This window comes from Lycium barbarum, chromosome 11 (assembly GCF_019175385.1).
Source record: "Lycium barbarum isolate Lr01 chromosome 11, ASM1917538v2, whole genome shotgun sequence".
Taxonomy (NCBI): domain Eukaryota; kingdom Viridiplantae; phylum Streptophyta; class Magnoliopsida; order Solanales; family Solanaceae; genus Lycium; species Lycium barbarum.
This window is the reverse complement of record NC_083347.1, coordinates 93,534,234-93,606,322: the sequence shown is the minus strand read 5'-3', so window position 1 is coordinate 93,606,322 and position 72,089 is coordinate 93,534,234. Positions and strand designations below refer to the sequence as shown.

Here is a 72,089-nt window from a genome sequence, read left to right as displayed (position 1 = left end):
TACAGTGTAATCATCATTATTATATACTTATCATAAATCATGCATAAAAACTCAAAGACAGGCTATAACTCTATCGGGTGACGTAAGTTCATGAACCCCAGATTCCATTATGGAGCATCCACAAGTATTTTGCCTCACCTTGAAGAAATTAGCATATAAGGTGAGTGTATACAACAAGCAACATCAATGAATCATAATTAGGACCATTAGCTTTAAAATCTTTAGACTTAACTCATCATCATCACTATCATACTCATAACATATCTCATTTCTTTATCTCATGTGAAGCTCTTTATAATCATAGACTCATAATTTCTAGAATGTAAGAAAGTCATGGAGGATAGGGAAAGTCGTGTCATAAGATTCATGCCTTAGAAAAGAAGGGACTAGCCTTACATACCTTTTCGTTTAGATATTCTATCACTTGAACGTTCTCTTCCAATATTCACGTTTCTACCTTCAAGAGAGTTCGTACTAATATTAGATAACCGATAACATAAGCATGCTTAAGCTAAAGCTAAAGAAAATTGGGCAGCATCTCCTTTGTTTATATAAATTTCTCCATATCATATATCAACTTCCAAATGTCACTAAGAATATTCATAATATCATATCCAACAATACTCATCAACCATACATTATTTGATTCTCGTACTTCCATTTCAAGGGCATTTATAACCATGGTCATAATACAACATTTCAGTCATCCTCATATAGTGTTTTTCCCATGTTCCTAATATCATTTATAACATAGTTACAATCACAACATCTCAAGAATCATGATTCATATTAAGCTACTATTAAACAATGTCACTATTTTCATGTTTGTAACCCATTTTCTATTTCCTTCTATAATCCAAGTCTTCCAACATCTCCATAGTCCAAATAACATGAAATGATCATAAAAATTACCTTTGATTGAGTAGGAATGAGTTTTGGGTAGAAATACTCTACTTGAAGAAAACCCTAGCTTCAACTTCCAAAAGATTCCTTGACTCTAGCAACCCTAAGAGCTTCCTTGCACTTGATTCACATGAATTTATGATATGAACCTTTGATTTCCCTTGTATTCTTGAAAATGAAATGTATGGAATGTTCTAGACACTTGGAGAGAAGTGGACACGTGTGGAAAATGAAAATAATGAAGTGGGAACATCATATTCGGCTCACCCTGCGTTAGTCTATCTATCATACGACGACATGAAATATTTCCGAGGTGTAACACGTGACAAAGTTGATATCAGAGCTTTAGGTTTGTCGATTTCATTGTACCAGGAAATGTCTAGTAGAGTCTTACGGATCGGTAAGGGGACGTTTGTACTTATCCTCGAGAGGCTATGTGACACTAGAAAAATTCAATTTCTTTCTTTCTTTCGTGCTACTTGATTCCAATTGGTATCTGAACGATTCAAATTGGTTTCTGACTTTTCCTTTTATTCTCTCACAGATAGTGAGGACTCGTGCAGCAGCAACAGCTAATGAGGTACCCTCACCGGCCACTGATGTTGCTAACTCGTGGTGGAGGACAGGCCACAGGGGCCACAGTTCGTGGAGGAGGCCAGGCCAGAGGCCGTGATCATGGTAGAGGAGGGGGAGCAGCAGCACCAGCCATGGGCGGGACTCCTACGGCTGGTCAGCAACTCGCTAAGTCCCCTGAGCCTCAGGAAATTCAAGATGAGGCATTAGAGTTTGCAGCAACACCGACACAACCAGATATTGTAGCTTATCCAGTGTTATCAGATTTGATAGTCCGAGTGTTGAACCTGCTGAATGGTTTGACAGAGGCAGGTGTATTACCAGCTGTTCTAGGTGTATAGGGTGCCAGAGTAGGTGATCCCGCTCTAGGCGGAGTTCGTTCTTCAGGGTTACAGCATGCTGCAGCTGTTGCTCCTCATTTGGGTAAGGCTACAGAACTGGGTGTGTTTCCTAGCCCAGTGAAAGGTCCAGTGTTGACCGGTGATGAGCATGATTTGTTTGGGAGATTTACTAAGATAAAACCACCAGGGTTCTATGACAATGAGGTTGAGGATTCTTACGAGTTCATTATGGACTGTCACGAGAGGCTCCATAAGATGGGGGTGGTGGAGAAATATGGTGTTGAGTTCGCGAACTTCCAACTCTTGAGTGATGCCAAGTTATGGTGGAGGGCTTTTGTGGAGTGCAGGCCAGCGGGATCACCTCCACTGACTTGGACACAATTGTATCAGGTGTTTCTAGATAAGTGTGTTTCTCGTATTTTGAGGGACTGTGATGAGTTTAGCAATATTGAGCAGGTTAATTTGTCTGTGGCTACTTATGAGGCTCGGTTTCATTCGTTATCTCGCTATGCCCTCCAGCTTGTGCCTACTGAGGAGGAGAGGGTTAGGAGATTTTTGAAAGGGTTGAACACTGCCTTCAGTTGTCAGCTCTTCAGCTTGCAGCGACAAGTGCTTCCTTTCAGGAAGTGGTGGATCATATTAGGACTGTCGAGGGAGTTTGGCAGGAGGGTTACCATAAGCACGTGGAGAAGAAGGCCCGAAAGGATTGTGGTTACAATGGCTCTTTCGTTAATGGCAAGACGCCCTGTTCAGTCAGCTATGTAGGTTTTGGCTGGAGGCCCATCAGGGGTCAGTCAGCCCTATTCCTCCAGATTATGGTGGTTAGTTTGCTTCGTCTGTTTCTATTTAGCCTTCGATGCTAGACCGTGGATGCTTTGCGTGTGATGATACAGGCTATTTCAAGCGAAATTGTCCTAGACTTAGGTAAGGTGGTCTGGGTACCCAATTTCAAGCTCCCCAAGCCCCAACATCAAGTAGAGAGGAAGGAGTGTTTGGTGGAAACAGTGCTCAGTTGGGGCGTGGCGGTCACACAGCTGGTAGAGGTGGCCCCAAGCCTAACAGAGGCGAGTTTCAGTCTGGTAGAGGTAGTCATCAGGTCGGCAGGAGCGGAGCTCAAATAGGGCATATTGATGGTAATGGTTCGCAGGCTACTGGCGGACGGGTTCATTGTTATGCCTTTCCTAGCAGGGTAGAGGCTGAGGGCTCAGATATACTTATTACAGGTAACATCTTAGTCTGTCACCGGATGGCTTCTGTATTGTTTGACCCGGGTTCTACATTTTCTTATATGTCTACATATTTTTCTATGGGTCTTGATATGGTCTGTGTTTTACTTGATGCCCCTATACATGTATCTACTCCAGTTGGAGATTCTGTGGTTGTAAATATAGTTTTTCGATCTTGTACTGTCATACTTATGGGGTATGGCACCTGGGTTGATTTAATAATTTTAGACATGGTAGATTTTTATATCATCTTGGGTATGAGTTGGTTAGCTGCTTACCATACGATTCTTAACTAGCATGCCAAGACAGTCACCTTAGCTATGCCCGGGGTACCTAGACTTGAGTGGAAGGGTAACCTTAGTTCCTCCCCAAAGAAAATAATTTCCTTTATTCGTGCAAAGAAGCTAGTGGACAGAGGGGGGGGGGGGGGGTATTTGGCTTATTTGGCACATATTCGTGATACCAGTGTTGACGGTCCATCTCTTGAGTCAGTTCCTGTGGTACGGGAGTTTGCAAAGGTGTTTTCGCAAACTTTCCGTGTATGCCACCGGACTATGACATTGAATTTTGCATTGACTTAGAGTTAGGACCCGCCCTATTTCTATTCTGCCATAGCGGATGGCACCAGCAGAGTTGAAGGAATTAAAGGAACAACTTCAGGATCTTCTTAGTAAGGGTTTCATCCATCTGAGTGTCTCCTGGTGGGGCGCTCCTGTTTTATTTGTGAAAAAGAAAGATGGGACTATGCGAATGTGCATTGATTACTTCCATTTGAATAAAGTCACCATCCGCAGTAAATATCCCATCCCTCGTATTGATGATTTGTTTGACTAGCTTCAGGGGGCTTCTGTGTTTTCAAAAATTGATTTGAGGTTGGGGTATCATCAGTTGAATGTTCGGGCAGAGGATATTTTTAAGACTGCTTTCCGGACCAGGTATGGGCATTACGAGTTTCTAGTTTTGTCTTTCAGGCTTACTAATGCCCCAACCGCTTTTATGGATTTGATGAACTGTATTTTGAAGCCATAATTAGATTCCTTCATGATTTTGTTCATCGATGATATTTTGATTTATTCGAGGAGTAAGGAAGATCATGAAAAAGCCACTTGAGGATTGTTCTTATGTTGCGGAGAGACAAGGAGTTGTATGCCAAGTTCTCTAAATGTGAGTTTTGGCTTACGTTTGTGTCCTTCTTGGGACTTGTGACTTCGAAGGAAGGGATCATGGTGGATCCAAAGAAAATTAAGGCAGTGAGGGATTGGGCCAGGCCCACATCTATGACAGAGATCCGCAGTTTTGTGGGGTTAGCTAGTTACTATCATCGGTTCGTGAAGGGGTTTGCTTTCATTGCTTGGAATTTGACGCGGTTGGATAAAAAATAAGTACCTTTTCAGTGGTCCGACAAGTGGGAGGAGAGCTTCCAAAAGCTCAAGATTTTATTGACTACACTCCTATTCTATCTTTGCCTGTGGAGAGCAAGGACTTTGTAGTTTATTATGATGCTTCTCGTACTGGTTTGGGTGATGTTTTTGTCACGACCCAAACTGGAGGGCTGCGACTGACACCTAAGACCCTACTCGCCTGAGTGCCATACTACCATTCTATTCATAAGTCATTCCTTTTTGTGAACCTTTAAATTATAAAATGACGCTTCCATCAAGTAAAACATGAAAACTTATTAATAGAACTCTTTCATCATGTCAGGGACTTCTCCCTTATCGTTTAGTCAAATAAAACCTTGTCACAATAAAATCTTTAAAACAATGCATATGAAAACGTCGACCTATGTGGCCACCTTACACAACTGTCAATATCTCGACGCACTATTCGTAAGACATTGTCTGCAAAGTCTCTAACATGAACGAAGATACCATAAGATATGTCGGGACAGGGTCCCGATGTACCCACAATGCATATGACACATGTATATACATATGTACTCCAACTCAGCAATACTCCGAATAGAAATTGAGTTCACCAAACTAGCTGATAGCCTGGGAACATCCTATGGCAAGTGTCCTCTACTCAATTGTCTGCACCTGTGTGGCATGAAACACAGCGCCCCTAGGCAAAGGGACGTCAGTACAAATAATGTACCTAGTATGTAAGGCAAAAATGAAGAAACATATCAAGATTCGAAGGATAAAAAGAATGTAGGAATCAACTTGTACTTGTGACTGTCTCTAAGGACCATGAATATGCATAATGTACTTTCGAAAACATGTATATATGTATATGCACCTTTACCCATTGGCTCCTTCGGGCATCATATCATAATGGCCCCATCGGGCAGCCCCTTCGTGCATCTCAGTCATCATATACCAGCTAATCAGGTGGTTTGCGTATATAACGCCATAGCCCTTTCCCCTTCCCTATAAAATCATGATACATGATAATTTTTGTAAAACATCAAAAGACTTCCTTCGGAGCAACTTTTAGTTCAAAATGGAAACTTCTTCCCCTTTTTCATTTGTCTCATTCGAGACTTAAAAATCAAATATGAAATGTATATGAATAAAGAAACCTCATGAATGTCCCATTCGGGATTTAGACACCATTATGAAAATATACGACCTATGGATGCCCCTTCGGGACTTAAGAAGTCAAGGAACAATCATAAAAGGGCTACAGGAACATCAAAGACTGAAGTACTCCTAGTGCTTCTAAGAGCAGAGTAATATGGAAGCTCGCTTACTCGTTTGTTCATTCATATCATAGGATCATGCCAAAATGAAAGAAAGGATAGCCTTAACATACTTGGAAGTTTGCTTCTCGACTTTCCAACCTACCTTCTATCTTGAAATCTCAAAATTGGAGAACACTTTAATTCCATGGTTTCTCCACCTTAAAAATACTCACCCAAACATCTTCAAGAAGAGGAGCCAAGTATAGACCTCACTTGAAAACCCTTAACCACTTTAATCTTCACTTTGATCCTTGGTTTAGGCTTGGAAATATGTTGGAATATGTTTGGAGAAGTTTCTAGGACTTTCTAAGACTTGGGGCTATCCTAAAATGAAATAAAAATAACCAAAATTGTCATTTAGACTTGTAGGAATATTCATGTATGTCGTGGAAGTTGGAGAAAGGTTTTAGAGAATTTGGGAAGGTTTGGGGAGGTTTTGGATATTGGATGAATGTTGTGGGAAGTTCTAGAGAGGTGTGGAGATGAAAAATCGTGAAAATTAAATGATTTAGATAACTTAAGGGATATATATATAGTAGTCCAATTCAGTTTGGAGCTAATGGGCAGTAATTGGTGGGCTTTTAAACGATTTCTAGAATTTTCGCGTAGGTTCATGAGCTTCTGGCGTTCCGTTTTAAAACGCCCGTAACTCCCTACTCCGATGTCATATTGATGAACAGTTTGCTGCGTTGAAAACTAGACTCGACGAACTTCATTTCGGGCTCTTGAAACCCCTCAAAACTCCTGATATACCAGGAGATATACCTCTTTGAAGTCGACCCAAAATTGTCCCCCATCTTTTCTCTATAATTCCAACAAACTTAATTTCCTTAATTCACTTATCTTCCAATCCTTCCATAGCTTATTATATGGACCTAAACCTTCATAACCATAAGATAGGCACATATAATGTCATATATCCTTGAGGGTAACTCCAGTGTCCATCCTTAAAACAACCAACACATAACGAATCTCAACGTACAAAACTACAGGTGTAACAACTTAGCCATAGTTTAACAGACTTACGTTCAAATTTGATAAGTGCTTCTCCGAAAGTACGGGGTGTGACAGTTTTGATGCAGGAAAATAAGGTGATAGCTTATGCTTCCAGACAGCTGAAGATTCGTGAGAAGAACTATCCTACTCATGAATTGGAGTTGGCAGCGATGGTGTTCGTGCTGAAGATTTGAAGGCAATATCTTTATGTTGCCCGTTGTAACGTATTTACTGATCATCGCAGTCTTCAGCATGTGTTTACTTAGATAGATCAAAATTCTAGGCATCGGAGATGGATGGAGTTGATTAAGGATTACAACATTACCATCTTGTATCATCCTGGCAAGGCAAATGTGGTGGCAGATGGCTTGAGCAGGAAATCAGCTAGTATGGGGAGTTTAGCTCATTTGATTGCGTCAGAGCGTCCATTGTCCAGGGAGGTTCAGACTCTGGCTAACAGTTTCATGAGGATTGAGATGTCTAATTCAGGCAGGGCATTGGCTTGTATTGAGGCGAGATCATCGTTTCTGGAGTAGATTAAGGCCAGACAGTTTGAGGATAGGAGTATGAGTAAGATTCTCAATAAAGTCTTACTCGGTGAGGCAAGGACGTCGTGATTGATGATGAAGGGGTATTAAAAATCAAGGGGCATGTTTGTGTTCCCCATGTTGATGATTTGATTAATATCATTTTAGTGGAGGCTCACAGTTCTAGATATTCCATTCATCCGGGTGCTACCAAGATGTACCGTGAATTGAGGCAGCACTATTGGTGGGCTAGGATGAAGCATGATATTGTTGAGTATGTTTCACAGTGTTTGAATTGCCAGCAGGTTAAATATGATCATCAGAGACCTGAAGGTACTCTTCAGAGGATGCGCATTCCCGAGTGGAAGTGGGAAAGGATAACTATGGACTTCGTTGTTGGTCTTCTGAAGACCTTGGTCAAGTTTCTTTCAATTTTGGTCATTATTGATAGATTGACCAAGTCTACCCATTTCATACCGGTCTAGATTACTCATACCGCCCAAAAGTTGGCCCAGATTTATATTTGTGAGATTGTTCGTCTGCATGGGGTTCCTATCTCCATCATATCTGATAGAGGTACGAAGTTTACATCTCTATGGAAGAATTTGCATTTGGAGTTGGGTACTAGATTGGATCTTAGTACAACTTTCCACCCTCAGACAGATGGTCAGTCTGAGCAGACTATTCAGGTCCTAGAGGATATGCTCCGAGCTTGTGTGATTGACTTTGGTGGCCATTGGGATAATTTCTTACCATTGGCTGAGTCTGCTTATAACAATAATTATCACTCGAGCATTGATATGGCCCAGTTTGAGGCTCTTTATGGGAGGAGACGTCGGTCTCCTATTGGATCATTGGATGCTTTTGAGGTAAGGCCATGGGGTACAAATCTTTTGAGAGAATTATTAAATAAAGTCAAGGTGATTCAGGAAAAGCTCTTGGCTGCTCAGAGTACGCAGAAGGAGCACGCGGATTGAAAGGTCTGAGATCTTGAGTTCATGGTTAGGGAACAGGTATTATTGAAGGTCTCACCCATGAAAGATATGATGAGATTTGGGAAGAAAAGTAAGCTTAGTCCCAGATTCATTGGTCCGTCTGATATTCTCAATTGTGTGGGGGATGTAGCCTATGAGTTGGCTTTTCCCCCTGGTTTGTTAGGTGTCTATCCAGTGTTCTATGTCTTTATGTTGAAGAGATATCATGGTGATGGTTTGTTTACCATTCGTTGGGATTCTGCCGTGTTGGATGAGAATTTGTCCTATGAGGAAGATCCTATTGCTATTTTAGATAGAGAGGTTTGTCAGTTGAGGTCGAAAAAAATAGCGTCAGTAAAGGTTCAGTGGAAGAACTGTCTCATGGAGGAAGCTACTAGGGAGACAGAATCCGATATGCGAAAGAATTATCCCCAGATTTTCACTGAGTTAGGTACCTTCCCCTTGTTCCTTTTTTTGTCAGTTCGGGGACGAACGATTGTTTAATTGGTATATGATTTAACGACACGCTAGGTCGTTCTGGGAGGGTGACTTAGAAAACTAAACCCCTGTTGGAAATTCCAAGGTCGCGGGTGAGTCCGTAGCGTGATTTTATGTCTCTGTGCATGTTTTGTTTGTCTCTGTAGGGCCTTGGATTGGTGTTAGGATTTTTGGGTGAAAACTGGTGCAAAAGCCCGAGCTACTGGTCAAAATGGACCGCTGCAGCAGGTCTGTTGTAGTGAGTAGGGGGTCATCGCCACGGGGAGGTAGGACTTTTATGAGGTCTGCCATAGCGAGAGCCTTCCTGCTATAGCAAGACTGCTGCAGCAGTCGACGGGAGGTAGAATCCATGATTTATATTCATTATTTCGAACCCATTCCCCAAATAACACCAAAACAGTTTCCAAGAACTGTTTGGCGAAAATATAAGGCTAGGGCTAAAGTGCGCTTGAAAGATAAATCTTAACCCTTGACTGTATTAGTTCCATCATCATGATAGATTCCATGAGTAGTTAAAGGTCCATTAATGGCGAATGAAAGGGATAAAACCCTAGAACTTAAGAAAACCCTTGATTAATGAATGGGTTGTTGATTTTATAGTTATTTAATCATCCAGGAGTATATATTATTGGTTTCTAGGATGTGGACTTGTCTATTAATGGTGGAACTATTGATTGAGACCTAAGGCTTCATAAAGATGATAACTTTGGTATAAAAACTTCTTGTAATAGGGTTGGAGCACTTAGAAAATCCATGAACGGATAAAATATGATTATTAGGTTAATATTGTGATGAAATAACGCTTAGTGATAGTGCAACCATTTGAAAGGTATAGAAGCAGTTGGGTTCTCTTCCCCCAAGTGTTGTATTGTTTGTGTAGATGATTTGAATAGTCATATAGCTCTATGTTTCTAGACTTCGAACGTTTGGAAGCTTTACGAAAGGGAAAAGCTATCGCAGAGTGACAACATTGTTCCAGATCTGCTTTGAGTAGGTTACAGTCTAGTTGAGTTAGACTTTGATTAGTTGATTGTATGTGATACGAAATATATAGGAGAAACATAATTAGTGCTTCAGACATAAATTGTGGTTGGTAATTCCTGCAGTTGATAGAGATTGATTAATTATATGATGAATTGATATGAAATGATAAAAAAGGAGTTCATATAGACTCTTCTTCTTGAATTGGAGTAATCCCTTATTCATGATTTTTGAAGAATTGATTTTCAAGTCTTGATATGACTTGTGATATGGTGACGTGTGTTCCCTGATATTGATTCTTGATGTTCACATTCCTTATTGACTGTGGAACGAAAATACATTGTGATAAGAAAGACAAATAAATATCAAAAGGCACATTTGACAGCGGTGAGGATGTGACCTAAGTTGAAGGCTCGTGATTCAAGGTATGATTCCGAAGCAACGGTACATGAACACCATAGGTCCCCTGCATGTCATGGCTAATGGGTTAAACACTACCAGTTAGCATGTGCCTACAGATATGTGACAGAGTGGAGATAATTTGTAATTTACGTTGTATTTGGTGATTCCATGGGTTGAGTTACTTTTATTCAATTCTTTCTGTGTGGATTTATCTTATCCCTGTGTTGGATGATATTTTGGTGTTGGATGATTCTTGTTGATGATTTCGGGTGTGTTTATATGTTGTTGTGCCTATCTGTATATTTTATTGATTTTGTGATTGCATGCATGATACTAATCTCAGTCGGCCAATGATATCTACCGGTACATAGTGTTGTACCGATACTACCTACTGCATTCTTTTGAGTGCAAATTGTGATCCAAAGACTTCTACAAGACCTCATATTTAGCTTGAGGAAAGATTCCGACAGATTTGAGGGTGAGTTATTATCCATGCCAGGCCACCTGAAGATCTTTCCTATTTTAGATGTCTATTTCATTAAGACATTTATGTTATTTTTAGACAGCTATTCATTCCTTAGAAAATTGTGTTTAGAGTCCTTATACGATGACATTCAGATTTTGGAGTTGTAATAGCTTAGACTTCCACATATTTTATTTAATTATGGCATGACTATACTTTTAAAGATATTTATACTTATTGTATCCTTGAATGCTTTAAATTTGGCAAAGTAATTTGATAATGGTTTGGAAGGTTGGTTCAGTAGATGGTTCGCCCACTAGGGGATTTGGGTGGGTGCCACTCATGACTATTTGGGTCATGACAGAGCATTTATTGCTCTGCCATTTCTCAACCATTTCCACCAAATCTCGACCAAGACACGGTATTACTTCTTCTCCTTTTCACTTTTTCTACATTTCACAACGTTCATGAACTGAAATCCTTATATTGTTTTTGTTGTTATTCATTTGAAATCCTCAATCCCCATTGATTCGTGAAGAACTGAGGAGATTGACCTATTTCTTGGTTAAATCAGACTCGGTTATTTGTTTTTCTAGTCGAATCTCAGCCTTTGAGTGAGATGTGAGGAAGCAATTCTCAGAAATTGCACTTGTCCCATATCGAATTGAGATTAAGGTTTCTCAACTATTGGAGTTCTATAAATAGAACCCCCAGTTCACACACTTGAAATGGAATATCATATATTCACACAAAAAATACTCGAAATACCTAGGGTTTCAATAAATTTTGAGACCTTTAATTTTTCTGAGTCAAGTTTAAGTTTTAAATATTTGTTTTTTTTCCTTTGTTGGTGGCTGAGTTCTAAGCTTGGGTAGAGGAACATGGGTCTCCAAGTCCACTCTTGATAGAAGGCTGCGCAAAAAAGAGGCAAACCCGTTTCATTAGCTATTTTTGTTTGTTTAAATTGTTGTTTATGCTGTTTATGCTATGTGTTTAATCCCGTGTTAGTAGTCAGCATGATTAGAATAATTATGTTGTTTTGTTAGAGTTACAGTAGTAAGCATGATTAGGATTGAGTTATGTTATTTGTTTAGTTAGAATTATAGTAGCAAGCATGATTAGTGGTTAAATATTAGTATGTTTGTGTTGATTAGTTGGAGTGATTGTTTAGATGTTATGTAATGAACATGATTAGGGTAAAGACATGATAATATGATTGTGTTATTTGATTAGAGTTATAAAATGCTATTGGTAAGCTTGATTAGGGAGTTTTAGAAAGCTATTTAGTCAAATTTGTTACTGAATGCCTATTTGAGTAGCTTGTCTGTTGATTAGTTGGTCTATATATGATTAAAACTATTTGTGTGTCTCTGTTAGCATAGTTGATCCTCTAATGATAGTGTTTGAGCATGTTTAAATATGTTATGGGACTAATCCTTTTTTAATATAGTTGGTGATCCAAAATGATGTTTATCTTAAAGTGTTTGAGTTCTGTCTATATGCCGTTACAATTAGATCACGATCTCAACTTGCATCTGTGTTTGTGTCTGAGTTCTATCTACATGCCATTGCCATTAGACCATGATCTCAACTTGCATTTGTGTTTTGTCTGAACTCACCTAGACATGATTGCACTCCATAAGGTCAAAAAGTGAATTCTGAGTTTAGTTCTAGTATTTTCTCCACACATATAACATCTCTGATTAAACTCTGTGAGAGTATTGAGGTTCATTATTGACAAAAAAAGTCAACTGCATGCTGAGTGGTGACTCTGTTAAATTTAAGCCTGTTTTCACTCATTATTATCACTTAAGAGCATCATATGAATAAGTTAAGTGCACATCTCAATGTAATACTTGTCTAACCTTGAAAAAATAGTGATATTGTCATGTTCCATTGAGAAACCATGCTTTGCTCATATCTTTTAAGTAGTCATACCAGAATAAAAGTATCAAATATGCATGTTTATATGTTTAAAGGGGTTAAATGCCATGTCTAATGTTTGGTCTGCCTGTATCTATGTCAAATGCCCATGCCTGTTAGTTGTAAGACTGCATATCTACTTTTCTCTCTGTGTGTTTATTGAGTTGGGACTGAGTATGAATACTGATCACATGTATAGTTTGAGGTTTGGTATATGAGTTTAAGTATTGGGAGGTCTGAATTGAAGGAGGTTGGCACTTGATGTATGAGTAACTATGACTGTGACTTACCTAGGGATAAGAAAGGGATGATGGGCTTAGAGTTTCTAGCTAACTCAGCCTAATCTCTCTATTCTAGGCTGCTGGATTCCCTCACGGAAGCTCATATCCCATAGGACCCTCCAAGTTTAAAAACAAGTGAAAGTATGTGTATATGTGCATCCTGAGTTACCTTTTAAAAATCTAAAACTGATATGAAGTATTTTGCTTGTTAAATGGTATAAACTGGCTTTTGATTCCTGATATTTGCACATTATGTACTGCATTGCTTTTTTTTTTTCCCCTTTTTTGGTTCTGTCTGCATTTTTTTCTAAATGAGTCTCAAATATCATATAGGCTTTAATGTGCTCCCCTTGTTGAGTTTTGAACGAATGTTTTTCTTCATGATATTCAAAGAGATATACCTATATATACTAGGTATATCCAGTTCTACATACATACAAGTGTATAGGAGCTGGTACATTTTGTATATAGTGAGTATATCACTCATGTGAGTCCATAAATGTTGGCTTTTGCTGTTAAGTTTTTGTTTTGGCTTTGGACCTACTTTTCTATATCTTGTTGTTGGGCCTTGGCTTTATTTGTTGTAATTTAATTCTATTTGGGCCGCAGTCTTGGGCCATAGCCATCTTGATTTGGACTTGTTAGTTTCCTCCTAATCTTCTTTCATGTATATGACTTTGGTTTGGGCTTCTTGCATTAGTTATGAATCTGTGTTTATGTATAAGTGTGTTTTCCATTATAATCTACTTTGTAGTAAGTAAATGATTAAGTCCAAAACACTTGTCTAATCCTACCACCTCCTTTGTGTTGCATGTATTACCCCCACGATCCATTTGGGCCACCTCTCTACATCTGAAAACCTATTGGGCCTGAGGCCTAACTACTCCTGTTCATTGATTGAGTTCGATAAAAGAAAAGGGAAGCTAATACCTGCATAAAGGCCCAGCCATGGGTTAAAATGGCCTGAAGGCCCAACTATGGGTGAAAATAGCCAACTGGTGTGCTTAGGTTGGCCCACCAGCCTAACTCCCTTCATTTCTTTTATATATTATGTGTAATATTATTTGTAAAGACATGTAAAAAATATTGAAACCCTTATGTATGTTTAGAACTTAGGAAAATGTAGTATTATTGGGAATGTCCCCCAAAACGTTTTTCAAAACTCGGCTAATCCTAAAGCTTGCATGAAATTGGTTTAATTTGATTTTGTTAAATATAAAAATATAATCAATACTTTAATAAGGTTAAACGATTTTCAAAAAGACTAAATGACAGAGTTTGGGCTTCTCGTCCTTTGGCTAAGATCTGAACTGAATTCTTGGGGAGTAAAAATGGTTTTGGGCCTTAGCCCATTATGGAAACTTTCCAACCTGCTTAATGGACTTCAAATCCGACCAGTTTTCAGAAAAAGAGTACAAATGATTTTAAGGCAGCTTGGTGTTACAAAAAACGATATTTGGGCATTCTTTTACTTGGATTAAATTCTGGAAAAACTTAGAGAATTTTTCAAAGGACAAATAACTTCGTGGCTTTTGGGACTTCAACAAATCTTTCTCAGAAATAGGATTTTGAGACTGTTTGGGCCGAACCCTACATACTTATGGACCAAAGAAAAAGGAATTCGGTTTGGACCGAATTGGAGATAAGATAGACTTTGGATTAGAATAAAGTTGATATACATGAGCTTCAAGTGGGTAAAATCGGATTTAATAAAAACTTTCATTTCTTATGTATATATGTACAAAATAGGAGATATACTCCATATTTTCTTGTATAAATGTATAAAACCTATAAGTCCTAAACTCATTTTATTATGACTAAAATAGTAGTGCCTCTACTTGGGAGAAATCCCGGAAGTGTCTTAGTCTGACAATAAAGTGAGTTGAACACATACGAATTTTTGAACCCAAACCCCCCCTTATGTAAAGGGACTTTTTGCCGAAATTTTGAATTTTATGATAAAATAAATGACATTTTTTGTCAAGCCCTGAATCATGGCTTGGGCGTAACACGGTACTCGGTGCCTAACTACATGTGACCGAGCGAACCCATAGGCTGGCTGAATCAACATGTGATATCAAAACATGCAATAATAAGGGAATAAAAATATCACATGCTAATATACGTAAAGTCTGACTGAAATGTATTAAAAATGCGAAAATACTGTTTAAGTCTATAACATCTGAAATAAATACCAATCAAGGCTAACACATCAAAGTCTGCTAATATCTGACTGACTGGACCATGTCTATAAAGCCTCTAAAGAATACTGGAAAGATAACTGTCTAAAATTGGAAAGACTGAAAGCAAGATAACGCCCCGGAGGAATTGGGGCTCACCAAACAGCTGATACGACCAGTCCTAGCTAGCTGTATCATCAACCTGTAAGTCGTTGCCTGCATCGCGAGATCCAGGCCCTCAAGCAATAAAATCGGACATTAGCACAATTGAAAGAAGAAATATAAGTACTGAGACTGAAACTGAAAGTGAACTAAACAGGAAGGCAAGGATCTGAAGTACTCCCTGTTCTGAATGAAGAATCACCTGTATAACTGTAAATATAAACTGTGGCCTAGGGCCCAAATAAAATGTGCACAAAATTGTAGCCTCAGGCCCAAGCAATACGTAGCATAAACTATGGCCTAGAGCCCAAAATACAGATACAGGTGTTCAACGTTAAACAATTCATGATACAGACACTGAGATATAACTGCTAGCATGATTTTTATTTCTGATTATGGAGCTTAAGCCAAGTAACTGATTATGTTCTGACTGAGACTCATGTGATGACAATACACAAGTTTATAATGATTACGTACTGAGTTCATGATAGTCGAAATGATAAACATGAACGAATTATGAAACTATATCCCTAGAAGATAGAAGTTCAACAATATATCATGAAACTAGGGGGAAGCTATATTCTGAGTTAATTTACTGATGAGCATGAATAATGAGGCATAGGGAGAATCATAAACATTCCCTAACGTAGATAGTTAGTCTCACATACCTGATTGATTTGATGGGCCATCCTTGTACATTGATTTTGCCATCCTTGTCCATTGACGACTGTCTTTGCGCATCGACTTGCAGTGCAGGTGGTGAAATGGCCATAACTTCTAGCACAGGGCTCTGTTTTGGCCCCATAATATATCGTTGGAAAAGTATTTCAAAAATCTACCATAATATATCCCACGGATCATGACTACCGAGACGTGGAGGCTATCCGTCCGTAGAATGTGTGTACGGAGACAAACATTTGGTCAGTGCATATCATTGGATTGCATATGCACTCATTATTTCATTCATATATTACATTGATTCTATTTTGATATTCTTGTCACTTGCGTTACTTGATACTTCGACTGTGTTATGATTGTACTTTATTGCTAGCATGGCTATCTTTAGTTTCTTTCTTTATATATGTTATCTAACTATTGTCGGTGTATGATACCTACAAGTACATAGTGTTTGTACTGATACTACCTTGTTGTACTCTTTTTTTCTGAGTGAAGAGTTCATGATTGGCTCCACTTCTACCCTTTAAGAGTGATCCCGAGGCCAAGCGTACGAGTATCCAGGGTGAGCATCTGATGAGCCTGCTGATCGAAGACTCCTCTATCTTTTGTCTTTATTTATTCCCATTCAGACACATATATTTTATTTCTTGCACTTGTATTTCTAGATACTCTTCCTTAGATGCTCTTGTATGATTCATACTAGATCTGGGGGTTGTATTTCTATATATTCTGCACTACTATCTATATATGATTTTAGACTTCTATTGCTTTTATTTATTATCTTGTCATTTGGATGAATGATTAAGGGATGAGTTCGCCTATCAGATGGGAAAAGGTAGGTGTTCACACGATCAATTCTCATCTACAAAAAGTTCCCATGATCAACAACCTAGTTCTCATGCTTATCTAACCTTAAAAGAGTTCCAAATCCTCTATTTTCTAGAATCCCCAAGTTTTAAAAACAACCCAAAGGGTAACCCATTTGTAAATCCTTTTTAGAAATAGAAATTTGTGTTGAAGTAACTTTCTTAAGCTAAAGGTTAAGAAATCTTTTCAACTAATCCAAAATTTAGTTTAAGAAGCACATTATTCCCACCTAGGGTTTTACAAAGCATGAAATTCTCCCTAAATCACAAGAACCCTAACATGAACTAACTAATGGAATGATAAATGTTAAGAAGGAAGTAATGGAATAGGGTTTAGATCTCACCCTCTCCAAGAACTCATGAATCCCCTGTAATCTCCTCCAAAGCTAGCTCTAGAACATTATTGGGTGAAAATGAGGTCCAATCCGGAAATGGGGAAATAAATGCTAGATCTGTTTCAAAGCAATTTCCGCTTACGTGAGCCACAGCCTTCCTGTGCGATGCCGCCTCTGCGGAACATATTCCGCAAATGCGGATTCATTAAATATTCGAATCTCCTGCCTACGAGGAATATTTTCAATAGATGCGGACTCGCTCGAGCGGCCCGCCCAATGCAGAAGCGAAACATCTTATTTTTGGAATTCTTAAGTAGATTAATTTTTTCCCAAGCCGGCTATCGGTCACCCTTACCGCAAATCCCTCGCGTGAAATGCTACTGTTTTGATTCAAATGAGGGGTAATTCAGGGAAAGGAAGGAAAGGCTCATAACGACCAAAAGGGTCATTACATCAGATATCAATTAAACAATAGTTCGTCCCCGAATAGAGGTTATCAAGAGACGGTACGCAGGTCGTAAAAGAGTTGGAGTATCTCAGCGCAATCAATAGGAATGAGTATATTATGATGATATCGTAACTTCCCGGGATGAAACAGATTGGAAAATTTCAGCTCGAATGATAGAATAAGCACAATAGGCTACCGATCACCCTCTCGACATAGGTCCTTACTTATGCTTGAACTATAGAAGATTGATCCGGAAGTCTGTCACGTAGCCCTATCTGATGACATTTTGTCATTGGAAAGTCGCTTACCTTCACAAACAGTAACGTCGATACCATTGAATCTGCAACTTTGTCCATCCATGCAGTCTCGAAAATTCGAACTTGATTGTTAGAACACACAATAGGATCTTGATGGTCCGATACACTTCACACGAGTCACTCAAGACTTGCGAAGGTGTAATTTGAGTCAAACTATGGTGGAACAATGTTGTCTGAGTATTGCTCCATGTAGCTTTAGCCTACGCGAGAAGACCTTCGTAGGTGCGCACTCGTGGTGCGAGTGACTCTCCGCACAAGCAGTAGTTGCAAAGACGAACTTTGTCCGCATACACAATGAACTTTTCTACATAAGCGGCTTGACTAGAGAAGGCAAGGCACAATGAGTCGGTATCTTTATCCACGAACGCGCATGCGAACCAGTTCGCTTAAGCGGAAAATCGGGCAGTTTCAAAAATTGATTTAGCCTATTACACTGTAACACCCTGTAAATCTGAGTTAGGTGTGAATGTGTAAAAACTAGTATTGAGATTACACTTTAGCCATATGAATCCTTTCGAAACGAATTTGGGTAAAAGAAATCGTTATAGAATCAGACCAAGTAGTGAAGTTCGTTAGAGTTCTTAAAATTGCCTAAGCTTTTGTTGACCTGTCTTGTAGGCCAATTTCGTGAAAATTCGTTGAGAATTTGGGAACATTTCAAATAATAGAAGTTGTATATCTTTGAAATAACTTTCCAAACATATAAAGTGGAGCTTAAATGGACTTGTGAGTAAAAGGTTATGGCCGGTTTACTAACCTGCATTTCGCAGGATCATCCTGCGGTTCAATCATGCGTTTCTCAGGATGAACACCAAAAATCATACCCTTCTTTCACGACATGCGGTACGGCTGCATTTCACGGGTCAAACGTGCGATTCACGGGATGTGTCACGCGCTTTCCTCGACTATAAAAACCCCCAGAACGTGAAATTCTCATAAACCTTCATTCCACTTCATCTTTGGCCGACTTTTGGAGAAGAAATACCCCTAGGGCTTCCCCAAAACATATAAGGTAAGTTCTTGATCAATTCCTATCATTGCTACATTAGTCTAACATCAATTCACTACTCTTAAACACTAGGTCATCTTCTCAAACCCCAGATTCTTGAGAGATAAAGAAAGAGAAGAAGAAAGGAACATTGGAGACTTTGAGATTCCTAAAGAAAGGTATGATCCTTGATTTTTCTTATGTTATTGAAAGGGTTTAGACTAGTGTAGGTTTTCCTATGGGATTAGAATCCATGAATGATTCATGAAGTGTTCAAGAACACGTTCTAGACATGAAAATCCTCGTTTTTCTATAACGGGGTCTATGAGCAGAATTAGATTGAAGCTCTAATCTTTCTCATCTAAAACCATTGTAATGTGATTGTTGAACTTTGGGAGCTCCGTTTTGCTAGATTTTAGTGGGATTTGAGGTATGTCACGTTTTGAACATATTATTTTGAATGATTTTTATGAACTCTTTGGTTGTGGTTTGTGTGCGTGAAAGACAAGCCCATATTAAACCTTGTTTATACTATATTAAATATATGTATTCATGATTGTTTTCTCTGTAAAGGATTACTGAAAATTGAGATATAAAGCTTTGGTACTCGAACTTGAATTACCCCATATGGGATGTTTGAACTTGATAATTGAAAAGCTTTCCTATGTCATGTGAATGCTCTCTAATGGATTGTTTTGAACTTGAAACTTATTTAAAAAGTGAACCCAATTTCTAAAACTGAAATGGCTTGATGTACCCCTATAATGAGATGATGAACATAATCCTTAATGAATAATGTGATTATTATGATATGACTTGTGATTCGGCTATTTTGCCATGATTTATATGGTTTGTGTTTGGCCTAGCTACTCGAGAGGAAGGGTAGTCACTATGGATCCTAGTGGGGTTTTCCTAGCCATTCGGGAGGAAGAGTGGCCATCGAGGGTCGATAACCCCGATGTGGTTCATGCCTAGCCATTCTAGAGGAAGATTGGTCATCGAGGGTTCATAACCCTGATGTGGTTTTGCCTAGCTATTTGGGAGGAAGGATAGCCGTCGAGGGTGACAATCCCCGATGCGATGCTTCTATGCGGTTTAGGGAACCTTAAATGCGTCCCTTCGTTATGTTGATTTGGGCCTGTATAGGCATGTGTGATACTTTGGTTGCCTTTGACTGGCTTGTTAATGATCTTGAATTCATGATTGAAAGACTTAAATGTGATAAACGACACAACGAGTTGAAATTGATTTATTTCTTCTTTAACGGTTTTCATTAATGTTGTTACTAAGTTTGGTGATTTATTCTATCTCTTAATTTAAAATTGCTTTTATTAACACCGCTTTACTGATCCTTATTATATTATTTTGTTATATTAACTATTGTCCGAGAGACACTCACTGATTACCCAGTACTCAGGCATACTGTTGTTGTTTTTTATGGCGTGTTAGGTAACGAAGAAGAGTAGGTACAGTCAGATCTCGTGGATTAGGAGTACTTGCTGCTTTCCAGATTGTTGGTGAGCCCACACATTTGATCCTGGATTTTCATTGAGTCAATTATTACTTCTTAGCAGTTTTATGCCGTGTCCTGAGTTAGTTTGTTTCTTAGAAGCTTCATAGATAGTTGTCAAATTGTGGGAGATGTTGAAAGTCTCATATGACTTATGGAGGCGTTTGCCACGTTTACGATGATTTATTTATATTAGACTTCCGTTGGTTTTACTCTATAATTGTGAGCATGATTTTATTTAGTTATTTATAACTTGTTTAATTAAATAATGAAAGATTATAAAAAGGACTTGTTGTTTAATTATTTATAAGGTGCTTCCGGTGTTGTTCATAGCATCGGATACCTGTTACGTCCAGGGTGGGTGTTGGGGCTTGACAAGCTTGGTATCAGAGCCTAGGTTTAAAAGTGTCTTAGGGTTATCTGTGGAGCTGTGTCTAGTGGAGTCCTTCATGCAGACTGGCCACCTGTATGGATGTGTGACTACCATGACATTGTAGGTGTTTCTTACTCTTCTTGATTCTAGATTGTGCTGTAGATCTTGAACTTCTTTTAGGATCATTCTGACGTGCTCGTGTTGCAAATGTTAACCAAGTGAAAAATGGCATTACGTTGTGCACATTATTTTGATGTGTAATTTGATGGATGGTGCAGAGTCGTTGAAATTGTATTGTAGGAGTTCTGTATATATGGTCATTGTAGGGTTTGGTTGTTGATAAATTAAGACAGATATAGAAACAAAACTAGTCCTTGTTATAAGAAAAACTCTTCCGAAATCTTGTTAGGCTGAAAGGAATAGTTAAGATGTGATGTGTTTCAAGTACTGGAGGTTAGGATGAAGGGAAAAATTGAGGGTCTCTTGTAGTGTATTAAGAATGATCGTACATTGAGGTTATATTCTTATTGGGCTAAAAGATCTGTACTATTTTGATGTTTAGTGGAAGAACTCTATTTTAGGCTTGAAACTCGAAAACAATCGCTTGTGGAATAATGATTTAAGAAGATGATGTAGTTGATTTAGGCTTTAATTTATCATTTCCAGTTTTGGCATGAGGTAAGTTAAGCTTGAATCATATGTTGTTGAATTAGCCTCCTTGTCAGAGTATATTGTCTAGATTGATATATTATGCGCTTCCTAGTCAAAGCATATACGTGTTGAACCTTTTAAGTATATAACTCTTGGGAAAGTGAGATGAATGTAGAAACTCCCTTATTCGTGTTGAGACTTGAGTGTTCTAGTCGATTGAATCCCCGTGAGGACTGTGTTGTTCTTATTTGGGTGTAGATGTATTTTTATCTTTCTGGGATCGTTTAGTACAAAGAAAGCTCTACTTCATGATTTGACTTGTAGGGTGGTAGCTGGAGTCTCAGATGTTGTGGTCACAGGTAATCTCACTATTTGTTCTCTTGATGCGTAGTCATTGATCGATCCAGGTTCGAAATCCTTCTTATGTGAATTTGTACTTTACCCTTGATTTAGGTAGGGAACCCAAACAATTGTTGGCACCCTTTTTCTATGAATACCCCTGCTAGTGTCCTTGTTATCTCTTCTAGAATATATTGAGACAGCGTCGTTGTAGTTAAAGGTCGTGAGATTACTTTTGATGTGTTTGAATTAGGAATGGTGAACTTTGATGTGATTTTTGGGGATAGGCTAGTTTTCCCAGTGTCATGAAACTCTTGATTGGCAATCAAATTAATTAGGCTTGAATTTCCTAATGAACCCGTTATATAGTCGAGGAATGATATTGATAAAACCTCGAGGTAGACTTATGTCATATCTTAAGACTTGCGGGATGAACTCAACGGGGAGTAGTTCTATCTAGTTGTTGTAGTGTCACTCAAGCCGTGTTACCTTCATATATTCCCTACTATAGGTATGTGTTGAACCTTTCAATTGTGTATTCCCAGTGAAAGTTTAGATTAGAGGTATGAATCCCTCGTCCAATGTGTTAGGTTTAAATGATATATTCATTATGTGGTTAGTCGTATGTTATCTCTGAGAATGATCCTCTTTACTAAAGAACTCTAGAAATTCTGAAATTTGAGGTTTAGTGAAAGAATTTTAAGCCATGTCTTTCATTCTGGGACAAATGATCCTAAATGGGGGATAATGTAACACCCCGTAAATTTGAGTTAGGTGTGAATGTGTAAAAACTAGTATTGAGATGATATTTTATCCATATGAATCCTTTCGGAATGAATTTGGATGAAAGATAGTCGCTATAGAATCAGACCAAGTAGTGAAGTTCATAAGAGTTCTTAAAATGGCCTAAGTTATTGTTAACCTGTCTTGTAGACCAATTTTGTGAAAATACGTTGAGGATTTGGGAGAACTTCCTATAATAGAAGTTGTAGATCTTTGAAATACCTTTCCAAAGATATAAAGTAAAGCTTAAACGGACTTTTGAATAAAAAGTTATAGCCGGTTTGCTTACCTGCGTTTCGTAGGATCATCCTGCGGTTCAATCCTGCGTTTCTCAGGATGAACACCAAAAATCATACCCCTCTATCACGTCGTGCAGTAGGGATGCATTTCACGGGTCAAACATGTGATTCACGGGATGTGTCACGTGCCTTGCTCGACTATAAACCCCCCCCCCCCCCCTCAGAACGTGAAATTTTGTTAAACCTTCATTCTACTTCATCTTTGGCCGACCTTTTGAGAAGAAATAACCCTAGGGCTTCCCCAAAACATATAAGGTAAGTTCTTGATCAATTCTTATCATTACTACATCAGTCTAATGTCAATTCACTACTCTTAAACACTAGTTCATCTTCTCAAACCCTAGATTCTTGAAAGCTAAAGAAAGAGAAGAAGAAAGGAACATTGGAGACTTTGAGATTCTTTCAAAAAGGTATGATACTTGATTTTTCTGATGTTATTGAAAGGGTTTAGACTAGTGTAGGTTTTCCTATGGGATTAGAATCCATGAATGATTCATGAAGTGTTCAAGAACACATTCTAAATGTTACACCCCGTAGTTCTGTACGTTGAAATTGATAAATATTGGCCGCCCCAAGTGTGGACTTTGGAGTCACTCTCAAGGATAGGTATGATTGCATGCGTTTATGCTATAATAATGAAAAAAATAGTGTAAGTAGTAAGCCATGAGAGAATTGGAAAGCAGATGAATTGCGATCTGGAGTGATATGGGCCTATTTTATGGTCATGAGGGTCTAAGATCATGTATGAGAAGTATTGGAAAGATTGGAGGTCTAACGGAAAAAGAGCGAAAATCTGGTTGAACTGGGCAGAATTACCCTTCGCGTTCGCGATAGGGGGCCCGCGTACGCGATGGCCAGAAATATTCTAGACCATCGCGTTCGCGAAGATCAGTGATTAAGTCGGTTCCACCGACTTTGTCACTCTATAAAAGTTCCAAACCTCATTTATTTTTACTAACAAATCAGTCCCTAAGTTCAGCAAAAATTAAGGGTATTTATGTTATAAAATAAGTGAGGAACTGGAGTGATTTCGATTAATCGAGGCTCGGGCTCATAATCGTAATTCTAGTATTGTTGTGCGGTGGATTTTGGCGTGGATTCAAAGCGGATATCGGAGATATTGCTATTTCAACAAGAATAAGGTATGAATCTCTTTCTATTTACGTTAATACCAGTTTATTCACGAAGATAGAGTGGTTAAATAATTGTATAGTAAGTTGGTTAGTTACGAAAGTTGGAAAACAATGTGTGGGCTATTTTATGGTATATATTTGTGTTGGAAATGATGTTATTGATGTTGGTATTGTTGTTGTTGGTGGTGGTGGTTGCTGAATTGCGATTTCGGGCTAGGCATATAAACAGGGGAGATGCTGCCCGATTTTCGGCAGAATATAGAATAGTTTAACTTGAAAGCTTAGCACAAGTATACTACGATGAATCTAACGATAGTGTGAATCCTCTTAAATGTAGACTTCCGAGCTCGGACGAATAAGTGGAGGCTGAACAGGTATGTTAAGGCTCGCCCTTTTCTTTCAAAGGCATGATTCCTATGGTTGATTCCATAAATGTTTCCATGACCTCCTTGTTTCTAAATTTAGAAGTTCATGATTCAAGGCATGTCTCCTTTTTTGGTAATCCATAAATGTTTTCCAAAATGTCCGTATTTTTCCAAACCAGAGATTTATGATTCTGTAAGCTCTTAATACAACAACGATGGACATGTGTTCTTACAATCATAACGGTGATGTCAAAAAGAAGAATATCTCTATGATGATGATGATTTTATGTTTAAAAGTCTCAAGTTATGAGATCAATGATGATATGAGAATGTTGAGCTATTTCTTGAGTTTCTCAATTTTATTCATCGATGATGACTCTATTTCTAAAAGGTCCAGAGTGTATGAATTGACGCTTTATGAGATTTATGATCTTATTCTATATTTTCCCTTTATGTTATCCTTCATTGAGAGTCTCACCTCATAATGCTAGTTCCTTCGAGGTTATATATGATGATCACGATGTTCCACAATATAATCAGGGGTTACCGACCTTACGTCACTCCGATAGAGTTATAGCTTTTCTTGGGCTCTCATGCATGCTACTTATACTTATATATGTATATGGGGTTATGGGAAAAGGGCGAGGCATTATATACGCATAGCCACCTGATCAATTGGTATATTATGATATCGTCCCGGACGCGGGATGCCTGGACGCGGGATATATGGTTATATGGATTGGGCCGTTCGTTCCTCGGCACTATTATATATATATGGATCGGGCTGCTTGTTCCAAAGCAATATTATATATATATACATATACATACACGGATCGGGCTGCACGTTCCGCAGCACTATTATGATACTATTATGATACATATGCGTGAGAAAGATTTTATGAAAAGCTAAGCATGCATGGTATCCGCCCTAAGAGGCAATCAGATGTACATGTTATTCCCTTATCTCATGTTATGTTCTATATTTCTTATTATGTCATTTTCCATGTTCGGTACCTCTTTCTATGTTACTATTAATGCCTTACATACTCAGTACTTTGTTCGTACTGACGTCCTTTCTTTCATGGACGCTGCGGTCATGCCCGCAGGTTAGCCAGCCGAGTGAGCCAGACCAGTATGACATCTTTCCAGTTCCAGCCTTGGGTATGCTATTTTGATATGTACATATATGGGTATGGCAGGGCCTTGTCCTGTCTCTTCCATAGTTATACTCCATAGAGGTCTGTAGACAGTTATGTACAGTAGGGTCGCAGTGCAGTCTTGTTAGTTATTATTTTGTGTGCAGTACGTGTAGCGGCCAAATCGGCCCTTGCTGTTGTCTCTTGTATGTATGGCTGTGAATACATATCTACATGCATGATTTATAAGCTTGGTGGTAGTGCTCATTATACGGATGCTACAGCGGGTAGTATCATTTAGATATCAGTTAAAGAAGGGCCACCAAGTTATCTAGTATAGAGCAGATGCGAGTTTAGGGGTGTTCGATCAGTAGTGGTTGGGTACTCGTCACGGTCCGCGGGTTCGGCTCGTGACAAAAGTGGTATCAGAGCAGTTCGTCCTACAGATTGTCTACAGATCGAGTCCAGTAGAGTCCTGTTTATGGGTGTGAAGCCGACCACACTTATAAATAGGAGGCTGCTGGGCATTTCAGAATCATTGACCTTTCTTTCTATCTTAGATCGTGCGATAGAGCCTGAGTCTAGGAAAGATCGCTTCTGATCCCTTTTTCTTGTTGGTAAGTGCAGACTGACGATGTCACACCCTGACCTTACTAGGGTGTGATGGGCACCCGACCCCATATCTGGAGCCGAGCGAACCCGCTGACTCTTGTTACATACTTAACTTTCTTAGACTCTTATATCAATAAAAATGGAAAACATAGTAAAACTTTCAAGAGATTTTTTTTTCCATCGTACTCAAGTCAAACAGAATCTGCAATCACATGGACTTTATGATACAACATATTATCGACACTCTATACCCACGACTCTGTCTGCAAAGTCTCTAACATCAAACAACCATCATGGCTCAGACACTCTGACTTGGCAGCACTCCAGAACAAGTGGAGCCTGCCAACTCCGCTGGAACATCTTCTATGATAGCTGTGGCTCATCTGGTGTACCTGCGCGGCATGAACGCAGCCCCCGAAGAAGAGGGGTCAGTACGAGTAATGTACTGAGTATGTAAGGCATGGATAGTGACATAATAAAGGAATATACAGTATGATTAATAACGGAATAGACATATGGAGATTATCTTTGACATAAGTAACCTGTACATATGAATGCCTTTCAGGCAGATGCCATGCATGCTTAGTCCCTTTTTAAGAAAAACAGTACTTCTTACTTACATGTACATAAAACAGATCATTTCAGAAAACGGTATCCTTTATTCACATTTACAGACGCCGAGTACATCGGTTGTCCCACCCCCCTCCCCAACAGTGTCCCAACATATTATATATAAATATATATATCACATATACAGACGCCGTATCCGGCTCTCCCATATCCCGCGTCCGGGCATCCCGCGTCCGGGACGAAATCCAGCTGAATCAGATGGTGATATAACAGTGGCCCTTTCCCTTTTCCCCGTATACATATACATATACATATTCACATTCACATTCATATACATATGTCATACTATTGGCATGCATGAGAGCTCAAAGAAAGTCATGTGTCCATCGGAGTGACGGAAGGTCGGTAGCCTCCGATTACATTATGGAACAACCATAGTCGCTTTGTCTCACCTTGAAGGAACAAGTATTATGAGGCGAGACTACCAATGAAAAGTGTCATTATGAGGAAAACATCAAATAGGGTCATAGGGTACAGTTTCATATACATAGGACCTTTTAGAGTAGTCATTACCTGTAATAGAGTTGAGATATCAAGAATTAGTTTAACGTTTCCATATTTTCCTTTTCATAGCAGAACATTTTGCCAACACATCTACCGTAGGCATTTTCTCATCTTGGACTACATCGTTATCATTATAAGATCATATTCATCATCTTAGTCATGGAATCATCTTTGTCATACTTATCATAGGCATATTCCCTTTCTTAACATCATCATTATCATTGTCATCATAGAAGTATCCTCATTACCATAGTTACAGTACTTGTCACTCAGTGAACGGGATAAGGATCAAAAGTTTTCTTTGGATTCTGCTTCAAAATAGATCAAACGGAACAATAAGGAAAATCCGGGGACCATGGGCCCACCTCGGGTCAAATGAGGCGGCGTACCAAATTTACATATGTTACATGTCATGGCGTTACTTGTGAGGGTTTTAGGGTAGTCGGGTCCTATTTATGCGAGTTCTGGAGGTTTAGGAAATTATTCCAACATTTTGCACATTTTTTAGTTCAATTCTACTGATTGAAAAAAAGAAAACTTTAGGCGCGGATTCCGGAGGGTAGATTTATTCCCGAGGCTCATATCCAACATATTCCGTGTAAGACATGCCATAGAAAGAAGGGTGAAGCCTTACATACCTTTTCTGCTTCTTATGCGACTCCAAATTCACGTTCCAAATCCGCCAAAATCTACAAATTGGTCATGTTTACCAAAACTTGATTAGAGCCTTTAGAAGTTGATTCTTTAAAGTAACACTTTGTCTGCCGAAATTTCGGCAGCATTTCCCCTGTAATATGCCACCCCCGAGAATATGGCTCAGCCCAATTCAACAGCAACCCAACCAACAACCAAGCTATAACGTCAATAATCAATTCAAGAATACATTCTAACATTAAGCGCTCTTCCTACATAGTCCGACAACATTCACAATATTTACAATGATTTAATGCTACCCGAAAACTTCAACAAAAGTGTAACCACACATTTTTATTCTAGATTCATAACCCACATTAAAACCATGCATTGCTAACATCATATTCATACAAACATAAAGAAGCATACTAATATTACATTAACTTCTCCACCAATCTACAACCAATTTCCATTTCGTTCCAACCCTTTAAACCTTCATATAATATCATAGAATCCGCAACGACATCGACTAGAATATTACATGAAATCAATTCATCATAGCTTACCACAAAATAACATACTCGGCCACAACAACTACACCCCTATTTTCATGAATTTCCATCCTTTTCCATACATTGCAACAACAACTAACATACTACATAGAATTAATCCATTCTCTTCCAAATCACACTATGACCACACGGCCACAACTACATATACACGGACAACTATTCAACATCCATATTTTCATAATCTTCATGAGTTCCATTCACTCCCACACACCACAACATACACAACCATACATAAAATATAAAAAAGATTAAGTTCTTACCCTTTTTCTTCAATTTCCCACTTGGCTAGAATGTTGATCTTGCAACAATAAATGTTCTACTTGTTCCAATGACCTCTTCTCCTTGCTAGGGACCTTCCAATTAGGAGAGAGTAATTTTTGAGAAATTTTTCCAAGGTTCTTGTTTCCTCCAAGCTTGGCCGAATTTGGCACTTTGTTTTTCTTCCAAAGTGTCTTCTTTTTTCTTTGTTTCTTCAACTCTCCAAATTGATGAATTAGTCCTCTCCTTTTATATATATATATAGTCTCCTCCAATCTTATGTGGCCACCTATCCATCTCTAGATTCTTCTTAATTTGGTGGCAAAGATGACTTATTTGTCATTTTCTTTTCTAGAGTTTTCTTGAAATTTTAACAAAGAAGACTAATGTCTTCTTTGGCAAGCTTTGCCCCTTATGTTGTTATAATTTACCATTAGCCCTTATTAATTAATAAAAATGTGGACATATAGGGGCATGCCACACGGCCAAGGGCCCTTCAAGAACATTCTTGATATTTTTTGTGAAATTCCCATTTTGCCCTTAGTCCTTCGCAATATTTTCCATGAACCCTTTTCGCGAATTTTCTTTTTTACCCTTAGTCTTCCTCACTATTTCCATACTACCAATGTTCGTAAATAATATTCACAACAACTTATACATTATAATAAATTTTTGAAAATGGTCATTCCCTTTACTTCGTCACGACTACTTTGGGATATCCGAACGTACGAAATACGGGATATAACGGACGAAAGATGAGGAGATCAGCCTTGGGCAGTAGGGGTGCTAAGAAGGCCCCCAGAGTAGATCCAGGACCCCAGGCTCCAGGACCGAGCAGAAAGAGCCTCAGCTATTCAATTGAGACCCCCTTTATAACATTCGTCCTCGAATGTTCAACTGGTCTTATGGAGTGTCATAATATTTCGGGAGGGTCCCTTTGTAGTCGTCCTTTCCTTCACGCTCACTCCTTATCCTTTACCTCATTCCTTTTATAATCGAACTTCTCGGTTTTTACATGAATCTTCTTCCCGTGTCGTGGATTTTCTACTTTGTTGGGCCAACGTATTATCCCTGTCTTTCTCAGATCATCTCTTTTCCGTTACTGTTTCGTGACCATATCTTAACAAAAGCCACACCTTTGGATTCTTACTACAATTCTTCTTCAGTCTCCTTTCGTACCTTCTTGATACAGGTGTACTTGTCTTTGACTTCATGTGTTGGTGCTCATTTCATTCATCGTTATTCCTTGTAAGCCTGATATGGCCTCACAGAACGTACTACTATATGGCACATTCCCGCCATCCAATACTTCCAGTTCAGGTAACAGAACAATTACGTCGGGACTTACCTTCATAAGCTTCCGCAGCCTTGCTCATTTTCTTTCGTTATACATATAGCTCATATAGGGAAACCTTATTCCTTATGACTTGGCTCTATCGCACGATCTAAGACAGAAAGAAGGTCAATATTTCCTAGATGTCCCGCAGCCTCCTGTTTATAAATGTGGCCGGCTTCACACCCATAAACAGGACTCTACAGGACACGACTTTGCAGACAACCCCTTGGACCGACCTGCTCTGATACCACTTTGTCACACCCTGACCTTACTAGGGTGTGATGGGCACCCGACCCCATATCTGGAGCCGAGCGAACCCGCTGACTCTTGTTACATACTTAACATTCTTAGACTCTTATATCAATAAAAATGGAAAACATAGTAAAACTTTCAAGAGATTTTTTTTTCCATCGTACTCAAGTCAAACAGAATCTGCAATCACATGGACTTTATGATACAACATATTATCGACACTCTATACCCACGACTCTGTCTGCAAAGTCTCTAACATCAAACAAACATCATGGCTCAGACACTCTGACTCGGCAGCACTCCAGAACAAGTGGAGCCTGCCAACTCCGCTGGAACATCTTCTATGATAGCTGTGGCTCATCTGGTGTACCTGCGCGGCATGAACGCAGCCCCCGAAGAAGAGGGGTCAGTACGAGTAATGTACTGAGTATGTAAGGCATGAATAGTGACATAATAAAGGAATATACAGTATGATTAATAACGGAATAGACATATGGAGATTATCTTGGACAGAAGTAACCTGTACATATGAATGCCTTTCAGGCAGATGCCATGCATGCCTAGTCCCTTTTTGAGAAAAACAGTACTTCTTACTTACATGTACATAAACCAGAACATTTCAGAAAATGGTATCCTTTATTCACATTTACAGACGCCGAGTACATCGGCTCTCCCACCCCCCTCCCCAATAGTGTCCCAATATATTATATATAAATATATATATCACATATACAGACGCCGTATCCGGCTCTGCCATATCCCGCGTCCGGGCATCCCGCGTCCGGGACGAAATCCAGCTGAATCAGGTGGTGATAAAACAGTGGCCCTTTCCCTTTTCCCTGTATACATATACATATACATATTCACATTCATATACATATGTCATACTATTGGCATGCATGAGAGCTCAAAGAAAGTCATGTGTCCATCGGAGTGACGGAAGGTCGGTAGCCTCCGATTACATTATGGAACAACCATAGTCGCTTTGTCTCACCTTGAAGGAACAAGTATTATGAGGCGAGACTACCAATGAAAAGTGTCATTATGAGGAAAACATCAAATAGGGTCATAGGGTACAGTTTCATATACATAGGACCTTTTAGAGTAGTCATTACCTGTAATAGAGTTGAGATATCAAGAATTAGTTTAACGTTTCCATATTTTCCTTTTCATAGCAGAACATTTTGCCAACACATCTACCGTAGGCATTTTCTCATCTTGGACTACATCGTTATCATTATAAGATCATATTCATCATCTTAGTCATGGAATCATCTTTGTCATACTTATCATAGGCATATTCCCTTTCTTAACATCATCATTGTCATCATAGAAGTATCCTCATTAGCATAGTTACAGTACTTGTCACTCGGTGAACGGGATAAGGATCAAAAGTTTTCTTTGGATTCTGCTTCAAAATAGATCAAACGGAACAATAAGGAAAATCCGGGGACCATGGGCCCACCTCGGGTCAAATGAGGCGGCGTACCAAATTTACATATGTTACATGTCATGGCGTTACTTGTGAGGGTTTTAGGGTAGTCGGGTCCTATTTATGCGAGTTCTGGAGGTTTAGGAAATTATTCCAACATTTTGCACAATTTTTAGTTCAATTCTACTGATTGAAAAAGAGAAATATTTAGGCGCGGATTCCAGAGGGTAGAGTTATTCCCGAGGCTCATATCCAACATATTCCGTCTAAGACATGCCATAGAAAGAAGGGTGAAGTCTTACATACCTTTTCTGCTTCTTATGCGACTCCAAATTCACGTTCCAAATCCGCCAAAATCTACAAATTGGTCATGTTTACCAAAACTTGATTAGAGCCTTTAGAAGTTGATTCTTTAAAGTAACACTTTGTCTGCCGAAATTTCGGCAGCATTTCCCCTGTAATATGTCACCCCCGAGAATATGGCTCAGCCCAATTCAACAGCAACCCAACCAACAACCAAGCTATAACGTCAATAATCAATTCAAGAATACATTCTAACATTAAGCGCTCTTCCTACATAGTCCGACAACATTCACAATATTCACAATGATTTAATGCTACCCGAAAACTTCAACAAAAGTGTAACCACACATTTTTATTCTAGATTCATAACCCACATTAAAACCATTCATTGCTAACATCATATTCATACAAACATAAAGAAGCATACTAATATTACATTAACTTCTCCACCAATCTACAACCAATTTCCATTTCGTTCCAACCCTTTAAACCTCCATATAATATCATAGAATCCGCAACGACATCGACTAGAATATTACATGAAATCAATTCATCATAGCTTACCACACAATACCATTCTCGGCCACAACAACTACACCCCTATTTTCATGAATTTCCATCCTTTTCCATACATTGCAACAACAACTAACATACTACATAGAATTAATCCATTCTCTTCCAAATCACACTATGACCACACGGCCACAACTACATATACACGGACAACTATTCAACATCCATATTTTCATAATCTTCATGAGTTCCATTCACTCCCACACACCACAACATACACAACCATACATAAAATATAAAAAAGATTAAGTTCTTACCCTTTTTCTTCAATTTCCCACTTGGCTAGAATGTTGATCTTGCAACAATAAATGTTCTACTTGTTCCAATGACCTCTTCTCCTTGCTAGGGACCTTCCAATTAGGAGAGAGTAATTTTTGAGAAATTTTTCCAAGGTTCTTGTTTCCTCCAAGCTTGGCCGAATTTGGCACTTTGTTTTTCTTCCAAAGTGTCTTCTTTTTTCTTTGTTTCTTCAACTCTCCAAATTGATAAATTAGTCCTCTCCTTTTATATATATATATAGTCTCCTCCAATCTTATGTGGCCACCTATCCATCTCTAGATTCTTCTTAATTTGGTGGCAAAGATGACTTATTTGTCATTTTCTTTTCTAGAGTTTTCTTGAAATTTTAACAAAGAAGACTAATGTCTTCTTTGGCAAGCTTTGCCCCTTATGTTGTTATAATTTACCATTAGCCCTTATTAATTAATAAAAATGTGGACATATAGGGGCATGCCACACGGCCAAGGGCCCTTCAAGAACATTCTTGATATTTTTTGTGAAATTCCCATTTTGCCCTTAGTCCTTCGCAATATTTTCCATGAACCCTTTTCGCGAATTTTCTTTTTTACCCTTAGTCTTCCTCACTATTTCCATACTACCAATGTTCGTAAATAATATTCACAACAACTTATACATTATAATAAATTTTTGAAAATGGTCATTCCCTTTACTTCGTCACGACTACTTTGGGATATCCGAACGTACGAAATACGGGATATAACGGACGAAAGATGAGGAGATCAGCCTTGGGCAGTAGGGGTGCTAAGAAGGCCCCCAGAGTAGATCCAGGACCCCAGGCTCCAGGACCGAGCAGAAAGAGCCTCAGCTATTCAATTGAGACCCCCTTTATAACATTCGTCCTCGAATGTTCAACTGGTCTTATGGAGTGTCATAATATTTCGGGAGGGTCCCTTTGTAGTCGTCCTTTCCTTCACGCTCACTCCTTATCCTTTACCTCATTCCTTTTATAATCGAACTTCTCGGTTTTTACATGAATCTTCTTCCCGTGTCGTGGATTTTCTACTTTGTTGGGCCAACGTATTATCCCTGTCTTTCTTAGATCATCTCTTTTCCGTTACTGTTTCGTGACCATATCTTAACAAAAGCCACACCTTTGGATTCTTACTACAATTCTTCTTCAGTCTCCTTTCGTACCTTCTTGATACAGGTGTACTTGTCTTTGACTTCATGTGTTGGTGCTCATTTCATTCATCGTTATTCCTTGTAAGCCTGATATGGCCTCACAGAACGTACTACTATATGGCACATTCCCGCCATCCAATACTTCCAGTTCAGGTAACAGAACAATTACGTCGGGACTTACCTTCATAAGCTTCCGCAGCCTTGCTCATTTTCTTTCGTTATACATATAGCTCATATAGGGAAACCTTATTCCTTATGACTTGGCTCTATCGCACGATCTAAGATAGAAAGAAGGTCAATATTTCCTAGATGTCCCGCAGCCTCCTGTTTATAAATGTGGCCGGCTTCACACCCATAAACAGGACTCTACAGGACACGACTTTGCAGACAACCCCTTGGACCGACCTGCTCTGATACCACTTTGTCACACCCTGACCTTACTAGGGTGTGATGGGCACCCGACCCCATATCTGGAGCCGAGCGAACCCGCTGACTCTTGTTACATACTTAACATTCTTAGACTCTTATATCAATAAAAATGGAAAACATAGTAAAACTTTCAAGAGATTTTTTTTTCCATCGTACTCAAGTCAAACAGAATCTGCAATCACATGGACTTTATGATACAACATATTATCGACACTCTATACCCACGACTCTGTCTGCAAAGTCTCTAACATCAAACAAACATCATGGCTCAGACACTCTGACTCGGCAGCACTCCAGAACAAGTGGAGCCTGCCAACTCCGCTGGAACATCTTCTATGATAGCTGTGGCTCATCTGGTGTACCTGCGCGGCATGAACGCAGCCCCCGAAGAAGAGGGGTCAGTACGAGTAATGTACTGAGTATGTAAGGCATGAATAGTGACATAATAAAGGAATATACAGTATGATTAATAACGGAATAGACATATGGAGATTATCTTGGACAGAAGTAACCTGTACATATGAATGCCTTTCAGGCAGATGCCATGCATGCCTAGTCCCTTTTTGAGAAAAACAGTACTTCTTACTTACATGTACATAAACCAGAACATTTCAGAAAATGGTATCCTTTATTCACATTTACAGACGCCGAGTACATCGGCTCTCCCACCCCCCTCCCCAATAGTGTCCCAATATATTATATATAAATATATATATCACATATACAGACGCCGTATCCGGCTCTCCCATATCCCGCGTCCGGGCATCCCGCGTCCGGGACGAAATCCAGCTGAATCAGGTGGTGATAAAACAGTGGCCCTTTCCCTTTTCCCCGTATACATATACATATACATATTCACATTCATATACATATGTCATACTATTGGCATGCATGAGAGCTCAAAGAAAGTCATGTGTCCATCGGAGTGACGGAAGGTCGGTAGCCTCCGATTACATTATGGAACAACCATAGTCGCTTTGTCTCACCTTGAAGGAACAAGTATTATGAGGCGAGACTACCAATGAAAAGTGTCATTATGAGGAAAACATCAAATAGGGTCATAGGGTACAGTTTCATATACATAGGACCTTTTAGAGTAGTCATTACCTGTAATAGAGTTGAGATATCAAGAATTAGTTTAACGTTTCCATATTTTCCTTTTCATAGCAGAACATTTTGCCAACACATCTACCGTAGGCATTTTCTCATCTTGGACTACATCGTTATCATTATAAGATCATATTCATCATCTTAGTCATGGAATCATCTTTGTCATACTTATCATAGGCATATTCCCTTTCTTAACATCATCATTGTCATCATAGAAGTATCCTCATTAGCATAGTTACAGTACTTGTCACTCGGTGAACGGGATAAGGATCAAAAGTTTTCTTTGGATTCTGCTTCAAAATAGATCAAACGGAACAATAAGGAAAATCCGGGGACCATGGGCCCACCTCGGGTCAAATGAGGCGGCGTACCAAATTTACATATGTTACATGTCATGGCGTTACTTGTGAGGGTTTTAGGGTAGTCGGGTCCTATTTATGCGAGTTCTGGAGGTTTAGGAAATTATTCCAACATTTTGCACAATTTTTAGTTCAATTCTACTGATTGAAAAAGAGAAATATTTAGGCGCGGATTCCAGAGGGTAGAGTTATTCCCGAGGCTCATATCCAACATATTCCGTCTAAGACATGCCATAGAAAGAAGGGTGAAGTCTTACATACCTTTTCTGCTTCTTATGCGACTCCAAATTCACGTTCCAAATCCGCCAAAATCTACAAATTGGTCATGTTTACCAAAACTTGATTAGAGCCTTTAGAAGTTGATTCTTTAAAGTAACACTTTGTCTGCCGAAATTTCGGCAGCATTTCCCCTGTAATATGTCACCCCCGAGAATATGGCTCAGCCCAATTCAACAGCAACCCAACCAACAACCAAGCTATAACGTCAATAATCAATTCAAGAATACATTCTAACATTAAGCGCTCTTCCTACATAGTCCGACAACATTCACAATATTCACAATGATTTAATGCTACCCGAAAACTTCAACAAAAGTGTAACCACACATTTTTATTCTAGATTCATAACCCACATTAAAACCATTCATTGCTAACATCATATTCATACAAACATAAAGAAGCATACTAATATTACATTAACTTCTCCACCAATCTACAACCAATTTCCATTTCGTTCCAACCCTTTAAACCTTCATATATTATCATAGAATCCGCAACGACATCGACTAGAATATTACATGAAATCAATTCATCATAGCTTACCACACAATAACATTCTCGGCCACAACAACTACACCCCTATTTTCATGAATTTCCATCCTTTTCCATACATTGCAACAACAACTAACATACTACATAGAATTAATCCATTCTCTTCCAAATCACACTATGACCACACGGCCACAACTACATATACACGGACAACTATTCAACATCCATATTTTCATAATCTTCATGAGTTCCATTCACTCCCACACACCACAACATATACATCCATACATAAAAGATAAAAAAGATTAAGTTCTTACCCTTTTTCTTCAATTTCCCACTTGGCTAGAATGTTGATCTTGCAACAATAAATGTTCTACTTGTTCCAATGACCTCTTCTCCTTGCTAGGGACCTTCCAATTAGTAGAGAGTAATTTTTGAGAAATTTTTCCAAGGTTCTTGTTTCCTCCAAGCTTGGCCGAATTTGGCACTTTGTTTTTCTTCCAAAGTGTCTTCTTTTTTCTTTGTTTCTTCAACTCTCCAAATTGATGAATTAGTCCTCTCCTTTTATATATATATATAGTCTTCTCCAATTTTATGTGGCCACCTATCCATCTCTAGATTCTTCTTAATTTGGTGGCAAAGATGACTTATTTGTCATTTTTGTTTCTAGAGTTTTCTTGAAATTTTAACAAAGAAGACTAATGTCTTCTTTGGCAAGCTTTGCCCCTTATGTTGTTATAATTTACCATTAGCCCTTATTAATTAATAAAAATGTGGACATATAGGGGCATGCCACACGGCCAAGGGCCCTTCAAGAACATTCTTGATATTTTTTGTGAAATTCCCATTTTTCCCTTAGTCCTTCGCAATATTTTCCATGAACCCTTTTCGCGAATTTTCTTTTTTACCCTTAGTCTTCCTCACTATTTCCATACTACCAATGTTCGTAAATAATATTCAAAACAACTTATACATTATAATAAATTTTTGAAAATGGTCATTCCCTTTACTTTGGGATATCCGAACGTACGAAATACGGGATATAACCGAAGAAAGATGAGGAGATCAGCCTTGGGCAGTAGGGGTGCTAAGAAGGCCCCCAGAGTAGATCCAGGACCCCAGGCTCCAGGACCGAGCAGAAAGAGCCTCAGCTATTCAATTGAGACTGATCCCTCGGAGGACCCAGCGACTATTCCTCCAGAGTTTCTAACTTCCAGGGAGGAGGACCCTTCGGAGGATAGTTACGACACGGACCCGTCTGAGGGTTCATATGGGACAACGGAGGAGGAGATTCCTGAGGCCGTACCAGCTTCTCTTCTGGTAGAACACTACGTCAGACTAGCCACCCCGGTGAGTGTTACTGATTACTCTAGCCCTCTATCCTGGCCGTCGGTAAACCAGGAGTTGCCTCATTATCCGTATCCCTCAAACTCAGATGAGAGAGATGATGAAGGCCAGATGAGCAGATGGTGGGAAGACAATGATGAAGAGAACACTTCCTTTTATAGCCAACCAGATCAAGCTAAGGACCGATCGACTACAGGTATATGAGTCTTTATTGGAATTTCCTATGTGTGTGCATTTACTGTAGGTCACTACTTAATAGCGGCGATTTATAAGTAACGGCGATCAAGGTGTTTTCGCCATAATTGGGAATCATGAAATCTAGGATGAAATGTAGTCATACACGCAGATTAAAAGTGAATATTGAGGATTGAAAAGGCCAAAATAGTATTTCCGTAGTTGGAAGAGTAAGAGATCCTTTCTAATCCGGACGGAGATGCATTACGAGAATCTATTGGAGTCCGTTAGAATTTCAACTTGTTCTAGGTCATGTGATAAAGGTCACACAGTAGGGTGGATGCGATCATACCAGCATTAACGCACCGGATCCCATTAGCACTGTAAGGTTAAGCGTGCTGGGGTGAGAGTAATACCAGGATGGGTGACCCTCTGGGAAGAGTACTAAGATTCCTACAAATTCAGACATAAGAGACAGATGAGAATCTAAAGTAGCCTAAGGGAAATTGGCGTATGCGGAGTGGTTGGAAACCCCGAAAGATCACGAAGAATGAGGCGGACTAGATCGGCAAAGAGAAAAAAGTGCATCAAAGCTTTAGAACTAGGATGAGTTTGAGTAGTATTTGGAGATATACATTGTAAGCGAGGCGTTAGTATATATATGTATGTATGTGTATGACATCCCATATGTGGCTGCGCCAATTGGTATGTGTGTCCCAGCAACCGGCGCTGCTATATACTGAAGGCATTAATCGAACAGAGTAGTGAAGTTTAAGTGACAAATGTTATCAGGTAAGTTGATGTTATTTTCGGTACAGGTTAGATTTGGAAAGTTCTAATGCAATAACATTAGGGAAAGGAAGAAAGTGAGTATATAGAAAGTAAAGAGATTAGAATGCCCTGGAAAAAAAAAGGTGTAAGAAACGGGGGTGAGTGAAGCTTCCAAGTGAGACGATGGGTAAGGCAAGGGACTATTTGGATAAAATTCAAATGTAGGCATGCGAAAGGGATAAAGTATGGTAGTATGGGACAAAAGATGAATGTGTGGGGTCAGAAAACAGACTTCGATAAGTGGGACTACAGGATAGTAATCACAAGTAGGGATGTGAAGTAAGAGAGAGAATGATCAGGCCTTGCAACGATACTAAGCGATTTTCAGCTCTCGAGAGGTATATAAAGGGATAAATGTGTAGTTATACTAACACGGATTCCATGGAAATGGAGAATCCTTCCTAAAGGATGATTTAAGAATAGAACGGATTTGTACGTTTAAAGGAATATTTCACGAACTTCAGGGTTAATACTATAAAATAACAAGTAGAGAAGGGCGCTCGATGAGAAAGGAACTCAAGGAAAGTTTGAGGATGGAAGTGGGAAAGGTACACTAATGGGTTGATCAAAAAGAGAGGAGAGAAGTGAAAGGGGAGAAAGGAAAAATTGAGCAATCCCCAAGGACAAGCGAGAGGATAATGAATTAATATGCTAACCGGAAGGTAGTACATCAATGACATGGGATGAGGATAAGGAATATCGAGATTCGATTATAAAGGGAACAGAAGGATGTATGGGAAATATTCATGAGTATAGACCAGCCTTAACGGCAGGAAGGAGAAGAGAGAAGAGAGAATATTGCAAGGACTTCACGACACGAACAAGAAGTGGCACAACACTGGAAGAACTACAACGCATAGATGGGATGCAAATAAGTAGTCCAGGAAAATTTCGAAAAGGTGAGCTAAGTGAATAAGAAGTGGAAGGGTGTGGCATATTAACTCTCAATGATATATTGTAGACGTAAAGTGAAATCGAAAACTTAGGTTAAGAAGAATTTCAGTGAAACTGGTCGTGGAGGAAGATGAGGTATAAAAAGAGCAAAGTGTGACCAAACGTTCCGTAAAATGTTTTGATGAATTCCAATGTCCTTATTAACTTGTTGATTCGAGAAAATGTTCAGTCATAAGAGGTAGAAGTAGAAGGGCCTTAAAGAAGACAGCGAGAATGGGTTGGTAATGCATAAGCGCTTCATTTAAATGCAAAGCCCTCGATTAGTGGATAGGAAAATAAGTTAAGCTAAACGATGAGAGAAATATGGTATTATAAGAGATCAAACGAGTTGGAGGATCGTTAGGGTTGTCCGATGACTACTGATATTTAGGATTTACTGCTGTATAAGAACACCCTTAAAAAGAGGGGAAGAGCATATCTAGTCCTGAAATGAAGTATAGCATTGTCAAAATTTTAAAGAAAGGAAGATGTTAGTTTAAAGAGGCCAAAATTCGGGATACAGTGGCATATTAAGAATACACTAAGAAGGAGCAGAAACAAATTAAAGACAAGCATACCACAAAGAAAATCTGAAAAGGAATTAAAATGGATCAAGAGAATACTTCATGCGGACGTGAGATATGATATTTCTAGACTAGGGAAGTAGGTGCCGCACCTAAATAGGCAGCAATGTATTCTAAAGAGTAATAAAGAAAGCAAGGAAGGTCTCCAAGATAATTTCACAGAGAATGATGGAAAGGATGACGAATCCAAAGGACACTTGAGATGACAACAAGAGGGAGTTTTAGTGCCGGAAGGGATGTCAATAGTAGCAAAAGGAGCAACGGTGGGCAGTTTGGCAATTTCCCAAAGGAAGGAAGAATGTTGTTCAGCTGTATCACCAGACATTAGGAAGCATCTCACGGATCATTGATTATACTGAATATGAGAGCATATATTATGGAATTATAGGAACCCTCAACGTGAAGTTGTGCCCAACTAAAATAGGAAGAAGGCCACACTGGAAAGCTAACAGAGAACAACGACTGATGAGGTAATCGCTGGAATAAGGAAATCGAGGATAAATATACTTATGTTGCAAGAAAGTCGTAATGAAGTAAGAATTGCCATAGCCCTATGTTTTTGAATTGAATTGCGAGATTTGAGGGAAGGAAGAAAAAGTTTTGGTAAAAGCTCAAAGATATGACGAGCTATGAAATTAGTTTGAACTTGGACTATAGATTGTTCCAAGCGATGCGCACAGAAGAGTATTAAAAATGGTGAAGAAGCATTGTATATATACTCATTTTGGACATTGTTGTAACTGATTTTGGAAAGGAGTTGGGAAGGATATCTTGAGGAACATAACCATTATATTTACTAGCCATAAAGAGATATTGAGCATATATTTGGGGTATCAGTGTGAGAGCGGCTGTGATGTGGATGAAAAGAATTAGAGAGCTTGACTGATAAACTACAAGGAGTCAAATACAGTGTGTATCCAAAATCAACGGGTACAAGAAGGAATAATACGAGATGGCAGCAAAGGAGTAAACGCCAAAAGGGCGTCGTATTTAAGCAAGGGAGCTGCCCGCCGATAGGGAAACAAGGAGTGAGAAAAACGGGTACTTGCAAGACAATAAGTAGTTATGGCATGACAAGTTGAGACTACGATGATGGAAATAGAACGGAGCGGGATACGAGTTGATACCTGATAATGTACATAAGAACAAAGAAGTGATGAAACGCATAGATGAGTCCAAAGAAAGAGTTAAGATAGAACGGGAAGAGATTGATCAATTTATAGCATAAAGATATGGAAATTGGATACCAAAAGGAAGGCAACCGCTTTATGAAACCAATGGAGATGTTGTGGGTTTGTATACTACAACATTCGAGGATGAAAGTTTTTAAGGGGGGAAGAATGTTACACCTCGTAGTTCTATACGTTGAAATTCATAAATATTGGCCGCCCCAAGTGTAGACTTTGGAGTCACTCTCAAGGATAGGTATGATTTCATGCGTTTATGCTATAATCATGAAAAGATTAGTTTATGTAGCAAGCCATGAGAGAATTGGAATGCAGATGAATTGTGATCAAGAGTGATATGCGCCTATTTTATGGTCATAACGGTCTAAGATCATGTATGAGAAGTATTGGAAAGATTGGAGGTCGAACGGGAGAAGAGCGAAAATCTGGTTGAATTGGACAGAATTGCCCTTCGCTTTTGCGACAACCAGAAATATTCTAGACCATCGCATTCGCGAGAAACCCTCGCGTTCGCGAAGTTCAGTGATTAAATCAGTTCCACCGACTTTGTCACTCTATAAAAGGACCAAACCTCATTTATTTTCACTCAAAAATCAGTCCCTAAGCTCAGCAAACATTAGGGGTATTTATGACATAAAATAAGTGAGGAATTGGAGTGATTTTGATTAATCGAGGCTCGGGTAGTGCATAACCATAATTCTAGTATTGTTGTGCGGTGGATTTTGGCGTGGATTCAAAGCGGATATCGGAGATATTGCTATTTCAACAACAATAAGGTATGAATCTCTTTCTATTTACGTTAATACCAGTTTATTCACGAAGATAGAGTGGTTAAATAATTGTATAGTAAGTTGGTTAGTTACGAAAGTTGGAAAACAACGTGTGGGCTATTTTATGGTATATATTTGTGTTGGAAATGATGTTATTGATGTTGGTATTGTTGTTGTTGGTGGTGGTGGTTGCTGAATTGAGATTTCGGGCTAGACATATAAACAGGGGAGATGCTGCCCGATTTTCGGCAGAATATAGAATAGTTTAACTTGAAAGCTTAGCACAAGTATACTACGATGAATCTAACGATAGTGCGAATCCTCTTAAATGTAGACTTCCGAGCTCGGACGAATAAGTGGAGGCTGAACAGGTATGTTAAGGCTCGCCCCTTTCTTTCAAAGGCATGATTCCTATGGTTGATTCCATAAATGTTTCCATGACCTCCTTGTTTCTAAATTTAGAAGTTCATGATTCAAGGCATGTCTCTTTTTTTGGTAATCCATAAATGTTTTCCAAAATGTCCGTATTTTTCCAAACCAGAGATTTATGATTCTGTAAGCTCTTAATGCAACAACGATGGACATGTGTTCTTACAATCATAACGGTGATGTCAAAAAGGAGAATATCTCTATGATGATGATGATTTTATGTTTAAAAGTCTCAAGTTATGAGATCAATGATGATATGAGAATGTTGAGCTATTTCTTGAGTTTCTCAATTTTATTCATCGATGATGACTCTATTTCTAAAAGGTCCAGAGTGTATGAATTGACGTTTTATGAGATTTATGATCTTATTCTATGTTTTCCCTTAATGTTATCCTTCATTGAGAGTCTCAGCTCGTAATGCTAGTTCCTTCAAGGTGAGATATGATGATTATGATATTCCATAATATAATCGGGGGTTACCGACCTTACGTCACTCCGATAGAGTTATAGCTTTTCGAGGGCTCTCACGCATGCTACTTATACTTATATATGTATATGCTATATATATATGGGTTTATGGGAAAAGGGCGAGGCGTTGTATACGTATAGCCACCTAATCAGTTGGTATATTATGATATCGTCACGGACACGGGATGCCCGTACGCGGGATATATGGTTATATGGACCGGGCCGTTCGTTCCTCGGCACTATTATATATATATATATATATATATATATATATATATATATATATATATATATATATATATATATATATATGGATCGGGCTACACGTTCCGCAGCAATATTATGTATATATATATATATATATATATAGATCGGGCTGCACGTTCCGCAGCACTATTATGATACATATGCATGAGAAAGATTTTATGAAAAGCTAAGCATGCATAGTATCCGTCCTAAGAGGAAATCAGATGTACAGGTTATTCCCTTATCTCATGCTATGTTCTATATTTCTCATTATATTATTTTCTATGTTTGGTACCTCTTTCTATGTTACTATTAATGTCTTACATACTCAGTACTCTGTTCGTACTGACGTCCTTTCTTTCATGGACACTGCGCTCATGCCCGCAGGTTCGGATAGCCAACTGAGTGAGCCAGACCAGTAGGACCTCTTTCCAGTTCTAGCCAGCAAGCTCCATTTGTACCGGAGCTACAGCCTTGGGTATGCTATTTTGATATGTACATATATGGGTATGACAGGGCCTTGTCCTGTCTCTTATACAGTTATACTCCATAGAGGTCTGTAGTCAGTTGTGTACAGTAGGGTCACAGTGCAGTCCTGTTAGCTACTATTTGGTGTGCAGTACGTGTAGCGGCCAAATCGGCCCTTGTTGGTGTCTCTTGTATGTATGCCTGTGAATACGTATCTACATGCATGATTTATAAGCTTTGTGGAAGTGCTCATTATACGGAAGCTATATCGGGTAGTATCGTTTAGACATCAGTTAAAGAAGGGCCACCAAGTTATCTAGTATAGAGCAGATGTGAGTTTAGGGGTGCTCGATCAACAGTAGTTGGGCACTCGTCACGGTCCGCAGGTTCGGGTGGTGACACTAAACATGAAAACCCTAGTTTTTCTATAAGGGGGGCATATGTGTAGAATTAGATTAAAGCTCTAATGTTTCTCATCTGAAACCATTGTAGTGTGATTGTTGAACCTTGGGAACTCCGTTTTGCAAGCTTTTAGCGGGATATGAGGTATGTCTCTTTTTTAATATACTCTTTCGAATGGTTTTTATGAACTCTTTGGTTGCGGTTCGTGTGCGTGAGGGACAATCCCACATTAAATCTTTTTTGTACTATATTAAATATACATATTCATGAATGTTTTCCTCTTTAAAGGATTATTGAAAATAGAGATATAAAGCTTTGGTACTCGAACTTGAACTACCCCATAAGGGATGTTTCAACTTGATAATTGAAAAGCTTGCCTATGTCATGTGAATGCTGTCTAATGGATTGTGTTGAACTTGAAACTTGTTTAAAGAAGTGAACCTGATTTCTAAAACTGAAATGGCTTGATGTACCCCTATAACGAGATGATGAACATAATTTTTAATGAATAATCTGATTATTATGATATGACACGTGATTCGGCTTCTATGCTTGTATGGTGATTCGTCTATTTTGCCATGATTTATATGGTTTGTGTTTGTCCTAGCTACTCGGGAGGAAGGGTAGTCACTATGCATCCTAGTGGGGTTTGCCTAGCCGTTCGGGAGGAAGAGTGGCCATCGAGGGTCGACGACTCCGGTGTGGTTCATACCTAGCCATTCGGGAGGAAGAGTGGTCATCGAGGGTTCATAACCCTGATGTGGTTTTGGCTAGCTATTTGGGAAGAAGGATAACCGTCGAGGATGACAAACCCCGATGTGGTGCTTCTATGCGGTTTAGGGAACCTTAAATGGTCGTCCCTTCGTTATGTTGATTTGGGCCTTTATTGGCTTGTGTGATACTTTGGTTGCCTGTGAGTGGCTTGTTAATGATCTTGAATTCATAATTGAAAGACTTAAATGTGATAAACGACATAACGAGTTGAAATTGATTTATTTATTCTTTAACGGTTTTCATTAATGGTGTTACTAAGTTTTGTGATTTATTCTATCTCTTAATTTAAAACTGCTTTTATTGACACCGCTTTACTGATCCTTATTATATTATTTTGTTATATTAACTATTTTCCCGGAGACACTCACTGAATACCCAGTACTCAGGCATACCATTATTGTTTTTGATGGTGTGTTAGGTAACGAAGAAGAGTAGGTATAGACAGATCTCGTGGATTAGGAGTACTTGCTGCTTTCCAGATTGTTGGTGAGCCCATACATTTGGTCATGGGTTTTCATTGAGTCAATTATTACTTCTTAGCAGTTTCAGGTTGTGTCCTGAGTTAGTTTATTTCTTAGAAGCTTCATAGATAGTTGTCAAATTGTGGGGTGATGTTAAAAGTCTCATATGACTTATGGAGGTGTTTGCCATGTTTATGACGATTTATTTATATTAGACTTCCGCTGGTTTTGCTCTATAATTGTTAGCATGATTTTATTTAGTTGGTTATAACTTGTTTAATTAAATAATGAAAGATTATTAAAAAGGACTTGTTGTTTAATTATTTATAAGGTGCTTCTAGTGTTGTTCATAGCATTGGATGTCTGTTACATCCAGGGTGGGTTTTGGGGCGTGACATACACTTCCCAGACTCCCATGACCACTCCACTACCGGATCCCACTCCCCACAATCCAAACGTTATACCCCTTCCCCTCTTCCATTCTCTTTAAAAGTCCTTCCCTCACCCATATCGTCCCCATTCCCAACACAAACCCATCAAAAACACTAGAAAAATGGGTGCAATCCTCAAGGAAAGAGAGATATTTTCAACAACACTTACTCCCCTGGATCTTCATTACAAGGTTTGTTGTTCACCTCCTTTATACACTAGAATGATTTTAAGTTGAAAATTTGGGTTTATACATGCCTACTTGTTACAGATTTGGGTATAAACTTGAAATTTTGTGATGTAGGTTTTGTGGGTGGGTGGTGAATAATCTCTACATTTTCTTGTTGTTTAGCGTAAGATCATGCTCATCGCTGCATATTATACTAGAATATCTTGAAATTGGGTTGGAAAACTGAGGCCAAATCGGTTAGGGTGTACAAATAGTTGTTGGTAGGATTTTTAGAATTTTGGGGTGTTTGTTTCTTGACATCGTAGTTTGTTTCTTGAAATCGTAGTCTATTATGTTTAATCACCATGAATGCTGGAATGATTGAATATTTGGGGATAAAAATGGGATTTTTTGTCTTAAAAATCAATGAGAAAATTGAAAAGTTGTTGGATTTCGAAGGTCGATGACGATCCCGCCTTTGCAGAACAAGTTTCGCAGTCGTAGTTCCATTGATGCGCCACACCATACATAGATGCGAACATGGACTAGGGCGGTACTTCCACGGATGTTGCTAGCTTCTGCGTCACTCATTGCGTAGTTGCAATGCCTGGAATAATCTGATAGTTCTACCTACGAGGACAAGTTATGCACGAGTGGCCTCACTTCTACGGCACTTGCTCTGCAAATGCGAGACCTGATCAGAAAGTAAGAAACTAGGGCCTAGGTCGGTTTTGCTGGTTTCTTTAGCTCGTTTGATGAGTTTTTATTTGTTGAACTTATTTCAATCGTTGAGCTGAGTAAATTTTGATCAATGTAGGTACTAATCGGTGAAAAATGGATCAATATGAGAATGAAAGCATCACTCCGGTCCAAGGAAATATCGGAGGAGGTGCCGAGAGTGATTCTGCTGCCACCCATTTCATGTCCCAAGACTGCAAAACTCGCTACTATAAAAATCTGATGGACAAGAAACTCTTACTCGAGAAGGAAATTGATATGCGCAAAGTGATGCGCAAAGTGGAGGATCATCTCCCAAAATTTTACCAGCACCTCTACACCATCGGCTGGAATTGCTTTATTAACACCCCGTGCCAGGCAAAAGAACATTGGGCCAGAGAGTTTTATGCCAACCTGAAGCGCGTGAGGTTTTTTGAGCAAGATTCGGAGATCGTCATCCGGGGTGTGGTGGTGAAGTTGAATACTGAGGTGATCAATGCTTGTTATAACCTGGACAACCACCCTGTTGAGTTGATGTAAGCTAAGGGTGTTTGTGGGAATGGGGACTGGCTGGTCTCTAGACTTAGGCTCGCAAGAAAATTGGGATCCAGAACACGTACTACACTGATGAGGCAAAGAGGTGGCAGTACATTATTGCTAATAGGGTGAGCCCTTCGTCTAACACTACCGAATTCACTTACACTCGTGCCCTTATTGTTTCTTGTATCTTGGATGACATTTTCGTGAACGTTGGTTCCCATGTGATTCAAGAGTGGAAAGATTACTTGCGCTTGGGCGGCTCGAATTTGATGTTTCCATCTCTGATTACTGACTTATGCTGAGATGTGAGAGTTCTGACCCGTGTTACAAATGATTGTGTTGACTCGGATAAGGCGCTGCACCTAATGAGGGTTCATGGGGAGGGTAGTGCGATGTAAAGTAAGAAGAAGAAGGTTGAGGTGACTGTGGGTGATGATGATTTCCTTTCTCAACGGCAGGGGCCCTTTGAATGGATGAGTTCTCAGCTGCAGGCGAATCTAGACTTGGTAGCCGAGATTCCCAAACCTCCCATAGAGGCCGGTCTATTGGGTTAGACCTATTTCGGTCACCGAGATTCGGAGTTTCATTGGCCTAGCTAGTTATTATCGATGTTTTCTGGAAGGTTTCTCATCTATCGTATCTCCCTTGACAAAATTGACTCCATATAATGTGGCTTTCAAATGGTCAGATGAGTGTCAGGCGAGCTTTCAAAAGCTTAAGACTTTGCTGACTACGACCTTAAATTTTACTTTACCCGTAGAGGGAGAGGGCTATACCATATATTGTGATGTTTCATGGATCAGACTTGGGTATGTTCAGAAAAGGAAGGTCATAGCGTTTGGTTCGAGGCAATTGAAGGTGCATGAAAAGAACTATCCCACTCATGATTTGGAGTTGGCGGTGGTGGATTTTGCCTTAAAGATTTAGAGGCATTATCTCTACGGTGTGCATTGTGAGGTGCTTACCGATCACCGGAGTCTTCACCACATTTTTAATCAGAAGGATCTTGATTTGACGCAACAAAGATAGTTGGAGTTGGGCAAGGACTATGATATGACTATCCTTTATCATCCAGGAAAGGCCAATGTAGCGGCGAATGCCTTGAGTCGGAAAGCAGTGAGCATGGGTAGCCTAGCTTGGTTACAAGTTTGAGAGCGTCGTTTGGCTATGAATGTTCACTTTTTGGCGAATAGCAAGGTGAGACTTGATATTTCAGAACCTAGTGAGGTTTTAGCTTGTGTGGAGGTACGGTCTTCCTTATTAGAGCTGATTAGGGCTTGACAGTTTGGTGATGCAAAGTTATGTTAAATTTGGGACAAGGTGTTGCAAGGAACAACCAAAGGCAATTCTAGATGACGAGGGTGTTTTGAGGATTAAGGGTCATGTATGTGTTTCCTAAGTGGGGGATTTGACTAGATTGATCATGGAAGAGGCTCATAGTTTGAGATACTTTATTCATCCGGGGGTTACAAAGATTTATCGGGATTTGAAAAATCATTATTAGTGGTGTAGTATGAAGAGGGACATTGTAGGGTATGTATCTTGGCATTTGAATTGCCAACAAGTGAAGTATGAGCACCTAAAAGCCTGGTGGAGTAACTCAGAGGATGCCTATACCTAAGTGGAAATAGGAACATATTGCTATGGACTTCGTGTTAGGGCTACCACAGACTTTGGGAAAATCTTATGCCATTTGGGTCATTGTGAAACGTTTGACTATGTCTACTCACTCCGTGCATATTCAGATTGCTTACAATTCGGAGAGGTTGGCCAGAATATCAATTATGGAGATAGTTCATTCGCATGGAGTACCCGTTTCTATCATTTTGGATTGAGGGACACATTTAGCCATATGAAGTCCTGTTGGCATAAAGCTATATGTGAAGTTTTGAAGCTTGACAAAGCAAGACTTAGAGCAAGAAGACCAAGCTAAACTAAAGCAGATGCAAAACAATAGTAATGTTCCAAGAAAGAAATCACAGTGAATAAATCATGTCTAGATATATGTGATAATAGTAAATGAAATTAAACTAAACTAGTCAAAAGGGTGAGATGAAACAGAAGGTTCTAGACAGTGTAAAAAGTCTGAAATGGTAGCCATCACAGGATGGTAAGAATAGGTTCAAGGACATGTTCGATTACAATAAAGTAGCAGAGACAGATGCAAACACATGAACAAATAGGTTGCAAATATATATATATGTGCGTCAGTACGAAGGTAGGTGGAATGCAAAACAGAGAGACAATGAATGGTCTCAGTACGAAGGTAGGTGGAATGCAGAACAGAGAGACAATGAATACATGATCTATCACAAAGGCACATGCAGAGTAGGGGAGATAATGACTGAGTCAAAGGTGCAGTTCGATGTAAAAGTAGAACAAGCATAGCAACATGTTCAATACAAAGAGTCATCGAGTACAGTGAAGGAATGACTCAACAGTAAGGAGAGGTGAAATGACTCAGAAGACAATGTTCAGAAGGAAGAAATTGTTTAGCTAAAGAGTTTGCAGACAAAGCATATGAATTAGGTTGACAGAAGAGCCTGGTCTACAAACATGTTCCATCACAGAGCAAGAAAAAAATCATAAGGCAAAAAGTGAGTCAAGATTGAAGGCATGATTTTTTTTTCTAGCAATGAATAATGCATGTGAACAAGACAGGAACATAGCTACACATGATCAATGAAACAAGTCTGTCAACATGTTCAATCATCCATACTGTCACACCCCGAACCTAGGCCTGGACGAAAGACGGCACCCTGAGCCAGACTACATGTGACCGAACGAATCAACTGGCTGACTGAGTCAACATGTGGTGTCATAACATACTGAATGCAAAAAATAAAATTAACATACTGAATGTGGAAAATAAACTAACAGATGTTGATATACTAAAAGTCTGAATCAATAAGTAACTAAAAGTGTGGGACACTGAACAAAGCATTAAAGATAAATATTGTAGCCAACAAGGCTAACATAAACGAATTTTACTCTATTTAGCTGCTAATATAGTCTATGAAGCCTCTACTGAAGTACTGTAAACCGACTGTTGCAAGGACAAGGCCCTCGGTATACCTGACAGTCTACAACTGCTGTAAAGACTGTAAATAAATGACAAGGCCCCAAAAGAACTGGGCCTCACCAATCAACTGATATTGGAGATCCTAGAGAGCAGATGCGTCGTCTTATAAATCATTAACTGAATCGCGAGATGCAGGCCCAGGGAAAAAGAGACGTAAGTACATTTGAATTGCAGTGGTATGTATGTAAAGCAACTGAAAGAAAGAACTGTCAGTGGGGTTCTCAGGAAAGTGTAGCCCAATAAATAAAAAGGTAAGAAATGCTAAAACTAAAACTATAAACTGAAATGAACAAGAAAGGTGGAGTTATGAGTACTTCCTGTTCTGCATCTGAATCCCCTATTTTATTGTGTTTATATATTAGTCCTTGGCCCAATAATAAATTCACAAAACTATGGTCTTTGCCAAGTATTAATCTTATGGCTTTGGCCAAGTATTAATCTTATTGCTTTGGCCAAGTATACGTATACATGAGACTATGCCCTTGGGAGAAAATACAAGAGTTGCCTTTCGGAAAAATACAAGGGTGGTCCTCGGGCAAAATGCAAGAGTTCAATATTCAACAATTATTATTAAAGAACTGAAACCCTGGGAATAATGAACATTATTGAACTAAGATATGTATTATAGAACTGATTATGGAGTTAAAAGCATTAACTGTTCATAAACTTTCTGAACTTTCATGATTGAGACTAATGGGATAGCAAACATGAGTCTATACTGATTACGTACTGAGTTCACAATACTCAGAATCATAATGATGAACAACTATGAACTATATTCTCAAAGGATAGAAGTTCTGAACTTTTCATGAACTAGGGCACAATCTCTATTTCTAATGTAGCTCGTAATAATCATGAAGAATGAGGCATATGGAATATTAATAATGTTCCCACACATAGATAGTTACCCTTACATACCTATAAATGCTCCAATCCAACAAACTAGTTTGCTTTTTTGACTTAGAACACCCAAAACCCTAGCTTGAATTACTTGAGAAGTATTACCTTGGAAATCTTATGTTTTCATTTAAGAATCATGTTAAGAATCATCTATCTAGTGCTAGAATTGATTAAGAATCATAGAGATGTTCTTAATTTGATGTGGAGGGGTTTGAGAGTAGAGAAAATCGTCCTTGAGGAGTTTTCTATGTCGTTGGAATGTCTGACAAATGATATTCGAGTTAAGTGTTGAATTTATAGGATGGGCATTTTGGACACCCTGGCTCACTGAGCTTAGATTATAGCATGACAGTGTTGTGCTTTGAGTTGAGCTCAGCGACCTCACATGTCCAAAATGTACTTACAAAAATTTCGAGAATTTTCAACTTTTGGTCACTGTACCTCACTAATCATAGCCTATGACATGACTATGTTGTTCTTTGAGTTGATATCAGCGAGCTCCTAGGTCCATTTCACACTTAAGTCAAAATTTCACGTTTTTCTACTTTGCCAATTATGTTCAGTAAAATGGGAATAACTTTTTGTACACAGATCTGTTTGAGCTCCACCTTATATGGATGAAAAGGTATTTCAAAGGGCTACAACTTTCCCGTTTTAATTTTTCTCCAATTCTCAATGGATATTTGTGAAATCAGGCTTAGAAACAGACTTATAGTAACTTAGTCGATTCTATAGCTCACTAATCTCATTTAACATATTCACACCTAACCCGAATTTACAGAGTGTTACATTAGCACCCCCTTGGGATCATTCGTCCTTGAATGATGGGTGATGGTTCTCATGGTCAAACTTGCACGCCTTGAGGACATGGTTGTGTGAATCCTGGACTGAATGTTTGCTGAACTGAACAAATTACTACACTCAATAAATGCTAAATTGAATGAGTAAGCTGAATAAGTACTGAATTGAATGAGTATGGAACTGAACGGATGCCAAACTGAATGAATGATGAACTAATTGAGTACTGGAGACATGAAGATTATGGATTGAAGCTTGAATACAGATTTGACATGAATATCTGAGTGCAGAACTGGCATGGATATGTTAGTACTGGATACATGAATGTAATAACATGAGATCTGAATACTGGTAACGTGAATGTTATAACATGACTGAGTGTTTGACGACCAACTCTTGTGGAAATTTTAGCTGGTAAGCCACTTGACCTCTCATTTGTAGGATCCTGTATGGTCTAATATATGAGACTAAGCTTTCCCTTTTTTTTTTCTCAAATATCATGACATTTTTCATAGGAAAAACTTACAAGATATTCTCAATATAACACATGAAACTCCGAACCTCTGCGCTGCACATCTGAAGAAGACTTCTGGCGACTCTTGCCGCTTTCAAACGCTCGTGAATTGATTTAACTTTTTTTTACATAGCCTGATGGACAAAATCTGGCCCTAGCAATTCTATTTCGCCAACTTCGAACCAACCAATTGGCAACCTACACCTCCACCCATAGAGAGCTCTATACGGTGCCATTATGATACTTACGTGATAACAATTATTATAGGATAAACCAATGAGAGGCAAGTTATCATCCCAATTCCCATTGAAATCCAGAACACATTCCCTCAACATGTCCTCAAAAGTGTGAATAGTACGTTCCGTCTGACCATCTGTCTGAGGATAAAAAAATGTGCTAAGGTCTACTCTTGTGCCTAATATCTTCTGAAAGGACTTCAAAAAAATTATTGTGAACTGCGTACCACAATCTAAAATGATGGACACTGGAGTCCCATGTAATTTGACAATTTCCTAAATATAAAACTTGGCGTTATCTTCTACTGAATTTGTGGCCTTACTGGCAAAAGTGCATAGACTTAGTAAGTCGGTCTATGACCACCCAAATCAAATCAGGTTTTCGAACCTGTTATGAAGTCCGTGTTAATCATCTCCCGCTTCCACACGAGAATATTGATATTTTGAGCCAACCTACTGGGCTGTTGATGCTTGTCTTTTACTTGCTGACACTTGGACACTTGAGAGCATGGTACATCTTTGTGGAAACTGGGTGAATGGAATACCTTGAATTGTGTGCTTCTGACATGATCCTCTCTCTAAGTCCGTCCACATCTGAAACATATAGTCTGCCTTGGTACCTTAAAGTATTATCATCTACCCCTTTGTTTAAAAGTCGTAGTTTTATGTTTGTGAATCCCTTCCTTTATCTGTTGTAAGTCAGGATCACTAAGCTACTTCTTTTCACCTCAACTACAAGGAGCATAAGCTCTGTTCTGGACAAAAATTCCACCATCTTCTGAGTTCAACAATCGAACTCCTAGGTTTTCCAAACAATAAATTTCTCTCACCATGATTATCTTGTCTGCCTCGACATGGGCTAAACTCCCCATACTTGATTTCTTTCTAAGATAACTCTTAAAATACCCATAACATTGTTGTGTGCTAAGTCTTAGACCAACACCCTGAATAATAAAGTCTTGTGCAATGGCACTCCCCTTGTGACACATAACTGGGCATGATCTTATAACTTTCCTGTGATCACTTGTTTGATAATAACTAACATTGGCATAAGTCGATCGACGATCATTCTACTAACTTTGTGTTTCTTTGTACATGCGAGACACATTCCTCATAGAGGCTATCTCATTATGCCCTCATTACTAAACTGAGGTTCTTCATATCTCATGTTAACCTTCAATTTTCAAATACTCAACTGGACTTACTAACGGTGCACACATATCTCCCTTAGACCAAAGGCTAAGGTCTTATACTTACGAATTCTTCTCTCTTATTGGGATCTGACTAACTTTCTTTACCTTCTGCAATTCTTTGCACTTTTGACGACTCATCTTTCGACTCACTTCTGAGCAACCTCTCTTACTAGGAAAAAACTGAATTACTTATATGGACTGAAAACTAATGTATTATTAATTGCCATATTCTGTCTTAACGACTTAACTTTGCATCTACTGTCAGTCTTAGGGATTTTGTTTTAACTCTTAAACACTATTCTTCTACTTTTTGCTCTCATACTGCTTAGTTGATTTTCTTCTTCAACTGTCATGGTACTTCGAGTTTAACTTAAACTCGTTGGGTTCTAACACTCATTCGGTGTATTTGAACTGTTACCCACTCCTAGTGTTAACCTGACTAAGGATATCAAATCGTATCTCTACTAGCTCTGCTGAAATTGCTAATTCACTGTATCTACTCAATACTCACTATTATTCTACTAAACACTTGCTAGTATCATGTTCTCTGATTTTGCTCTGAATACTAAAGTGAAGCATAATGTTATTTCTAACTTCCCTAATCATCTGACCCTATTCTACGGTCTTATACTATCTTTCCTAAATGATAGACATGGATCAAACTTAGGGCAATTACGTCTCCTTAAATAAAAGATTGAAATACCTAGCCCCATGTCAAACTATACAAATCTAGGGTAAACACTTAATCATATAACCTAAGAGGGAATAGTCGTATCTGCTTATCTCATAGTAACCTCTACTTGTTGTAGTAACTTACTAACATAGTACATTCTAGTTCTGACCTCAATAAACTTGAACAAAAAGAAATTATTACCTGAAATTCAATATCATCTGCTCTTGGTTCTCATGTCGTACAAAATCTCTTCTTAGTCATGTGCATCTGTTGTACGGCAAAATATACATCTCTGAAAAACAAAAAACGAGACATTCTCGAATCATAGGTGATTTTCCCTTAGGCTCTTTTCTATTCAAAACCATGGTAATAAATTTATGCTCCCCTGTGGCTAAATATATATATATATATATTTGCATGAAAATCACCAAACCAAGTTTGGCAGTATTTTATTAAAAGTAGAAAGTTTTCTTTACAAAAGTGTAAAGAAAGAAAAGAAAAGAACAGCCAAATGAAACTATCCTAAAAAAAAATAAAAAAGAACTGAAATGTGAACCACATCCAAAAGCTGTATGGATACTAATCTACTGTAGATCCTCTGGCCTTGCCTTGATACCATCTCAAACACCTACAAGCTCTCACCAAGTGCTATGGTTTAAAGTCAAAATGAATACATATTCAGGCTTCCAGGATGGAGTAGAAATCCTCCATGTTCCTTTAGATGTAGCTGCTATCTCCTTGTGTTGATGTTGACCTTTGTTTGCCATTGTCTCAAGTTGCCTGACTGAACCAATCTTTAGAAGTCTTACAAGAGAATGAGCTTCAAGCTAATACCACTCTTGTACTCCTGCCAAAGATATTGTCATACAGGTCCATGTGCTATTCATGGCATGTTGAGATGCAAACTTGTTGCTGCTACTGCTCTCCAGATTGTTATTAATCTCCAGGGATGTGATGGTCCTTAGCTAGCCTGATCCTCAGGTATGGTATATGTGACTTTTCTGTATTTAGAATTTTCCTTGCTTTCACAGGAAGTGAAGTAAAACTCTGAAAATGATGATCACCTGCAAAATCAAAAGCATAGTTAGTTAAAAAATCAGCCAGTCCATTTCCTTCTCTCAGAACATGCTCCACCCTTACTTCTTTATCCCTCCTCACCCTTGAGATATCATTTATGATCATTGATATACTCCATGGAGTCTCCCACTGACCAGTTAAGATCATCTTCATAGTCATTGAATCTGTTTCCAACACCACTGGTAACAAACTGTGTGTAACACAGTACTTAAGACCCTCATGTAGTGCCCTTGCTTCTGCTATCAAATTTGAACCATCTGGTATCATTCTTGCTGCTGCATACTGAAAATCACCTACTGCATTTCTAATACAAAAGGCCACAGAACATGGTCCAGGATTTCCCCTAGAAGCTCCATCAGAATTACATTTATACCATCCTGGCTTAGGAAACTCCCATTTCACTATCTTGCTTACAATTCTTAGCCTGTATGCTTCAAAGATTTGTAGAATTTGAGGTATGCATCTTGGTAAGTTGATCTGCCCTGGAAACCTCATTCTACACATTTGATATATGATCATGTTTATCTCATAAATCACTTTGTTGATAGACATCCTCCCTCCATGTAGGACTGTATTCCTCCACTTCCATATCTGCCACATGGTGACCATTGGAATAACTTTAAAGATGGTTCTGAACTTTGAAGCACAATCTGTATTCCACCAGACTTGATGGAGCTGCCTTACTTGTTGAAATTGTGTTGTGATGCCAACAACAGTTTTAACATAAGTCCACACTTTTGTAGCAATATTTCCTGTAACAAACAAATGATCCGCAGTCTCATATTGCCTATGATCACAACAATAACAGGTTGCCTCAGTATCTACCCCAATCCTTCTTACTACCTCTCCAACTGGTATTTTGTACTTCCACAACCTCCAGAAAAAAAAGGATATCTTAAAAGGTACCCCTGATATCCACATATTCTTAAAGACATCTGACTTGACTGCTTTGCTCCTCAGTAATTCCCATGCAGTGCCTACTGTAAATCTGCCTGATGCTGTTATCATCCATCTTGGCATATCCCACTCTTCTTTTAGTTCATGAAAGTGCAATTCTTCTAATATATGATCCACAATATCCATAGGAAACAACTGCTGCAATTTTCCTATATTCCAACCAACCTGCAACATAAGTTCTTTTACATCTTGAACACCCTCATCTATTACAAAACCATTTGGCATGATGTGATATAGAGCCCCTAGCTTTGTCCAGTTGTCAAACCATACATTTGCAGTTCCACTCCTTGGTTCCCACCATATTTCTTGCTCTATATTATCTCTAGCCTCTATCATAGCCTTCCATACTTGAGAACCTCCCTTCTACTGCACAGTCTGAGGACTGTGCCTTTTGCAGTATTTGATCCACATATAGTTTGCCCATAGAGTATTTGTAGTCCTGAATTTCCACCAATGTTTTGCACATAAGGCTTTAGATAAATCAAACAAATATCTAAAGCCTACTCCCCCTTCCTCTTTTGTCTTACACAAGTTTAGCCATGATGACCAATGTCTTCTTCTTCCTTCCTCACTATTATTCCAGAAGAATCTTGAGAAAATTTTGTGCATATCATTGATAACACATTTTGGAGGTTTGATGGCTGACAATAGATGTATTGGCATACTCATTAATACATTATTGATCAGAACAACTTTTCCTCCAAATGATAGCAATCTTCCTTTCCAAGTCTGCAGCCTATTCTTGAATTTCTTGATCAGATCATTGTAATCAACCTTGCTCTTCCTTGAATGTGTGACAGGACAACCCAAATATGTAAAAGGAAAACTGCCTCTTTTAAAACCAGTAATAGTCTCCACCTGTTGTATCAGCCCATTAGACACCTTACTGTGTACATGGAATGAGCTCTTGCCTTTATTTATAAGTTGGCCTGATACCTGCTCATATGCATGTAGTACCTCCATAGTTAACTCCAAAGATCTAGCATCAGCAGATGAAAAAATTATTGTGTCATCTGCATATGCCAGATGATTCAGATTTGCACTCTATTTGGGCATTCCATAACTTCTAAATTCATTATTCTCAAATAAAGAATTCAATGCTCTAGACAACACTTCAGCAGATAAGATGAACAAAGCATGAGAGAGAAGATCTCATTGTTTTACACCCCTAGTGGAATGAAAGAAACCTTGAGCTTGACCATTAAGGAGTATAGAGTACCAATTATTTGCTATCAGCCTCCAAACCATATCTATGAAAATTTCTGCAAATCCCATCTTCCTTAAAACTCTAATCAAGTAACTCCATGATACTCTATCATATGCTTTAGCCATGTCAAGCTTAAGTACAACATTAGCTGGGTTTCCTCTTAGTCTAATGTCAGTCACAACTTCTTGAGTTAGAAGGACATTTTCAATGATACATCTGCCCTTAACAAATCCAGACTGGTTAGGAGATATCAGAGAAGGTAGAATGCCTTCCAGCTTATCCTGAACCACCCTAGAAATAACCTTGTTGATGAAGTTGCTGAGACTGATTGGTCTCATATCAGCAAAGGTCTCAATGTTGTTCTTCTTTGGTAACAGTACCAGGTTGGTATGTGTGACTGACTTAGGAAGAGTTTGGCCATCAAAAAAGGCTTTCACAAGATTGTATACATCACCACCAACAATGTCCCAACACACCTGATAAAATATTCCAATCATACCATCTGGACCACCAGCAATATCTGCAGATAATTCAAATACAGCCTTCTTCACCTCCTCTAAAGTTGGCATGCTTACCAGCTGATTATTAGTATCCTGATCCACCATACTAGGAACATGTTGTGGAAATTGAAAATCTAAAGGATCAACCACTTGAGAGAACTGTTGTTGGTAAAATCTACAAGCTTCTTCTGCCAAAAGTGACTCCCCTTCTATCCATACTCCTTGCTGATTCTGAATTCTTCTGATCTGCAATCTCTTTCTCCTACCATTCACAATACTATGAAAGTACCTTGTATTCCTGTCACCCTCAGCAAAACTAGTCATATGTGACTTTTGTCTCCAAAATTCTTACTCATAATGAACGTACTTTTTCAATGCTTCTTGTGCTTGCTGTAGCACCATCCTGTTCATAAGAGTAGGATCCTCTTCAAAACATTTCTCTTTAATTCTCACCACCTTTTCCCTTACTGTTAGTTGCTTGAAAATATCACCAAAAGTTGCCTTACTCCAAGCATATAAAGCAGATTTCACATTCTTCAATTTCAGCTTGAATCTGATAAAATCATCCCCTTCAAAATCTGTGATCCATGTCTGATTAACTACCTCTAAGAAGGATTCATGTTCTGTCTAGAATTTTAAAAATCTGAAAGGCTTCCTTATGTGATGTGAAGATTCACCACAAGTAAGTAGTAAATGAGCATGGTCTGAGCCAGTTCTGGATAAATGTTGCACCTCCATATGTGCAAACCAATCTTGTAATTTAGAGTTTGCAGTCATTCTATCCAATCTCTTGAAAATACAGTCACTACCTGCCCTTCCATTCCACCAAGTAAACAGACTCCCCTTATAATTTATATCAAACAGCTCACATGAATTAATACAAAATGCAAAATCCTCATATTCATCTGGAAATACAGGTAAACCACCAATCTTCTCATCTTCATTCATAATGACATTAAAATCACCCCCTACCAACCAAGGCAGTTCCATTTGATCAGCCAAACTATACAGACTATCCCATAAACTGATTCTTTCCAAATGATCACACTTTGCATAGACCATAGTTACCATAAGTGACTTATTCCACTCTTGGAAAAACAGCTTTATAGTAATCTGTTGTTCTAGATCTTGTAGGATCTCCACATCCACATTATCATTTACAAAGAACCATATTTTACCATTGCAGTTGTAATGGGCATATGTCATGCCTAATCTCCTTCTAAATCCCTGAATATGCCTAAAGTGTTGAAAAGGCTCCATTAAAGCTATACTGGAGAATTTGTCATATCTGTGCAGCATTTGGACTCTATGAAAAGCTTGTTGTGTGTTCACAGATCTGATATTCCAAAAGAGTGTCTTCATCATCATTTAAAAATAGACTTACAACCTCTCCTTGGTACCACTCTTCTAGGAATAGTATCTGTGATTACTTGTTTCTTTCCTTTCTTAGAGCCTTTCTGTCTAGATCTTGGTGAGATGCCAGCTTCTTTGACCACAGTACTAAAAACCTGCTCCACTGAGACCTCTTTTTCACTTTCATTGAATTTGTTCTTGCCCTCATCATATTCCACCTCAACTCCCACATTAATATTATGAGAGATCACATCATGCAGTTCCTTCAAAGGAGATTGTTTTCTCTGATGAATCAGTGGCTGAACATTGTCCATTTCCACTTGTGCCACTGCCAAATCCTTGATCACTTCCCTCTCAGGAGGAAATGAACCAATGCCATTATCATTAATTGAGATGTTCAAATCTCCCTCCTTCATGTTATTATCAGGAGAGAAATCACATTCCTGGACCTGATCCAAAGATGGAAGACTTAATGTCTGATCTGTGTGATTATCTGCAGCCTCCAAATCCCCTTTGGCATTTGCCAGACTATCAGCCTCAGTCTGCATTTCAACCTCACCTGATTCTATCCCATGCAAATCATTAAGGTTTTCCATCTGCTCATACGTATCATCACAATCTGGGACCTTTTCTATCTGCTCCATGATAAATCCTGAGGCATGTCCATGCTTAGAATGGCATGTAATTTCACATGAATTTCCAAGATCATTTTCCTCAACTGCACTGACACCCTCATTAATCATGTGTCCCACACGTGCACTTGTATTCTCTAAATCCTTGTCACGATCATTTCCTTCAACAGCAGTGACATCCTCATCGATAATGTACCCCACACTTGCACTCTTGTGAGGATCAGCTTCCTCAACAACAATGAGACCTTCATCAACCATATCTCTCATACTTTCATGCACATCTATTGTTATCTGACCTGTTTGTTCACCATTTGAATCCATTTTCCTTTCAGAATTTTTGCTGAGATCTTCTCTATCATTGACTGCCACACATGATAACAAATTTTGAGCATTGTCCTGCATTCGTTTCTTATCAACAGACTTACCCTTTTCTACCTCCTTGACCTTGTCATCTGCTCCCTTATCCTCTACATTGTTATCGAAATCTCCTTCTATGATTTTTTCTAACACATCAAAATTATTACGTGTAGAAACTGCACTTTCAATGGCAAGAACACTCTTGTTCCCAGCCTCAGCAGGAATCTTAGTTTTGTTTTTTCCTTTGTCATTTATTCCAGGATAAGTAACAACCTTCCCACTTGATAGAACTTTAGGCACATATGTTTGGACAGGATATCTCCATCCCTGCTGTCTTCTGCTTTTTCCTACTGTAGATGTTGTAGCCATGTTTGATACATCCCTCTTCTCATGCTCTTTCTTCTCTTTCTTTGCATCCTCTTTTGTGTTTGCCACCAGTTCAGGATGCAGTACTCGACAGTCCTCATTTGCATGACCTTGCAACATGCATTCTGTGCAATACTTTGGCAAATGATCATATTGTATGCGCACCTTTTCCACCCTAATCTCCTTAGTCTTCTCATCTTCAATTTCCATCAGCACAAACTTAGGAAGATCCGATAGCAAGTCTACTTGAACCTTAACCCTTGCGCAGTTAGGTCTAGTTTTATTTATGGTGGCCATGTCTAATACTAAGGGTTTGCCAACTGCAGATGCCAAAGTAAACAAAGATTCTTTCACAAAATACGTGGGAAGCAGATTTGGAAAATAAATCCAAGCCATGGCTATTGACGTTTCTTCCTCAACCTTAAAGTTAGAATTAGAAATTAATGGCCTCATTTGATACGTAAAACCATCCTTAGATTTCAACCAAAAAGCACCCTTCGAGGACATATTAATGAAATCCTCCATTAGAGAACATCTTATCAATAAGTGTCTATCTCTCAAGAGACCAATATCACACTTTCCCTTCACACCACATTGTTGAGGGATAATAGTTCTTAATTCTTGCAACTCCGGCCATCCATAAGAAAACTTACCAACAATGGCATGTTGTAGGTTTTCAATCTACTCCATTCTAGATACTTCAGCAGTTGTCCAACGCACCACATGGATGCCATCAACATATGATACCTCTTTTATTGGTATGAGATCACAGTGGGCTTTGGACGTGGGAACTGTTCCATACACTAGGGTTTGAGCATAATTTGGAGAAGAAGAAGTGGACGGGAGAGCTGGTTGAATATCGTGGGATTGCGGGTGAGTGAGGGGTGGGTAATGTATAATGTTGGTTGTTGGTGATGGCTGGCCAGCGGCCAAGGTGTCCATAGCTAAATTAGGGTTTAGTAGCTAGGGTTGCATGGGGACGTAGGAGAGAGAAGAGAGGAATTTCAAATTTTGGATATTCCCTGTGGCTAAAAATATAACATGTTGGCTCGTGGGGTCTTACATAGAGCTATCATAATCATACCTGTGGCTATGTCTGAGAATGCCTTTGAGTCCTGACGACCTACTAGAGCATAAAAGTAGTTCCGACCTCTGCCTCCAGTACCATGTCTTGCTGAAGGGCAATCCTTTAGATAGTGACCCTGCTGACCGCATCCAAAGCAACCATCATAGCCCAAATGAAATAATCCTGCGTGCCTCCTACCACACTTGTTGCACGTAGGGTGTTTAGGACCTTGGTGGCCTACAGTGGCTTGTGGCTGTGAGTCTGTTGCTCTGAAATCTTGATTCTTCTAATTGAACTTAGATTTCGGGACTGGTGCATTGGTTGTAGAAGAAGCAAGTCCTGATGACCCATTCTTAAAGAACTGCTTGTTTCCACCTTTATGAGATTCCCCATGGTTGAAGTTACCTATGGACTTAACTTTCTTGCTAAATTCCTTATCTTCCTCTTTCTGCAGCTCCTCCTCTTCATGCAATTTGTCCTCGTTACCTTCGGTACCCTATTTCGCTAATGGGCAATCCATCATATAATGACCTTGCTAGCCACACCCAAGGCATCGATAAATGCCTAAGCATCACACCCCTTAGTGTCTCTTACCACACCTGCTGTAGATAGGATTCTGAAAGCCCCTTTTTCTCATACTGGCCTGAGTTGGAACACCAGCGGTAAATGGAGCAGGCCCTGATGACCTACTGTCAAAGAATTGTCGAATTATATTTCCATGCGGTCCTTTAGGGTTAAAGTTACTCGCAAATCCTCGGTCCTTGGAGCGAACTCCTTGAGTCTGAGAGTCCATCTCTGGGGTAGCATCAGTGCAGCCCTTTTGTTCGTAGCTGCCTTTCTCTTAGTAGAAATTTCTGGAAGGAATGAAATATGATAGAGGTAGAAGAATTCTTAAAGACATAGCTCTAATTGCATGATCTAGAGTATGAAAGAAGTGAGACAATCCTGAATGTCTTGGTAGTTAACCATTTATATGCGTGGCCGACACACATATATAAAGGAAACTCTATTGGACACATCTTCATAAACTCCCTAGGACACTTGAACCTAGTGCTCTGATACCAAGATTTGTCACGCCCTGAACCTAGGCTTTGACATAACACGATACCCGGTGCCTAACTACATGTAACCGAGCGAATCAACTAGCTGACTAAATCAACATATGGTATCATAACTTTCTAAATGCAAAAAATAAACTAACACATGCTAATATACTTAAAGTCAGACTGAATAAATAACTGAAACCGGGATACTGAACAAAGCCTTAAAGATAAATATTGTAGCCAACAAGGCTAATATAAAAGCATGTGACTCTATCTAGCTACTAATATAGTCAATGAAGCCTCTATTGAAGTACTATAAATCGACTATTGCTGGGACAAGGCGCCGAGTATACCTAACTACCTACAACTACTATAAAGACAGTAAATAAATGATAAGCCCCGAAAGAACTGGGGCTCACTAATTAGATGATACTGGAGATCCTAGCGAGCAGCTCTGTCGTCCTATAAATTGTTACCTGCATCACGAGATGCAGGCCCCAAACAAAAGGGACGTCATTATATTTGAATTGCACTGGTATGTAAAGCAACTGAAAGAAAGAACTGTAAGTGGGGTGCTCAGGAAAAGGCAGCCCAATAAATAAACAGGTAATCAATGCTGAAACTGAAAATGTAAATTGAAATGAACAAGAGAAGTGGAGTTATAAGTACTTTCTGTTCTGCATCTGAATCCCCTATTGTCCTATATTTATATGTCGGCCTTGGCCCAATAATAAATGCACAAAACTATGGCCTTTTCCAAGTAAGTGTGTCAATCCTATGGCCTCGGCCAAGTATATATATACATGAGACTGTCCCCTTGGACAAAAATACAAGAGTTGCCCTTGGACAAAATATAAGGGTGTCCTTAGAGCAAAATGCAAGTGTTGAATATTCAACAATTATTATTAAAGAACTGAGACCCTTAGAATAATGAACATTATTGAACCAAGACATGCATTCTAGAACTGATTATGGAGTTTAAAGAATTAATTGTTCATAAGCATACTGAATTTTCATGACTCAGACTCATGGTATAGCAAACACGAGTCTATACTTATTACGTATTGAGTTCACAATATTCGAAATGATAATCATGAACAACTACGAAACTATATTCTCAACAGATAGAAATTCTGAACTTTTTATGAACTAGGGCATAAAATCTATTTCTGATGCAGCTCGTAATAGTCATGAAGAATGAGGCATGGGGAAGATCAATAATGTTCCCACATGTAGATAGTTATCCTTACATACCTCAAAACGATCCAATCAAACGAACCAGTTTTATTTTCTGATGAAGAATATCCATAACCCTAGCTTGAATCACTTGAGAAGGATTACCTTAGAAATCTTATGTTTCGTTTAACAATCATGTTAAGAATCATGTATTATTGATAGGATTGATTAAGAATCGTAGAGATGTTCTTACCTTGACGTGGAGGGCTTTGGAGGAGAGAAAATCATCCTTGAAAGGTTTTCTATGTAGTTGGAATGTCTGAAAAATGAATTTTTGAGTTACATGTTGAATTTATAGGATGGGGCACTTTGGACCCCCTGGCTCACTGAGCTCAGCGAGCTCACCTATCCAAAATGTACTTGGAAGTTTTTTTCTCCTTTTGGTCACTACAACTCGTTGAGCTTAGCCTATGGTATGACTATGTTGTGCTTTGAGTTGAGCTCAACGAGCTTCTAGGTCCATTTCACACTTGGTCAAAATTTCACGTTTTTCTACTTTGCCGACATCGTTCAGTAAAATGGGCATAACATTTTGTGCACAAATCCGCTTGAGCTCTGCCTTACATGGATGAAAAGGTATTTCAAAGGGCTAGAATTTTCATGCTCTAAGGTTTCTCCAATTCTCAATGAATTTTCATGAAAGTATTCTTGAAAGCTGACCTAAAGTAACTTAGTCGATTCTATCGAATCTTATGAACTTCACTATTCGCCTTGATTTCAAAACTACTATTTCTACCCAAGTTCATCCTGATGGGCCTTCATACGGCTAACATGTCTCACTAATACACATTTAACACATTCACACCTAACCTGAATTTACTTACACATACCAAAAGCAGACTCAAGAAGAAGTCAGAAGTTTGAATGTGAAGGTGATGATGAAATAGGTGTGAGAATGTGTTATATCTCAGACACTGCATAGAATTAGAGGTAGACGAACTAGGTGGATGAAATAAGTTTTTGAACATGTTACAGAGCAAGCCCTACAACAACAAGGATTTGCAGAATTATGGAAAGAACTTGGCGGTCAAATATGCAGATTTTGTTGCCATATTTGTGGAGATTAGGAAGCGTTCTACACATAATAGAAGTGGACCCAACAAGGAAAGAATCCAAGTACTACACAAACCTAACGTGCATGTCATTGACAGATTAGGAAAGGGTTTTGTGTTTGCCGACCTGTGGAGTATCAATGTTATAAATACTCAGGTCTTTCCAAGAAGAATTTTGCACAAGCGAGAGTTCAGAATATTGTGCTGTCAAAAGATATATCCAGCATATTCTAGAATCCGGGGTTGCGTCCCTATTACATAGAGAAGGATTGATGAAGTTGTTTTACTGAATAATGTTTCCCAGTTCTAAAGTTTAGATTTGTGTAGTTGGTTGGTTTATCGAGTGGTATCTTTATCCACTTATTAAGAAGCATAAAAAGTAGATACAAAAATTGTAACTGCAAGTAGGAAGTTTACTATTTGAAGATAGCTTGCTCATCAGAGGTTGGGTAGCAAGGTTGAGGTAGGAGTTAGATTACAGAGATTGTAATTGTAACTTTGCAGTTGGCTCATTGTTGTAGTGGAGTTGGGGAAATCCTACAGGTCTTTAGGTCATGGTTTTCATCACCTTTTGAGTCAGCTGGTTTCCATGTAAATATTGTATGTCTTTTGCTTACCTGCAGTTTACTATTCTGCACAGACGATAGCATAGAATAGGTAAAGTAATGTATTCCTTCCAATAAGTGATAATTGGATACCCATAAGATCGGTAGTAGGTCGTGCAAATCCTACGAGTGGTATCAGAGCAGGTTTTCCTCAATGGTTAACACCTTGGAGAAGATCATGATGAATAATGCACATCTTACAGGAAACTCAGAAGGTCAGTCCACTAGAAGGTCACCATTGCTCAATGGATAATACTATCAAGGGTGGAAAACTTGTATGAATGACCATCTACAGGCAAAGGATTACAAGATATGGAGTAGGATCATTACTGGGCCTAAATATCCCACAAAGAAGGGAGAAGAAGAAACAGGTAAGGAGACTAAAACCCCCAACCTAACAGGCTGAAAAGATAGATAGATCAAAGTAAGGAAAATGATCCATACAATGCTGGGCTCCTAATCCAAAGCCCTGATCATTGTTGCAAGAGTAGGGTGATAGGAAGCAAGCAAATATAGGACATAAAAGGCTTGCTCAAGGTAGTATATCCGAAATCAAACAAGGAACTCTGGTCACTCTCAATAAAGAAAGGAGAATTGCATATTGATAGGGGGAATACTATGGAAAAAGGGGTTAAAACTTGAATTAACCCAAAGAGTCTCACAAGCTTCTACAAATGAGTAGGATGACTGCTTTAGATTAAGAATAACTTGGAAATGGAAATATGGTCAAGTCATCAGGAGATAGGTATGTACATCTTTCCATATGTTTGTAATGCATATATAGGTCCAAAGAATTTTAAAATCCTAGTTAGACTCCTTAAGTGCAAACGAATTTACCCCTGTGTATCTTAAAAGAAAGAAGTAGGAAAATGTAATAGTCATCAGGTATTACATAGGATTCTTCTAATTTGATGACTCAATTTTGAAAGTACACAAACGTCATGTCAACCTCCTTTTAAGATACGCTTGGACTAGAACCTCTTGAAACAAGCAACTGAACCATATCCATTAAACCGATTTTCTCTCTCTCCCCCCAACAAATTCAAAATTGAGGTTACTCTTACCCTTACCATCATTGAAATCATCACGAATTGGTTGCTTCCTCCTCTTGCAAAACTTACCGAATCCTAGTTCAAAACTCAAAATGAGTCAATCTCCACTTCTCCCAAATACTCTCAAACCTCTGCATAAATCAGACAAAATACCCTATCACCAAATTAATTCTCACAGCTGCAAACTCCTCAAGCAATAGCATGTCAGTTTAAAAGACAATTGAGAACCTAATGCCATCATAATCGGTTCAAACAAGTGAAGCTGAAGTAGACTGTGGACATATACCTCCTCGGCCAAGGGGTTCAGAAGCTACTTAAGTCTAAGAATACGTCAACACTAAAAATCCTAAAACGCTTGAGTCGTCCAAAGTAGGAAAACAGACAAAAAATAGCACGGAATCAATTAGGGCACCAAGTGAGTGGGAACAAGAGAAAATTCTTCAAGGAAAATTAAGTTCATCCTAGACACAGCTTCATAGTTTGGTTATCCCTATGGGGGATGTTGGCTACAGTAGATAGGTTACTTAAGATTGGTATACAAGTGCCCCTAACATGTGTATTCTGTGATAGTGCTGATGAAACACTCCAACACTTGTTTTTGATTGCTGCATTATTAAAACACTATGGCAAAGGCTTCTTACTTTGATTGGGGTTCAAATACCTATTGGCAACTGGCATGAAGAGACAAAATGGGTAGCAAACTGGGCAAGAAGGAAAACTGGATTAGGAGCTATCATGAACTGCACATTTGTTGTTTTTGTAGCTATTGTGTGGAGAGAAAGAAACCAGATCAGATTCCAGAATAGTCACTACATGGCTGACAAGATATGCAGGGAAATTGCTGTCTTTATACACATCAGAGTCAAGAATTTGAAGAAATGGCAAGATTGGCTATCCCAGCACAATACTGTCCTTTGAAGCTACTATGAGATGCTGCTTTCACTGTTGATTTGCTTCTCTATTTGTACTGCATATGTAGTAGCATAGTCTAGTAGTGGCAGTCTTTTTATTTGCGTGAGATTAGTTGAAGTAGTGGTACTATCTAGAAATGTAATGGCATAGCTAGGCTCCTAAAGAAGATTGAGTCATGGTCCTTTGTATTTTTTGAGAAACAGGAGGTCAGGCCTGTTTGTTTTTGTAATTTGCACTTTGGTTTAAATAAAATCATTTATTTACCAACAAAAAAAGTAGGTGTTGCTACCAGTAAAAATGACTGGGAAACTCCTATTGCTCAGGTTAAAAGAATACTTAGAAAAGCATCAAGGGAGAGGATAATGAAACCTATTGAGGAAATAACTCAGAGAAAATAAAGTCAATTCCCGTCTAGAACTCCTCATACTAGAAGAAAGAAGAGGCAAGCTAATGTTGAACTTGAAAAGGCACTGCAGGCCAGCAGAAGCTCAAAACATATGAGCACCAGGACAGAAAGTACAATAGGAAAGAGTGAGACACTGGGTGAAAGCTCATAAGGAACAAACATGAAAAAGGGGAAGACTGCTGTGACTCAGACCAAGCTGAGGGTTAAGTTGGATAAAAGTGAAGAACAAATGTACTTTGCATCCACGCATGAAGAAGTTCAAGAAATTAGGAATGATGATGAAGGAATGGAAGTGACCCTCCCTAAACTTGAAAAGGTGATCCAATTTAAATCAGGAGTGGTATTGAGGGGTGGAGTAATTATTAGCCAAAAAGAACCAGAGATGATCATCTTACTAGAGATGATCATCTACACAAATGCAACCTTCACAAATACCGACTTAACTAGCACTGTACTTGGAGTGCAGTTTACTCTCACTGCTTAAATATTGAGTGAAATTTTCCATCTGTCTTCAGAAGGATGGACACATTATGTGAAGGGAGAATGGCCATCACTCAACGCCATGGCCACAGCTTTAGAAATCACCAAAAATCTATCTAACAATCCAAATGCTACAAGGTCTATGGGAGTAAGAAAAGGGAAATGATAAAACTGCATCAATTGTACTTTGAAGTAGTTAGCAAGATGATCCTACCAAAAATCCAAAGAAGAGATGGAGATAGGTGTATGGATATGGTGTTAATGGAATGGTTAGACACTGGGGCTCAAATCAATTTACCTAGCCTCATGATTCAACAAATGGCTAGAATTGCTACAAAGAATGACAAGGAATATGCACTTGCAAGGAATATGCACTTGTGTACAGGTTTTGGTTGGCTGACATATTTGAGTATTTCCAAGTGCCAATTAAGTTATGGCATTATCAGACCACAAAAGATTTTATTGGAATTAAGGAACAAGTTGTGCATCATGATCTAGAGGAAGGAGATGAGGCTGAAAGACAAAATTTACTGGATCAAATTGTAGCCAAAGAAGCCGAGATCACTACTCTTAAGATGCTACACAAGGAGAATATGGATAATATTCATATTAAATATGGGTTGGAGAAACAAGCGCTGAATGATCAAATTACTGACTTACAACAGGACTTGGATAAGAAAAGGAAGGGAAACACCAGTGCAATTCAGAAACTAGTTAAATCCCTCACCAAAGATCCTGTGTGCTCCTCATAGCCCTATTTGAATTTACCCAATGTTGCATTTCACAGTCCTTGTTTTGTTGAATGACCTGTTTTGTTGCTATTTCAAACTATGGATTTATAATGCATATCTGTAATGGAATTGCCTTGCTTTGATTGTATACTTTTGAATGATGCCAAAAGGGGGAAGATCTATGTGTGCTTGCTTACTTTATAATCCATACAGATAGGGGAAAGATTTGTGTACATGCTTTCTTGCTTTATAATTCATACAGATAGGGGGAAGATCCGTGTGTGTGCTTACTTTCTTTATAACCCATAAGCTAACATGGTTAACCTTAGTTAAAATTCAAAACTATGAGGTGTTTAGAACAAGTTACACAGTTAGTGTTTCTCATCATTAAAAAGGGGGAATTTATTGGCATAAACCTATTTGTGAAGTTTTGTTGATTGAAAAAGCAAGACATGGAGAAAGAAAACCACGCTGAACTAAAGCAGATGCAAGGCGATAGTAATGTTCCAAGCAAGTAAAAACAGTGAATAAATCAGGTCTAGGTACATGTGATAATATAAATGAAATTGAACTAAGCTAGACAAATGGGTGAGATGAAACAGAAGGATTCAAACATTATATTGTAAAAGGTCTAAAATAGTAGTCAGCACAGGATGGTAAGAACAGGTCCAAGGACATGTTCCATTATAATAAAGCAACCTAGTCAGATGTAGACACATAAACAAACAGGTTCCAGATATATATGTGTGTGTGTGTGTGTGTTAGTACGAATGGAATGTAGAATAAAGAGATAATGAATGGTCCACATACATGATCTATCACAGAGGCACATGCATAGCAGGGGAGATGATGACTCAGTCAAAGGTGCAGTTCAATGTAAAAGTAGAACAAGCATGACAACATGTTCTATACAAAGGAGTCATCGGGTACAGTTGAGGAATGACTCAGCAGTGAGGAGAGGTGAAGTGACTCAAACTCAGAAGACAATCTTCAAAAGGATGAAATTGTGCAGCTAAAAAGTTTGCAGACAAAGCTTGTGAATCAGGTTGACAGAAGAACCATGTCTGCAAATATGTTCCATCACTAAGCAAGAACAAAGTCAGAAGTCAAAGAGTGGGTCAATATTGAAGGCATAATTTATTCCATCAATGAATAAATACATATGAAGAGGAAACTCACAAAGCTACACATGATCATTGAAACAAGTATGTCAACATGTTCCATCATCCATACAAAAAACAGACTCAAGAAGAAGTCAGAATTATGAACGTTAAGGGGATGCTGAAAGAGGTATGAAAACATGTTCTATCTCAGATAGTGCAAAGATTCAGAGGTAGAAAAACCAGGTGGATGAAATAGGTTCATGAACATGTTCCAGGGAAAGTTTTACAACAACTAGGATTTGCATAATAATGGAAAGAACTTGATGGTCAAGCATGCAGATTTCCTAGCGATATTTGTAGGGATTAGTAAGCCTTCTATACATATTAGAAGGATATTCAACAAGACAAGAATCCAAATACTACACAAACTGTTACACCCCGCACCTCAGAGAAGCACTAGTTAAATTTGAATGTAAGTATGTTGAGCTATAGCTAGGTAAAACAACTTTGGATTGTGAGGAATGAAGTATTATTAAGTATATTGTTTAATTAAAGGAAGAGTTTTGATAGGAGCTCGAAGATGTTCTGTGTTATGAATTAATTGAACTATGATTATTAGCTTATTATAAGCATAACCCTACTACGAGGAATAATGTTACATCCCGTACCTCGGAGAACCACTGGTTAAATTTGAATGTAAGTATGTTGAGCTATGGCTAGGTAAAACAGCTTTGGATTGTGAGGAACGAAGCATTATTAAGTATATTGTTTAAGTAAAGGATGAATTATGATCTTGTAAGTCGTAACTGGGAAGGACAACCTTGGAACCAAAGGACATGAGCATTATCAAGTATGATTAATGAAAAATATCATGTATGGAGAGTTTCGGAAGATTCCGGGATCAAGCAAATCGAAGAAAATAAGTTTGACGAAAATTTGGAAAACATTGGCAGGATTTTGGGCAGATTTTTAGTCAACTTTAGAGGGATATATCTCATAGTATATTAGGAGGGTTAAGGTGTTTCAAAAGCCTAAAATGATGTTCGCCGAGTCTAGTTTCCAACGCAATAAATCGCTCATTGATACAACATCCGAG

At 38.7% G+C, this 72,089-nt stretch overlaps 2 long non-coding RNA genes across 2 annotated transcripts; both read right to left on the bottom strand.

The window, feature by feature from the left end:
* Positions 1-30,293: 30,293 nt before the first annotated feature.
* On the bottom strand, positions 30,294-32,800 carry LOC132620476 (uncharacterized). The gene is made up of 3 exons (XR_009574923.1): positions 32,700-32,800; positions 31,873-31,923; positions 30,294-30,504 (listed from the first exon to the last, which is right to left on the bottom strand). It is a non-coding gene; the product is annotated as an uncharacterized LOC132620476 (long non-coding RNA).
* Positions 32,801-34,444: 1,644 nt separating this feature from the next.
* LOC132620477 (uncharacterized) lies at positions 34,445-36,962 on the bottom strand. Its single transcript, XR_009574924.1, has 3 exons — positions 36,851-36,962; positions 36,024-36,074; positions 34,445-34,655 (listed from the first exon to the last, which is right to left on the bottom strand). It is a non-coding gene; the product is annotated as an uncharacterized LOC132620477 (long non-coding RNA).
* Positions 36,963-72,089: the final 35,127 nt, after the last annotated feature.